This window comes from Octopus bimaculoides, chromosome 11 (genome assembly GCF_046866305.1).
Source record: "Octopus bimaculoides isolate indiv1 chromosome 11, ASM4686630v1, whole genome shotgun sequence".
Classification (NCBI taxonomy): Eukaryota; Metazoa; Mollusca; class Cephalopoda; order Octopoda; family Octopodidae; genus Octopus; species Octopus bimaculoides.
Genome location: NC_142938.1, coordinates 69,230,142 through 69,302,230, shown reverse-complemented (window position 1 = coordinate 69,302,230; position 72,089 = coordinate 69,230,142).

Here is a 72,089-nt window from a genome sequence, read left to right as displayed (position 1 = left end):
CTGTGTGGCTCTCAAAAACCTCTTTCATCCTGTCAAAACAATATTTGATAAACACACAAGACAACTAGTACACACTTCAAAACTCCTTTCAAATATAACATTTTTCATAATGGCATATGTATCACGTGCCACTTTTACTGGGTTCTCCTTTAGGGAGTTTTTCTAGAATTTTTTTCCACTATTGGAAATGCAGTATTGCTTCTTATTGATTGCCTTGTTAGTTTGGCACTAATGGATTTTGCCATTTTTCTTTGGCATGCCAACCAGAGGTAAAGATTCAAAAGGTAACTTGTTAGTTTTTTTCCATTAATATCTAACTGGAATAGCCTTTCAAATTCCACCTTAAACAAACAGCCTTCACTGGTTTTCTTAAAGATTGGAAAATTGGTTGCACCTTTTTATTCATAATTTACTTTGATTTAGTGTTTCATAACTTTCCGACCCATTGGATATTATCTTGTGTTTATTGTAAACGTCTTGAGTCCATGTCTCAAGGGTGAACTAGTGCAATTGTTGTATTAATGTGATGTATTTGTTAAAAACAGCATTGATGGCTCTGTTTGTTTGGGAAAATCCAGATTTTTCAGTTTGCCACAAACTATTTTCTATCACTCATTAAAGGAAACGTGATGCTTAAATTCCTTTCGAGATACACATTGGTGCATTTTTGAGCAGAATATTCATTGACTAGGAACATCTATAAACCTTGAGATGAGTAAGGGTTTTGTTTGGTTTAATTTTTTTTCTTTGTAATTTTGAAGTTGCATTTGCATCGGTCATGTGTTCCATCAAGAAATAATGAAATTAAGAATTTCTGTTTTGTCCTGAATTCAATTATTTCTTTTCCCTATTTGCCATTATATATATATATATATATATATATATATGATGCAAAGCCAGTCAAATTCATAAAACTGCTTTTGTTTGTATCCTGTCGTCAAAATTTTTTACAATGTCCTTTTATGTGAAATGTTTCTCTATGCTACTTATTGTTGTTTTTTTTTCTTTTTGCTGTAATATTCCCTTCTCCCCTCTCCCTCCCTCTGTCAAGTGTGAATCTTGTTTCAATCAAACCAATTCCTTGCTATATCAATTCTCTCTGTTCCCATACTGTTCCATATTTGGAGAAATTAACATCATTGCAATATAATAGAGCAGCAACAGTTTCTTGCATCAATCTTTCTGAAACAAAGATGAAAAGAGAAAGAAAGAAGGAAGAAAAGAATTTTTTTTTTTCTTTTGGTGGAATAATTTTTCTAATGTTCAGTTCTCGACACTGATACCGGACACAATTTGTGTAATGATATAAACTAGAAGTGTCACCAAGATTATTTTTTGAAAATAAAATTTTGTTTTCCTTTACTAAAGGCCTCTCCAGTATTTTTGTGTTTTTGTTGCTGTGTGCACATGTGTGTGTGTGTGTTTGTTTTATTCTGAAATGCATTGAATTTTGCTTCACACCAAAAGTTTCTAGTTTCAGTTTCTATTAGTTTCAAATTTTGGCACAAGGCCAGTAATTTCAGGGAAGAGGGTAAGTTCCTGGTATTATTTTATCAACCCAAAAAGATGAAAAGCGAAGTCAACCTTGGCAGAATTTGAACTTAAAACGTAAAAATGGATGAAATACTGCAGTAACAATTCTGCTAGCTCTCCAGTTTAGCTTTAATTAATTTCAAATTTTGGCACATCAGAGAACAGTTATTTTTGCCTTTGATTTAAAAAGTAATAATAACATACTTCAGGCATTTCAGTGAAGTTTCCTCTACTTCAACAAATTTTCTTCTGAGAGGCATTCTAAAAATATTTTTAAATACTTTAGTTTCACTTTTCAAAAGTCTAAGTTCAAATATTTTTTATACGTTTTGGGTTGATGAATTAAGTACTAGCAATATGGTCTTAGCGTGTTGCACTCATGATTACAAGATCATGGTTTCAGTTCCTGGACTGGGCAGTGTATTGTGTTCTTGAGAAAAACACTTCATTTTATGTTGCCCCAATCCAATCATCTGCAAATGAGTAACCCAGCCACAGACTGGCATTCCATTCAGTGATCTTGGTCAGTTATAAGCCATGAAAATCAGGCAACTGGCCTTGTGACTCCTAGGAATCAAGGCAGTAAGGTCCTGGGGTTTATGATGATGAGAGATATATCAGAGTTAATTAAATGCTACACCTGCTGCTCATTGAAAGAATTTGTTTTGTAGCTGGTGTAAAGATATTTTCAAATATAATTTCAAAGTTTGTGGAGAGGGAACAACTGGCTGCCCATTGTGACCTGAATAACTGACCAGGACTTATTTTTATCACCCTAGAAGGATGATAGGGACATCAACTATGGTGAGATTTGAAATATCAGAATACAAAGGGAACATTTAGTCCTGTACTCTATCATTAATTTACCATCTAAATAATGATTTCCAACAAAAGCATGAAACCACAGGATTTTGATGTAAGGACAAGTTGTAATCCAACCTAATTCTTGTCTTGTTGATCTGAGATGAATTTAAATTCAGGAAATAGGCAAATACTGCAAGATATTTTCTTCAATGCTATACCAATTCTGTCTTTCAATGACTTACCTTTATTAAGAATCATCATCTTTTAACATTTGTTTTCCTTACTGGCATGGGTTGGATAATTTAACAGAATCCAGTAAGCCACTGGACCATGTTGAACTTTGATCTGGTTTCTATGGCTTGATACCCTTCCTAGCACCAACCACTTTACTCGGTGCTTTTTTTTTTTTTTTTGTGCCACCAGCATTGGTGAGGTTGCCAAGTACCTTGCAAGACAAGAAGAAAGAGGTAAAAAGTGGAAACCGGGAAACCTGGCCCATGAGCCTGGCTAGGCTTTAAAAAGGGCACATAAATAAATAATAATATATATATATATATATATATATATATATATAAATATAGTCAACTCAAATAAATGAACATTAACAATATCAAACAACAAGACCTAGGTGGTCTTCTTCTAGCAAAAGGGATGTCCACTTAGTGGTCATCTCTCTTAGGTTAACTAAGAAGTTAGTTTTTGAATGTGACAAATGCTCAGGTGCAATAAACACTGTAAACAAACAGGAAACAACTTCTGTCACATTCCAGGGAGAAAAACTAGAGGTAGTTGATAGCTTCCGCTATCTGGGTGACCAAGTTAGTAGTTGGGGAGGGTGCGCTGAAAGTGTAGCTGCTAGAATAAGAATAGCCTGGGCAAAGTTCAGAGAGTTCTTACCTCTGCTGGCGACAAAGGGACTCTCATTCAGAGTAAAAGGCAGACTGTATGACGCATGTGTACGAACACCCATGCTACATGGCAGTGAATCATGGGCTGTGACTGCTGAGGACATGCGTAAGCTCGCAAGGAATGAAGCCAGTATGCTCCAATGGATGAGTAATGTCAGTGTGCATACCCGACAGAGTGTAAGTATCTTGAGAGAAAAGTTGAACATAAAAAGCATCAGCTGTGGTGTGCAAGAGAGACGATTGCGCTGGTATGGACATGTGGCGAGAATGGATGAGGATAGCTGCGTGAAAAAGTGCCACACCCTAACAATTGCGGGAACCCGTGGAAGAGGTAGGCCCAGGAAGACCTGGGCTGAGGTGATGAGGCAAGACCTTTGAACATTGGGCCTCAACGAGGCGATGACTTCTGACCGAGACCTTTGGAAATATTCTGCGCGTGAGTAGACCCAGCAAGCCAAGTGAGACCTAAATCCAAGGCCTCTGCCAGGGGTGTAGCCGGCCCACTTATGCGTACTTTTCCTTCTTTGGACACCAAACTCCGCTTGCGAAGACCTGTTGAGGCAAGTGAAATCGAAACCGAACTAAATTCGACGACTGGCACCCATGCCAACGTCGTCTCCTTCATTGGACACGAAACTCAGCTTGCGAAGACTTATTGGGGCAAGCGAAAGCGAAATCAGGATAGCACCTGTGCCCAGCATCGCCTTTCTGGCACTTGTGCCCGTGGCATGTGTAATGGACTTTCGAGCGAGATCATTGCCAGTGCCCCTGGACTGGCTCTTGTGCGGGTGGCACATAAAATACACCATTTGAGTGTGGCCGTTGCCAGTACCGCCTGACTGGCCTCCTGCGGGTGGCACGTAAATGTACCCACTACACTCTCAGAGTGGTTGGCTTTAGGAAGAGCATCCAGCTATAGAAACTCTGCCAAATCAGATTGGAGCCTGGTGTAGCCACCCGGTTTCACCAGTCCTCAGTCAAATCGTCCAACCCATGCTAGCATGGAAAGCGGACGTTAGACGATGATGATGATGATGATACATACATGATTCTGGGTTCAGTCCCACTGTGTAGCACCTTGGGCAAGTGTCTTCTACTGTAACCTCGAGCCAACCAAAGCCTTGTGAGTGGATTTAATAGATGGAAACCGAAAGAAACCTGTCTATATATCATCATCGTCATTAACGTCTGCTTTCCATGCTGGCATGGGTTGGACGGTTTGACTGGCGACTGGTGAGCCAGATGGCTGCACAAGGCTCGAATCAGATCTGGCAGAATTTCTACAGCTGGATGCCCTTCCTAATGCCAACCACTCCGAGTGTGTAGTGGGTACTTTTACGTGCCACCGTTACAAGGGCAAGTCAGGCGGCACTGGCAACGTCCTCGCTCAAATGTTGTTTTCCACGTACCACCGGCACAAGTGCTAGTAAGGCAACACTGGTAACGATCATGCTCAAATGGTGCTTTTTACGTGCTACCGGCACGAGGGCCAGTCACCCCTAACATCGCTTAACAACCAATGCTGGTGTGTTTATGTCCCTGTGACTTAGCAGTTTGGCAAAAGAGACCGATAAAATAAGAACTAGGCTTACAAAGAATAAGTCCTGGGGTTGATTTCTTTAACTAACACCTTTTAAGGCAGTGCTCCAGCATGGCCGCAGTCAAATGACTGAAACAAGTAAAAGAATAAAAGATCTAAACACTTGTATTTACAGCCAAACAGCCATATTTGTTTCAATGTCACTGTAGAATTGCATATGCAACATTCTAGAATATGTATTTCTCTTTGTTTTTCTACAGTTGATAACCTTTGTTATGTCATTCCAAGTTAAATACATTCATTGTGCAACGAGCATGTTCTCTGTGCAAACATTTAAAACAAAAATTATGTGAATGTGTGTATACGTATATACATATATACACGTACACATATAAGTGTATGGCGTATACTTGTGTATACATGTATACACACACACACACAAACGTATATATACATGCTCGCTTATGTATTTGTCTTTATATGTGTGTGTATGCACATACACATGTTTACATACATGAGTGTGTGTATGTGTGTATGCTCGCATGTGTGTGTATGTGTGTGTATGTATTTATATAGATAGATAAACAGACAGATGTTCACACACAGACACATACATATATTCACACACATGCATATATATATATATATATATATATATATATATATATATATATATATACACACACATACACACACATATACATATATGAAGGAATGTATGTATGTATGTGAAGGTGCATGGCTGAGTAGTTGGGATATTCGGCTCACGATCATTGGGTCATGAGTTCATTTCCTGGCGACACGTTGTGTCCTTGAGCAAGACACTTTATTTCACATTGCTCTGGTCCACTCAGCTAGCAAAAATGAGTAGTACCTGTATTTCAAAGGGCCAGCCTTGTCGGATTCCATGTCACGCTGAATCTCCCTGAGAACTCTGTTAAGGGTACACGTGTCCATGGAGTACTCAACCACTTGCACGTTAATTTCACAAGCAGGCTGCTCCGTTGATCATATCAGCTGGGACCCTCATCGTAACTGACAGAGTGCTAGCATGGAAAGCGGACGTTAAACGATGATGATGATGATGATATACACAAAGAGGCGCTGCAAAGTTCTTGGCTTTGGGTAAAAGAAAATACAGGAGGATCAGTTGATTATGATTTTATTCAACCTTTTTTCCTTTCAAATTCACAGACGGTTGGGCCTCCAGCCAGGCCTTTTGCAAAACCCTTAAAGCCAAGAAATTTTCAGCACCCGCCTCATGTATATGTAAGCATTCTGCATTACATAAAACTAATTTTGAAAAAAAGAAAAGAATAAAAACAATGATTAAAACCCTATATAAGTATCTGTCAAATTGTTTTCTTTCCAAATACATCATCATCTGCATCAACATCATTTTAACATTTAAAAAAATTTTCTTTTTATGTTTGGCATAATCTGGATGAGTCTGCTGTACAATATATCGCCAGTCATATTGATCACAACATACTCAAATCTACCTGCATCATCTTCTTCCTCACTTCTTCAGCTACATCTACCCCTCTACCTCAACACCACATGCCGTCCACCCCACCTCCACTTACTGTAGATCAACGTCCATTTCATTCGTGTCACCATACCAACGCAGTTGTCTCCCCTATGTATATATATATCCGTTGATGATTTTATTTCCCTGTCACTTTCCACCTTTCATACAGCTTAAACATCATACACTCTACATGTCATTTCTGGAGTAATTTCTCTTCATAAATTATGCTGTTAAAATATGTTAATTTTCCATGCCTACTCATGTGCAATATTGTACATACCAATACAGAAAATATTCTAGGGAGGTGAATCCATCATCATCATCATCATCATCGCCATCATCATCATCAACATTTTTACATCCGTTTTCCATGCCGGCATGGGTAAGATGGTCTGACAGGGGCTGGTGAGCCAGAGTGCTGCATCATGCTCCATATTGGCTTAGGCTTGGTTTCTATGTCTAGATGCCCTTCTTTTCACCAACCACTTTACAATGTGCGCTGGGTGCTTTTCTCATGTTGCCATCCCTTGTATGGTTGCCAAATAACTTGCAAGGCAGGAAAGGGCAAAGAAAAGGAAAACAGTGTGAAAGGGGAAAGCCCTTTCAATTAACCAGTGGTAGTTGGTGGATATTTGAGAGGAAGGGGAGGTTTTTTAATGCTAGTATCAAGAATGTGTCTGGCTATAGTAAAAATACATGGCTACCCTGCATTTATATAAGGGTGGAAGTATCTGGGAAAAGGTTAGATGGTAGTGATGGGGTGCCAGAGCAATATTCTAAAGAAGCAAGAAATCATATGGGTAGCAGATCAGGAAGCGGGCCAACAGTTTTAAGAGCATGAGGGGAAAATACCGAATGGTTAGAGAGGTGAATGTTGTAAATAATACACGACAAATAATTTTCAGAGATGTTGGTGTATCACAAATTAACGAAGAAAAGAGTAAGAGAAAAGATAGTAAAAATGGTCAAAAATGTGGTGAATGTGTTAATTTTTGTTAGGTATTTGACAGGATCCAGTGAGTTAGAGGCTGCATTATACTCCTTGTCAGTTCACTGGATCCTGTGGTACTTATGTATCACTTACCTGTGATACTTATGTAATGCATATATGTACTTATATAAGTACATATAAGCACTTACCTGTGATACTTATGACAAATAGAGATAGATGTATAAATAAATATAAGATATAGAGATATATAATATAAATGAATAAGTTTATATAAGGGCATGGATACATACAACATACAAAGTCTTGTGGGAAGAAGGGCATGATCAGACCTATGAATGGAAGCATACAAAATACAAGGCCTTTCTACAGAATTACAGGGAGAAGCAATACCACTTATGACTTTTCCTAGTCAAAGTTGACTGTAGAGAATTCCCTGCCTAGTCACAAACACACACACATTTACAAACGTACACACAGGTAATCACAAGTTTGAAATGGTGTATAGTAGACGTATGCATGCATGTATGTATGTATGTACATATATGTATGCGTGTGTGTGTGTGTGTCTGTGTGTGAGTGTTTCTTTTTGATGAACAGCAGAAAAGCCACCTAACCCCTCTCTGCTTAAAGCTACATATTCCTCACACCCACCTTTCTTTCCCTTCCTCAGCATTTTAAAAGTTACTTGTGTGTGTGCGTGTGTGTGTGTGTGTGTATGCATGTATATATGTATTTACGAAAGTATATATACAGTGTCACATGTATATCCCTGAATGACAGCTGTATTAACATTATCATCCCTCTGCCACTCCATATTTGTCGCTTACACAACGCTGCTCTCCCCTTCTCTGATATCAGCCACACTCACTATGCCACTGCATTTCCCTCACACTAACACTCTTGCACCCTTCTCATTTTATCAAATAATAGCCTAACCCCACTAGGGAGCCCATTATAGATTTTTATTGAAATCTAACTGGCCTATAATTGAACTGGATGTTAGTTTAACACGTATGCAAAGTTTTGTCAAGATTGGTTTGCTGGTGTAGGCAGCAAGTTGGTAACAGACAGATCAACAGACAGAAATCACCAGTCTGTGTTTGTCCCCCCCCCCCATCATTTGACAGCTGATGCTGGTGTGTTTATATCTCCATAACTTATCAGTTCGGCATTAGAGACCAATAGAATAAGAACTAGACTTACGAAGAGTAAGTCCTGGGGTCGATTTGCTCGACTAAAGGCAGTACTCCAGCATGGCCACAGTCAAATGACTTAAACAAGTAAAAGAATAACAAAGAATTTAGTAAAATAACTTAGTTATCATTAAACTAGTGTTAGGAACATAAACTGTGACTAAATGTTTGGTAAAAGATTTTGATTCAGAACCTTTGAAAACAAGACTTTTGTATTACAGAGCCAGAGGTGGTGTGGTTTCAGCCGGGTTGGTATCAAAAGTGTTAAGAAGGGCATCCATTAGCCATACAAAAAAAAACCATGCCAAACAGACATTGCAGCATGATGCAGTCCTTAGGTCTATTGGATCCTGTCAAACCATCCAACCTGTCCCAGCATGGAACATAGATGTTAAATTACACTGCTATATATATATATATATATATATAGGTTATGAGCGATAGTGGTGTCAATTAGACTCAAGGATTTCAGGTAATGCTGAGTAAGTGCTATGGATACACCACAGTTAAGCTCCAGGTTCGGTGGCTATGCGAATAAGGGGTCCAACGTAGGTCATATGTCAGCGTGTGAATATAAGGATTTACTTTTCGTAATGAGGTAAAAAAACCAAGGCTGTGTATAATATAGAACATTTATAAATAGAATGTCTTACAGCTGTTTCCAGGATATTTAATATATCCCTTCATCGGAGACGGTGTGAGAGGATGATTAAGCTGTAAGATATTCTATTTATAAATGTTCTATATTATACACAGCCTTGGTTTTTTTTATCTCATTACGAAAAGTAAATCCTTATATATATATATATATATATATATATATATATATATATATATATATATATACATATTGAGAAAGAGAGAGAGACAGGCAGACAGAGCACATGAGAGAGAAAGAAAGAGATTGAGAGATGAAACTTGGTGAGTCAGTCAGATCAATATTTCCAATCAATTTTACTCTACTGAATGTATAAAGTCCTATGATCAGTAAATGTTTTATTATTTTCCAGCAAGTTGATCAACAATACATGATATCCTGCCACCATGAATTGTTTCATAGGAAAATCTCGAGAAAATTCATGTAGCATCAAGAACCATTGTTTAAAAGCAATCAATACACAAGGAAGAACCAGCCTTGACGTTCATCTCAGACATAGCCTCGTCTGTCCTATTTTTTTTTGCTGTTTCTTTTTAACAGAATTAAAGATGTGAAAATCTGTGTAATCAGGAATGAAATTGATTAATTTAGTTGATTAATTCAGTTGATTAAGATCTTGAAAGTTGAGGGATGAAACTGTGAAGTATGACAAAGGACTGAGATGACTGGTGATTTACTGAGCTTGAGAAGACATATCCATCTAAGTAAAAGCAAAACCAGAAAGACATGTCATTTATATCTCTACTCCCTGCACACTATCTCCCCATAACGTCTCTCTCTCTCTCTGACACATCCTCTTCCCTCCACCCATGTCTACCATTTGTCCTCCCCCTCCTTCCCTCAATACCGCTATAACACTCTGTTTTGCATCCTTACTCTTTTACTCTTTTACTTGCATTGACAACATCAGTGGCAGCAGTGGTGGCAGTGGTGGTGGTGATGATGATGATGATGATAACGATGATGATTATGACGATGATGATGATTATCATCATTATTATTAACTGGTTTTAAAATTGTATAATTATAATAACGTTAAATCACATTAATCATTCCTGTTTTCTAATTTTATTGTAATTTAGACCTCACCATCTGCATTAGCTCACTCCCTCCATTAAACCAATGTCACCTGGACAGGTGCACAATGTACCACATGCCAGGTGTCAAAGTATTTGCAAAGCAATGTGAGATGAAGTATTTTGCTCAAGAACAGGAATTGAAACCATGATCTCACAATCATGAGTGCAACACTCTAACCACTCAACCATGCACCCTCACACTTGCATTTATATCACTGTTAGGTAAAGGTCATGTCAACCCATAAGGGCTGGTTTCCTGGTTTCCATGGCATATAAATTCTCCACCTGGATGGGATGCTAGTCCATCGCAGGATTACTAATTTTTGCCAGCTGAAGGGATTGGAGAAACTTGAAATGGAGTGTTTTGCTCAAGTAATGCATCGCCTGGTGCAGGAATCGAAACCACAATGTTATGATCATGAGTCCAACACCCTAACCACTGAGCCATGTGCCTCTACTGTGCACCACTGTTAAAAAGTAGCTGATGAAGATCATATCTCTATGTTATTTGACAACCCTTGCAAAGCTGTGACATCTCGTGCTACAAAAGAGGCCATACTGACCTTTAAAAAATAGCTATTAAGCTTCATTGTTTGACTAAACACTTCATGATGGTGCACCAGCATGGCCACAACCCAATGACTGAAACAAATAAAAGATTAAAGATATTCAATCTCCTTTATGTGTTTCACTCCTATCATTTTAGGCGCAGGAGTGGCTGTGTGGTAAGTAGCTTACTTGCCAACCACATCGTTCTGGGTTCAGTCCCACTGCGTAGCACCGTGGGCAAGTGTCTTCTATTATAGCCTCGGGCCAACCAAAGCCTTGTGAGTGAATTTGGTAGACGGAAACTGAAAGAAGCCCATCGTATATATGTATATATATATATGTGTGTGTGTGTGTTTGTCCCCCCCCCCCCCCCCCCCATCACTTGACAACCGCTGCTGGTGTGTTTATGTCCCCGTAACTTAGCGGTTCGGCAAAAAGAGACCGATAGAATAAGTACAAGGCTTACAAAGAATAAGTCCTGGGGTCGATTTTCTCAACTAAAAGCGGTGCTCTAGCATGGCCGCAGTCAAATGACTGAAACAAGTAAAAGAGTAAAGAGAGAAAGAGTATTTTATATTTACTAACCAATATCCAAATTTCCCTTCCTCTTTCCTTGTACAGAATGTTTTTGTATGTTTGAAAAAAACAGGTTTAAGAATTTTTCATACTTTTTTCCTGAAAGAATCCACTGTAACTATCTATTCATCATCTCTTCCTACAAACATTTTTACAGTTGAAATGTTAGATCCAGCCTCTGTTCTTCTTGTAACATAATCTAAAACAACACTCCTTGACCATATCTCACATTACATCCATGTCATACTGTGTTTCCATATTCAGAACAAGAAGTTCTTTATACTTTAGCCATTTCCATAAAATGTAAGAAACAGAAATACACACACAGACATTTGTGTGCATATATACACGTATATATGTACACACACACACACACACACACACACACACACACACACACACACACACACACACACACACACACACACACACACACCTATCTGTCTATTAATCTATATACATAGAAATATATGTATATAAATATATATGTATGTATGTGTATGTATATATATATATGTATGTATATATATATATATATATATATATATATATATATATATATATATATATACGCATACATATATGTATATGTGTGTGTATATATATGTATGTATATGTATATATGTGGAGAGAGAGAGAGAGAGAGAGAGAGAGAGAGAGAGAGAGAGATTGTAGAAGTTATTGCTAATAAAGCTAGTTTTGTTTCCAAAAGGATTAGTAGGAATTAATTTTTTTAATAAATAAATATACTCTATGATGGGATGAAACAAGGATAAGGGTGATGTTGATAGGGTGAGGTGTTTATAGAGAGAAAGAGGAATAGAAAAGTGAAACATTAGTAAGAAGAAAGGGTAAGAGAGAGAGGTGGGAAGGAATATTTGGAGAGCATGTATGTGTGTGTATAAATGCTATGTGTGGAGAAGATGAGCTCTTCATTGTGGTGAGAGGAGTACTAAGTGAAGAAGAGCCAATTCTTACAGGTTCAAGTAAGGCTCTATGTGAAGGAAATAATTCAATATAATTCTTTTCTCTGCTAGACAAAGATTACACTTCCTATTGCCATTGACAACACCTTTCATTAACCAAATAGGTCTCACTACTGTTGTGACATTACATCTCTCCTGAATTTTAAAAGACTTGTGATTATTGAACCTAATCTTGAAGGGACCTTCCGTTGTACCCGCGTATTTCTATACTTACATTTCCCCACTAAGATCTTTTGAGATTACCTCTACTTCATAAACGATGGTTTCCATGTTACATTGACCATTTAACAGGCTTGTGGCAATTCTGTATGAGCAGCTTGTACTGTACTCATTTTGAGCCTATTTACAAAACATTTTTCAAAATATATCTTCAAAGTATGACCATTGAAAATTTTCCTTTCGTGCCTGTGGAAAATGCTTATTCACTAATCCAATGGGAACCTTTCCAGTACAGATCTTAAAATTAACCCTTTAATTGCAAAATTCATTTCGTGGCTATTCCAGTAATAATGTTGATAAACTACCAAAAAATTTAATTAACATTTTCTGCAAGTCATGTTGCCTCATTTGACATATCTAAATTTGACATATTTCAAAAGAAAAAGTTTCAGATATGACATTCCTCAACAAAAAATGGATTGGTATATAAAACTGCTTTCCACATTTAAAAGTAATGAAATTTTGAATAGATAAATCTGATCACCACAGTGAAAGGGTTGAACCATAATGACCTTACAGTGGAGCTTTCTCTTTGTGGGGTTAAAATCAGGCATATTAGAAATGCTGTCTTTCAATTCATTAACAACTAGTGCCTAGTTATGCCACAGCTTCAAAGATCTTATTTGAAGATAGGTTATAGTTTGCTAACAAACTTAACTATATTTTTTGAAAGCTATGGCTAAATGACAGGAAGCTGTGTGAATATATCTTAGCCTCTTATTTGGTTTCCAGAAGAGTCTATATCTATATCAACTACTTTCTAATGTGACTTGGAACACAAGGGAATTAAGGGTATACTAGTTTCCCCACCACACACCATCAAGGTTATCCAAGGGAAAGGCAAAGGGGCTGATACAGCTTGGCACCAGTGACATTGCAACTCATTTCTACAGCTGAGTGAACTGGAGCAACGCGAAATAAAGTGTCTTACCCAAGAACACAACACACAGCCCAGTCTGGGAATCAAACTCACTACCTCAGGATTGTGAGCCCGACGCTGTAACCACTGAGCCATGAGCCTTCACAGTGAAGGCTGTGTGTTGTGTTTTTGAGCAAGACACTTATTTCACGTTGCCCCAGTTCAGTCAGCTGTATCAGCCTTTGCATTTCCCTTGGATAACATCGGTGGCATGGAGAGAGGAGGCTGGTATGCATGTGTGACTGCTGGTCTTCCACAAACAACTTGGCCCAAAGGGGATCTTTACCCTTTTTATCCTTATATGTAACATAAAGGTGTTGCTGTGTGATAAGAAGCTTGCTTCCCAACCACATGGTTCTGGGTTCAGTCCCACTATGTGTTACATTAGGCAAGTGTCTGCTACTATAGCCGCAGGCTCACCAAAGCCTTGTGAGTGGATTTGGTAGGCAGAAGCTGAAAGAAGCCCTTTGATTATATGAGTGTGTGCATGTGTGTGTGTGTGTGTGTGTGTGTGTGTGTGTGTGTCTGTCTGTCTGTCTGTCTGTCTGCCTGTCTGTCTGTTCTACCCACCACCACTTAACAACTGATGCTGGTGAGTTTATGTGCTCATAACATAGCGGTTCAGCAAAAGAGCTCAATAGAATAAGTACCAAGCTAAAAGATAAAAATTCTTAAAGGCAGTGCCCCAGCATGGCCACAGTCTATTGACTGAAAGAGGTAAAAGACAATATTCATTTCTATGTTCAACCACACTGAGCTTTTCTTTAATTTTAATAGCTCTCTGCTAGTCACGTAACAAGAACGTATATGTTGATTTGAGGCCATATTGATATGTCATCTTATTCATCCTAGACTTTCTCATTTCATCAACACTGAAAAAGGACACAACTCTTATTCTCTTCTTGTCATATTCAGAGACAACATACATATATCATTATAATTTGCAATTACTGACTTCTGAACTGGAATCAATGCAACTTTCTGTTTCGCATTGACTTGTGACAAAAGACACACATACACATTTGTTGACTGACTGACTTATAACTAGCTTAACAGAACTATGGAAGCCTGACAGGAACACATACATGTCTTGTTATCTCACTGACTAAAAGCTGAAATGGAAAATCATGGAAGCCCAACATAGGCAAAACAAAAAATACACAATCATCATCCTCATCATCATCATCATCGTTTAATGTCCGCTTTCCATGCTAGCATGGGTTGGACGATTTGACTGAGGACTGGTGCAACCGGATGGCTACACCAGGCTCCAATCTAATTTGGCAGAGTTTCTACAGCTGGATGCCCTTCCTAACGCCAACCACTCAGAGAGTGTAGTGGGTGCTTTTACGTGTCACCCGCACGAAAACGGCCACGCTCGAAATGGTGTCTTTTATGTGCTACCCGCACAAGAGCCAGTCCAGGGGCACTGGCAACAATCTCGCTCGAAAACCCTACAAGGCCAGTCAGGCGGTACTGGCAACGGTCACATATATGTATATATATATATATGTATATATATATATATATATATGTACATATATATATATATATATGTATATATATATATGTACACATATATATGTATATATATATGTATATATATATATATATATATATATACATTTCTATATTTAAAAGATAAGGAATTATGTACATTATTTACATTATTTACATTCAATGGATATTTGTCCTCATCTTGTTTGTTGTTAACACAACGTTTCGGCTGGTATACCCTCCAGCCTTCATCAGGTGTCTTGGGGGAAATTTCAGCATCTCAAAATCAGTTTTCCCAACTTCAGTCTATGTCTTCTTTGCTATTTCTCTTCCATAATTCACTTGCATTATGATCTCTTGACTCTTCTTCACCTGTCTGTTATCCACATGCATTACATCATGATGTAATAATATAGCTTATTAGCACTATCATCAAATAGAAGAATTTTTTTACAGAATTTTATATGTGTGTGCGTGTGCCTCTGTGTGTGTGTGTGTGTGTGTGTGTGTGTGTGTGTGTGTGTGTGTGTACACGCGTTCATGATCAATCAGTCATTAGAGACAAGCATTTATGCATACATTTCGCTCTGTAATGACACTGAGTAAAAGGCAGAAAACTTTCTGTTTTCATAACATATTAACTATATTAAATACAATCTGGAACTTCAATCATGGTCTATAGGTAGTAGTATTTTTTCATTCTTTTATTTGTCTCAAGTATTTGACTGCTGCTATGCTGGGACACCATCTTCAAGAATTTTAGTCAAATAAATCAACCTCAGTACTTATTTATTGGTACTCGTTCTGTTAGTCTCTTTTGCCAAACTACAAAGTTATGTGGACATAAACAAAACAACATCGGCTGTCAAGTGGTGGAGAGGGACAAATATATATATATAAACGATGGGCTTTTTTCAGTTTCCATCAACCAAATCCACTCACAAGGCTTTGACCAGCTCAAGGCTATGGTAGAAGGCACTTGCTGAAGTTGCCATGCAGAGGGACTGAACCTGGAACCAAACTTCTTACTACACAGCCACACCTGCATAGTATATTTATAGCATATTTATTGAGGTTGAAGATTACAGAGAAAGTGTGCTTATCTAGCATCAAAATATTAGTTGTTTGCAGAATTATGCAGTCAATCTCACACATTAAATTAATATTTTCATAATTGACTGGAAAATTAGGGCAGACTGCCTTACCTTACAAAGCTAAATGGATTGTCTCTTTTTAGTGTGTGTAGAGTATTTAATTACAAACTCTAAATGATCATTACTAATTTAATTAGTCACTCCTTTTACGCCAAAAACAAGTAACTGTGTCCAAAGCTGTTGTGAGTTACCTGAAGGGAAAATAATTTGTCTAATCTAGTGCAACAAATTACAATAGAATATCGAGATTAAAAAAAACGTGAAGGAGAGAAGCAGAAAAGTAGTTGATTTGAAAACTTGCAAGCATAAAAGGAAATCAAATGATTGTAAAGAATAAAATGAAGAAAGTTATGTTGGCAATAATATGTAACACTTTTTGAATAAGAATTTAACTATTGCAATGATGTATACGCTTGTTTTCTGTTTTATTAAGAAGATTAAACTGTGGGGAGTACATTTCATTATAGAAGGCAGTGAGTAATGCAGTCACAATATGTAGAGGTGTGTGTGTGTTGGCAAGTATGTGTGTGTGTGTGTGTGTGTGTGTGTGTGTGCCTGAAGTGTATGTGTTTGGCCATTGGAATGTGGAATATGTGTATATATATTCGTAAATGTATGTGAATGTGTAGGAATGAATGCATGCTTATGTATCAAGTGACTGGAATTATTTGGATTGTGGGTGTGTTTAATATATGTACATGTGTGTGTGTGTGTGTGTGTGTGTGTGTGTGTGTGTGTGTGTGTGTTAATACATGTTTGTATGTGAAGTATGTGAGTGCTTATGTGTTTATGTGTTTATGTGTTTGTATGTTTATGTGCTTCTATATATACGTGTTTGTACAAGAATATACATATACAAAATGTGCATTCATTTGTTCACATACAAATATGAAGGAGTCTCTACATGTGTGTGTATTGGCATTGGCATGTGTGTATAGACGCGTGTGTCTATAGACATGTGTGTGTGGATATATGTGTATATGTTTGTTCATTTATGTTCACGCACATGTGTAGAAGTGTGTGGAGAATGGTGTATATTCATGTTGCATACATTAAGAGTGGCTAGTCTGGTTTAGTAGCAAAAAAAGACAAACAAAAAAAGTCTCCTTTTCCTCATCCTCACATCGGATACAAAACGATGTTGTTGTTGTTGTTGTTGTGACTCAAGTGGAGACTTATTCTCTTTATTCTCTTTACTTTTTTCAGGCATTTGACTGTGGGTATGCTTGAATACCACCTTAAATTGAACAAATCGACTCCAAGACTTATTCTTTGTAAGCCTAATACTCATTCTATCATCTCTTTTGCCAAACCTCTAAGTTATGAGGACGTAAAAACACCAACATCAGTTGCCAAGTGATGGTAGGCAGACAAGCACATACACGACCTGTTGAGGCAAATGAAATCGATCCAAATTCGATGACTGGCACCCATGCCAACCTCTCCTTTATTGGACACTAAACTGAGCTTGCGAAGACCTGTTGGGGCAAGTGAAATCAAAATCGTGATTGAACCAAATTTGATGACTGGCACCTGTGCCAGTGAAGCGCTAACAGCACCGTCTGAGCGTGATCATTGCCAGAGCAGCTGTCTGGATTCCATGCCAGTGGCATGTAAATAGCACCATTTGAGTGTGATCATTACCAGCGATGCCTTACTGGTACTTGTGGCACGTGAAAAAACATTTGAGCGAGGTTGTTGCCAGTGCTGCTGGAGTCATCCTGTGCAGGTGACATGTAAAAAACACCATTTTGAGCGTGACCGTTACCAGTACCACCTGACTGGCCCTCGTGCCAGTGACTCGTAAAAGCACCCACTACACTCTTGGAGTTGTTGGCGTTAGAAAGGGCATCTAGCTATAGAAACTCTGCCAGATCAGATTGGAGCTTGGTGCAGCCTTCTGGTTCGCCAGTCCTCAGTCAAATCGTCCAACCCATGCTAACATGGAAGGCAGATGTTAGACGATGATGATGATATATATATATATATATATATATATATATATATATATATATATATATATATATATATATATATATATATATATATATATATATACATACATACATGATGATCTTCTTTCAGTTTCCATCTACCAAATCCACTCACAAGGCACTGATCAGCCCAAGGCTATAGTAGAAGACACTTGCCCAAGGTGCCACGCAGTGGGACTGAACCTGGAACCATGTTATTGGGAAACAAATATCCTACCACGCAGCCATGCCAGTGCATAACAGAACACTGTACCAATACACTGCAAAGTGTCAGTGAATAACAGTGCATGAATGCACTACAAATAACCATTCAGGAACCCATTTTGTAGAAAGTTATTGGGTCATGTCTTTCCTTAGAATACAAGCTAAATCTAATATATAAGATGCGATGGATAAATTGTTACCATTTTATATTTTTAATTTTGCACATGCGCATTGTTTGTTTTTGGTTTTGTTGACTATTCAGTATAGTAGGGTCAGAGAGGTACATATTAGAGTTGGAAATTCTGGAAATATCAACTGTGAGCTATTATATAGCAAAAGAGAACATTGGAAAATGTTTTCGTATTATTTATTCACCATTACATATGTTTTACTTGCTAACATGAATCAAAAAGTTGTTGAAGTTGAAAAAAACATGTAAGAAGTTTTCTATTCATATATATATTGCAAATAATATATTAGACGGGCGACACATGAAATCTTTCGAGCGAGATCGTTGCCAGTGCCCCTGGACTGGCTCTTGTGCGGGTGACACATGAAATATTTTGAGCGGGATCGTTGCCAGTGCCCCTGAACTGGCTCATGTGCGGGCGACACATGAAATCTTTCGAGCGAGATCGTTGCCGGTGCCCCTGGACTGGCTCTTGTGCGGGTGACACATGAAATGTTTTGAGCGGGACGGGATCGTTGCCAGTGCCCCTGGACTGGCTTTTGTGCGGGTGGCACATAAAAGACACCATTTCAAGCGTGGCCGTTGCCAGTACCGCCTGACTGGCCTTCGTGCGGGTGACACGTAAAAGCACCCACTACACTCTCTGAGTGGTTGGCGTTAGGAAGGGCATCCAGCTGTAGAAACTCTGCCAAATTAGATTGGAGCCTGGTGTTGCCATCCGGTTTCACCAGTCCTCAGTCAAATCGTCCAACCCATGCTAGCATGGAAAGCGGACGTTAAACGATGATAATGATGATGATGAAGTACAATTGATAATCTAACAATTTATTACATAGGTATTTTGAATCAGTATTATGCAATCTGACAGTTCTTTTTCATGGAATTTCATGTCATTTTGAACCAAGGCCCTGAAGAGACTTGTATACATAGATATGAATTGTTTATAAATCAAATAATGTATATAAGTCAAAACAAACTGTTGGCTTCATTTGTTTTGTTTTTTTAAAAATTGGTTATGTTTCCTTATATCATATTTTATAGTATATTATGTATTATAATGTAACAAATTCTTAGACTGTCAATTGTATTTCTCTATTTAATTCATTATTTGTAATTTGTATTTATACCCCTGTTTCTGTGGTATTCAACTGCCATACCAGTGAATTGGATATTTTACATCCATTTGAAGGAATTGTTTTTTCCCTTCGTTTGTTATATCATATATATATATATATTCGCCATGATAGATCGCTAACCACTACACACATTTTTTATAGTCTCCTTGTTTCTGTCCTTGTTTCTTTCTGTGTTCCTTTCAGTGGAAGAGCATAGGCTCGAAACGTTAAAGACTATAGTAGAAGACACTTGCCCAAGGTGCCACACAGTGGGACTGAACCTATATATATATATAGGTATATATACATATATATATATATATATATATATATATATATATATATATATATATATATATATATATATATATATATATATATATATATATACATATATATACTCACAAGTTTCTTTTAGTTTCCATCTACAAAATCCACTCACAAGGCTTTGGCTTTGGTTGGCCCAAGGTAATAGCAGAAGATGCTTGCCATAGGTACCAACAGTCATACCTGCTATAAAAATGGGTATAGAAGCAAAAAAAAAAAAAAAAATACAGACACCAAAATTAGAGGTCAGAAGTATTTACATGGAATACAGGTTTTGAATACAAATAAGCAAGAGATCTGGGTGTTATGATCTACAGCCATATTGTATTATTTGTTCCATTCTTATGGGAAGAACCGGCACAGCTGATATATAGTGAACTGGATTACTGGTATAACGGAACTTATTGTTTGTTTAGAAGTGAAGTGGGGAGGGTACAATTTGCATGGGTTTGCATGAAAGTGCTTTCCGTTCTTAAGAAGGATCACAAGCTATGTATTATTTCATCGTATAAAAGGGGGTTAATATGATTTTGCCCAGAAATCACATTTTCAAAATTTAAATTCCCACCACCACTGTCCCCATCGCAATTTCATAATTAAAAATTTTTTTTTTGTTTTATCCACAAAGAAAAATACAGAGATTACGAATCTGGGAAATATATATATTTTTTAAAGTTTAATTTTTCTTAAAGAAATGCTCACTGCCCCTTCCCCCACCTCAGCCACCCATCACTTACCTGCTCTCAAAAAGCTAAAACCCCCCAATGTTTCACACATGCGTAGAACTGTACTGAAATAGCAGATGTAAAAAGATACCAGACAACCACCAGAAAACCCAACATGCTAGAAACAACAGGTAAATTACATTGTTTCTGAAGAAACTTCCCTGCTTTCCAAAAAGCTAAAACTGAAACATTAGGAGTTTGTAGCTTTTTGAAAGTGGTGATGTGATGGGTGGATGTTTGGGAAGGAGATTTTAATGTTTCTTTAAGAAAAAAGGAAGAAGAAAATTCTTAAAGATTCATACTCTTTTTTCTCTCTATGGATTAGCAAGAGAAAAATTTGGAAAAAGTAAAAATGAAGAAATTGAGGTGGGGTGGGAGAAAATTAAAATATTGAGAATGTGTTTTTTGGATGAAATCCTAATCTTCCGTATTGAAAATATAGGAATCAGAAGAAATTTAGTAAAAAAATAGGTGGGTGGGGTACAAATGTCACCTTGGACATGCTAGAAACAACAGGTAAAGGACAGGATTTATGGAAAAACTTCCTTTTAAGTTTATATTGAAGATCAGGCTTTTAAATACGCTCATCACAAACACAAATTACAGAATAGAAAAAGGTCATTTCAATTGGATTTGAGCTAGCAAGAAATAACATAATCCATACAGAGATGTGGGTTAGGCTGAGGGTGGGGGTAGAAGTGGGGTATGTGGGTAGGCAAATGGATAAGTCAGAAATTCATACAGTTTTGAAATATGAGTTCTTTCTTGGAAATACAGCATCACAGACAGCTCGGAATATTAATGGAGCATTTCATTCTAATGTTATTACACAGCAGACGGTATCAAATTGGTTTGCAAAATTTCGTTCTGGTAACTTTGACCTCACAAATGAGCAGCGCGGTCGACCAGAAACAAAGGTGGATAATGACGAACTGAAAGCCACCGTCGAATCGGATCCATCTCAAAGTACCCTTGAATTATCGTTGTTGTTTGGTGTTAGCAAGCAAACAATATTGACTCACCTAGTTCAAATTGGTAAAGTGAAAAAGTTGGGTAAGTGGGTTCCACATGAACTCAATGAAAATCAGAAACAGCAACGTTTGGAAGCCTGCATTATGCTACTTTCTCGTCACAAAAATGAATCATTTTTTAATCGAATTGTAATATATGATGAGAAATGGATCCAATACAACAACTGTAAACGTTCAGCACAATGGTTGGACAAAGACGAGCCACCAAAACACAGTCCAAAAAGCACAATTCATCAAAAGAAGCTGATGGTGTGTGTTTGGTGGTTTGGCGCAGGTGTGATCCATTATGATTTCATTAAACCTGGCTCATCAATCACGACCGAAGTATACTGCAGCCAACTGGACCAAATGATGCAGAAACTTACAAAAAATCAGCCTAGATTAGTCGACAGATCTACTCCTACTTTATTGCAAGACAATGCCAGACCACACATCACAAAAATGACATTGATGAAACTACAGGAGTTGGAGTTGGAAGTTCTCCATCATCCACCATACTCACCTGATCTTGCCCCCACTGACCACCACTTCTTCCCGAATTTGGATAACTTTTTGATAGGAAAAAAATTTAATTCTGACAATGCTGTAAAACAGGCCTTCCAGGATTTTATTGACCCTAGATGACCAACCAGACTTTTACAGTTCCAGGCTGGACAAGCTACTGCTGAGATGGCAAAATTGTATTGACAATATGGGTGCATACTTTGATGAATAAAAGTATTCCTTGTATTTATAAACCATTAGCAAACTATTTTCTTTTCTACAAATTTCAAAACTTGATGACCTAATATATGTATGTATGTGTGTGTGTGTGTGTGTGTGTGTGATGCGTGTGCACATGCATATTTATATCAATATGTAAATGAGTCCACCTTAAGCAAAAAAGAACTGCCTAAATTCTCACTTCAACTTTGGATCACAGACAATTGGGGCATGTTACAAAGACAGTATATAAGCCTAATATTTGCTTAACCTTGTTATTCTAAGTTCAGAATTGTGTGGTATCTTATCACTTTTTTTTGTTCTTACTGCAGAAATTTAAAAGATAGGAGAACAAATATATATGCCAGCACACTCCAGCTGAAATTTAAAGTCAATAAGATAGTATCTACATAGCCCCTGCTTTATAAGAAATAGTAGCTAAATCTTTCTCAAATTTCACCTTATTGGCATGAAAAAAAGGAATGAAGGAAAAACAGGATATGCTGAATAATATAATCCTAGACGTACAAGGGCTGAAACAAAAAATAGAACACTCATTGTTACAAGTGGAATGCTTGTGACAATCAGAAAATGACACTCACTGACTAGGCGCAAGAATGACTGTGTGATTAAGAGTCTTGTTTTGCAACCAAATGGTTTTGGGTTCAGTCCCATTGTGCAGCAATTGGATAAGTATTTTATATTGAAACCCTGGCTGACCAATACCTTATGAGTAAATTTGGTAGACAGAGACTATGTAGAAGCCTGTGGCGTGTACACCTACAAACATACATATACAAGGAGGTACCCAAAGGTAACCAGAAACGTTCTCTGTAGGACAAACCCATGGTAGTTCAGGCTTCTGCCATTAGAAGCCACTTGATGTGACCCTCAAGCATGAGTCTGCCAACTGGCAGTGTCGACTGGGGTCGTACTGCCACGTGGTGCATCATTGAATAGCAGGGCTTCTCTCTGTTCACTAATTTTTGCAATGGCTGAAACAAGGTGTGATTCCGTGAAATTCTATTTTCTGCTGGGAAAAACAACAGCCAAAACAGTTATCATGCTTCAAACAGCTTACAAGGATGCTGTGATGAGCAAAACACAAGTTTATGAGTGGCTTCCATACTTTAGGAATGGTCACTTGTTGCTTGAAGACCAACCTCATTCAGGCTGACTGTTGACACCCTGAATGAATAGAAACATCAGGAAAATTTGGGAACTGATCTTCGAGGACCAAATGATTGATGAACTTGTTAATATGACTGGCGTTTCCTGGAGCTCCTGCTAACGAATTTTGAGAGGGGAATTGTGAATGAAAAGAGTTACATCAAAATTTGTGCCTCACTTATTCACTGAAGATCAAAAGCAGTCAGGACTGAATGTGTGTCATGAACTGAAAGAACAGTTGAAAGTTGATCCATTCCTTTTTTGGGAGGTCATCTCTGGTGATGAAAACTGGTGCTACGGCTATGACCTGGAAACGAAGCAGCAAGCAAGTTAACAGAAACATTCAATGTCACCACACCCCCAAAAAACATTCATCAAGTGATGTCCAATGTCAAGACAATATGGATTTGTTCCATCAACGTGAAAGGAATTGTGATGCCTGTGCATGTGTGTGTGTGTGTGTGTGTGTGTGTACATGTGTGTGTGCCTGCATGTGTGTGTGCCTGCATGTGCGTGTGTGTGTGTACATGTGTGTGTGGGCCTGCATGTGCGTGTGTGTGTGTACATGTGTGTGTGTGTACATGTGTGTGTGTGTACATGTGTGTGTGTGTGTGTGTGAGAGAGAGAGAGAGAGAGAGAGAATATAAATATGATGTTGATGTCAATGATCATGATGACAATGAGAAGGAAAAAAGGAGGAGGGGGAAGAGGAGAGGAGAGGAGGAGGGGGAAGAGGAGAGGAGAGGAGAGGAGAGGAGAGGAGAGGAGGGGAGAGGAGAGGAGAGGAGAGGAGAGGAGAGGAGGAGGGGGAAGAGGAGAGGAGAGGAGAGGAGAGGAGGAGGGGGAAGAGGAGAGGAGAGGAGGAGGGGGAAGAGGAGAGGAGAGGAGGAGGGGGAATAGGGGAGGGGGAGGGGAGGAGGAGCGGGAGGGGAGGAGGAGCGGGAGGGGAGGAGGAGCTGGAGGAAAGGAGGAGAGGGAGGAAAGGAGGAGAGGGAGGAAAGGAGGAGAGGGAGAGGGAGAGGAGCAAAGACAAGATGTTGCTGTTGCTGGTAGTGGTCTTGGAGGTGGTGGTGGTGGTGGTGGGGGGTGTCATGGTTGTGTTGGAAGAAGAGAAGGAAGAAGCTAATTGATTGGGTCAGGAATGATGAATGATGGTCATTAAGGTTCAGCTTAGAAATAACAGGGCACAGTACAGAACCACACTGCAATATTCAGAATCTAATATCTTGAAGAGGTGATGACATTTACCCCATGGATGGTGGAGTGGTGGTGGTGGTGGTGGTGGTGGTGGTGGTGGTGGTCTTAGGTGGAGTGGCAGGAGACCAACACAAAACACTAGCACTATTGTGACTTCACAAAGCTAATGATACAGAAATTACAAAACACTAACAGATTCTATGATTAGAGAAATATATAAGTCAGCTTATAGTACCACTCGTAAGTAATTAGGCTTCTTTCTTGACAAAAACTCCAATTGTCCTGATACCAAATAAAACACACACAAAAGTAAAAAAAAAAGAAGCATGCCAGAACATTAAATAACTCCATTCATAATAATGATTTCTAGCAGGGCTACAAGTCTTGTGACAGGGGTTAGTTGATTCACTCATCCTCAGTACTTGGTTAGTATTTTATGATTTTATCAACAGCAGAGGGTTGAAAGACAGAACATAAAGAACTGGGATGAATATGGCATTATATATATTAGATATCATAGATATAATTATACATACATACATGCATGGAAGGTTTAGTATTAGTATTCTTAGATTGAGTGTTATGTGTGTGGGTGCTAAGTGGGTGAGATTGTCTAACCGTAATAGGAAGGTTTGGATTTCCAATATCTATGCGTGTTTGTCTATGTATATATATACGCACACACCCATACATGCATCAACAAAGGATCAAAGTCCCTTCCTGAGCCATAGGCTCACAGAGCTGGTTTTCCCAGATTCTGTGACATATATATTCTCCCACTGGATAGAGCACCAGTCCAGGAATCAAGACCACAGGCTTACAATTATGAGTGTATCAAACTAGCCACTAAGCCACATGCCTCCATATAACATATACGTGTATATATGATATGTAAGTGCGCGCGTGTGTGTGTGTGTGTGTGTGTGTGTGTGTGTGCGTGTACTATATTATATCATTCTTTGTTCAGTGCATCAGAATCATTATTACAGGAGGAACTTTGCATTTAGCTATTATAGTATGATATAAATATATGACGTGTCTAGCTGAATGTATCTGCCACTCACACACACACACACACACACACACACACACACACACACACTTACACACACACACACACACACACATGACAAAATATGCTTACTTCATTTGTGAATATCACACAAAGTGAAATTATTCATTCTTTTTGGTATTCAAAAGGAGCAAGCATTAATATCCATAAATTAAATTTTACTCTCATAAATATCTTCATACCAACTAATTTAAATCTACATTAACACTCTTTCACACTGAATGTATGGACTGGTGTTTATAAATTAAATAAAGTGAAATTAGCTGTTAATATAGTTAGGTATTACCTGACACTGATTTATATTACATAGAATAATTTGCCTGCCAGTATTTGAATGAACAGATCCATAACTTACAGGTGCAAAACTGTAGAAGTACACATTATTTTATTGGACTTTTTTGTCACTTTGACAAATGAGGGTTTGACTGGACACAGCTGCACAGTGTTCTTAGTTCAATGTTATGTCATGTTGTCTCGTGTGTGAATTCAGGTTTCTCCAAGATTAGCAGCTCCATTTACAGATGTTGCAGTAGTGGTCCCTGTTATTTGGACACTGTCTACACTGAACTCCTTTTTCCTTCGGGATATTGACCCTAGTTGCCTCAAAGTCAGAGAGGGCTTCGTAACAAGAGCTTCATAAATAGGCTCTATTCAGTGCTTCTGACTCCCATCTTTTCAGGCTTACCTTGCAGGTTTTCAGGTGCAAAAAGGTAGAAATAGACTTATACATGTTATAAATGTAACGACTATGTATTTTTGTTTCCACAGCTACTTAATCAACATATATTCTCTATAGTGGAATCAGTACTAAATGGTAAATTCATCAGAGGTAGAAAGTAGTTTCAATGGTAGATTAGTGGCTGATGGTAGAATCGGTAGTAGGTAATATAATCTATGGCAGATGATAGAATAAGTTGTTTTGTTTTATGGTATTTATTTTGGCACTTAACATTCTAAGTTCAAATCCCACCAAGGTTAACTTTGCTTATCCCTCCAAGGCCAATGAAATAAGTACCTGTCTAGTTCTGAGGTTGATGTAATTTACTAACTTCTCTCCCACAAATTGGTTGTTTTGTGCCTAAATATTTAGAAAAGCAGTTATAGGCTCAGATGTGACTGTGCTAGGTGCAAGTGTGGGTGTGTGGTGAAGAAATTTGCTTGCCAACCACATGGTTTTTGGGTTCAGTCCCACTGCAGGGCACTTTGGGCAAACGTCTTCTACATTAGCCCCAGGCTTGTGGGTCGATTTTGTAGAGGGTGTAATGGTTAAGACTTTGGCAATAGCATGATGTCATAGCCGTGTCAGCTGTCTTTTGTTTATAAATGTCATACGCTTTTCCATTGGTCAATTTTGCTGTCCATACGTCGATTCTAATCTTCATGGAAAGTTTCTTTTCCATGAAGAAAGGTTCTTAGAATCGGGTTTAAGGCAGTTACAAAAACCCTAATTTTGGGGAAATTATTCAGTGACCCTTGGTTTGTCGCATCGGACCTTGTCACTCATTCTAACAATGTTATTTTGCATTGTTCATCCTTCATAACTTTATGTCATGCTTTTCTGCACCTTTTTTTAGAGTAATTTTGAGAAATTAGATAAGAACATTTTTCCTGTCATCTTTCTCACGACAAATTCTTTCAAAGCATGTTTTTCGTTCTTTATGATAAATACTGCAATTTTTCCTACCACAACAAAATAGTGATTGGAACTAGTGATAGTGATAGGACAAAATCGCAGTACTTATCATAAGGAAGAAAAAACATGAATGAAATGAGGCTGAAAACTGGATTTAGCTGTTCGGCCATAGCTTGCATGGTCACCGATCTACTTCATGAGCTCAAATTCCAGTTTGAGCTTCCTTTATCATTTATTCCTCTGGGTGGGGGTTGATTAGTACCAGTAATATCATCATCATCATCATTATCCTAATCGTCATCATCATCTTAATCATCATCATCATCAATGAATGTCCATTTTCCATGCTGGCCCGAGTTGGACAGTTTGACAAGATACCGTGAGTCACATGGTCCAGTCTCAGCTTATTGAGGTAAATTTAGTCAGCATGTCTTTCTTCCTCGTGTCTCCTTCAAAAATTGGCTCTGTGACTTACTAATCAAAAGAAAATCAATTTTATGCTGAGTCAATTGAAAATCAATAACTTATAAAAGAGAAAAGAGTAGTGAATTATCACAAGTGTACTGTGTATTTGATTTCAAGTGATGAAAATTACACCACCACCACTACCACCACCGCCACCACCACCACCACCGCTACCACTGCCACCACCCCACCCGCCGCCGCCGCCGCCACCGCCACCGTCACCACCACTGCCCCGCCACCGTCACCACCACTGCCCCCCCACCATTATCATCGTTATCACCACCACTACTTTCATCATCATCATCATCATCACCACCACTACCACCACCACCACCACCACCACCACCACCACCACCATCATCATCATCATCATCATCAGCTGCAGCAGCAGCAGCAGCAGCATTTGACTGTGGTAGCAGATGACCACAATCCCTCTACACCCACTACAGCTTTTCCAAGAGCATGGAAGGCGGACGTTAAATGATGATGATGATGATGAATTGTGGTCCTGTGGATAAGTAATTATTATCTCTGCTCATTAACAGGATCCGGGAAGAATTTGAACTCAAGAATGTAAAGAGTTAGAAGAGATACCAGAAAGTCTTTCATTGAACACACAAGCAATTCCGTCAATTCCTGTCAATCCCATTCCTTTTAAATAAACTATCATTTTATTTATCTATCTTTCTCAGAAGGCTAAAACAAAGTCAGACTTCTGCAGGATTTGAACTCACAGTGCAGTGAACAGGAATAAATAACTACAAGATGATAATAACTATTCAGCATAGAAATAGATGTTTTATCATTGATGTTAAACGAGGGAACATGGTGGTGTCATCTTCATCGTCATCATCATCTTCATCTTCATCGATATCATTGTTGTCATCATCATCATCATCATCATCTTCATCTTCATCGATATCATTGTTGTCGTCATCATCATCATCATCATCATCATCATCAATTAGATGGCAATTAGGCGGGGTCATAAGCACGTAGAAATGAATGCCTCGCAGTATCTGTCCCAGCTCTCTGTGCCCTGGGTTCAAATCCTGCCATGGTCAACTTTATTTGCCATTCCTTTAAAATTGATAACATTGGGGTTGACTTCCCCTCTCTCTTTCTCTCTCTCTCTCTCTCTCTCTCTCTCTCTCTTTCCCTCTCTCTCTCTCTCTCTCTCTCTCTCTCTCTCTCTCTCTCTCTCTCTCTCTCTCTCTCTCTCTCTCTCTCTCTCTCTCTCTCCCCTCCCCCTCTTTCTGGACCAGTTAAGCAAGAGACAATTCACACTGTCTTCAATGTTAGAATTGATAGAAAACCCCATTCTGATGCCAATCTGATTGAGATGGCTCCTGGGCCTCTGATAAAAAAAATATTCATGTTTCAGAATTATCTAAATTAAGAAAAACCTTCCAGCAAAATGTTAATTCTTCATTATTTTAAACATTAATTAAAATAAAAGTATCAACAAAAATATCTTAGCAAAAATGTTAAAAAATCTATCCCGGATTTTTTTCTTGTGGGTTACTTGAAAGAGAGGGTTTATGTCAACAGAGCAGAGGCCCTAGTGCAACTGAAGGAGAACATCAATAGAGAAATCAGAGAAGTGGGGTCTGAAACTCTTGAGGATGTTATGGTGCAAGTTCTGGAAAGAGCACGGGTGGGTGAAGACAAAAATGGCTGCCATTTAAGCGATGTCATTTTTCATATATAATGTAGCAGTGTGGCAAAATTTGTCTTATGCATATTAATTTCCATTATGTCCTTTATATTGTATCAAAATTTCATGCATTTATTTGTAAAGTTAAGGAAGTTATTAAAAATTGAAACCCATCAGTGACTTTTGGGACACCTTGTATTGTTATAGCAAATATTCTGCTCAAAACCACAGGTTTGCTTGTCTGTTGCTTAACCTTAACCGCTTGAGCATGTTCCTTAGTGGCTGACGATATGTACATCTCTGATGATGAGCAGGAGTGGTGGTGGGGAGTGTCATAGCCATGTGTTGAGAGGGGTTCTTTAGGGTTTGAATAAATATAACAAAAGAAACACATAAATATAACACATAAGTGCGTGCACACATACGAGCGTGCACACATACGAGCTTGCACACACTCACATGCTCATACCGAACAGTTTCAAAACAATGCCAAATCATACATTCAAAATAAATGGAAGTGGAGAGATAAGTTACTGAAGAGATTGCAAGAGTGCAATGAAATTATTTAACAAAAAACTATATACTGTTTCGTTGTCGTTCGTCGTTTAACGTCCGCTTTCCATGCTAGCATGGGTTGGACGATTTGACTGAGGACTGGTGAAACCAGATGGCTACACCAGGCTCCAATCTGATTTGGCAGAGTTTCTACAGCTGGATGCCCTTCCTAACGCCAACCACTCAGAGAGTGTAGTGGGTGCTTTTACGTGTCACCCGCACGAAGGCCAGTCAGGCGGTACTGGCAACAGCCACGCTCATCTCGCTCGAGAAACCTCATGTGTCACGCGCACAAGAGCTAGTCCAGGGGCACCGGCAATGATCTCGCTTGAAAATCCTACAACAACCCCACACAAGAGCCAGTTCAGGGGCACCGGCAACGATCTCGCTCGAAGAAATTTCATGTGTCACCCGCACATGAGCCAGCCCAGGGGCACCGGCAACGATCCCGCTCGGAAGATTTCATGTGTCGCCGGCACATGAGCCAATCCCGGGGCACCGGCAACGATCCCACTCGAAAGATTTCATGTGTCGCCCGCACATGAGCCAGTCCAGGGGCACTGGCAACGTTCTCGCTCGAAAATCCTATGAAAATCCTATGACGGTCCCACACAAGAGCCAGTTCAGGGGCACTGGCAACGAACTCACTCGAATAATTTCATGTGTCACCCGCACAAGAGCCAGTCCAGGGGCACCGGCAACGATCTCGCTTGAAATATTTCATGTGTCACCCGCACATGAGCCAGTCCAGGTGCCCTAGCAACGATCCCGCTCGAAAGATTTCATGTGTTGCCCGCACATGAGCCAGTCGAGGGGCACTGGCAACAATCCCGCTCGAAAAACCACATGTGTCACCCGCACAAGAGCCAGCCCAGGGGCACCGGCAATGATCTCGCTCGAAAGATTTCATGTATCGCCCGCACATGAGCCAGTCCAGGGGCACTGGCAACGATCCCGCTCGAAAGATTTCATGTGTCGCCCGCACATGAGCCAGTCCAGGGGCACTGGCAACGATCCCGCTCGAAAGATTTCATGTGTCGCCCGCACATGAGCCAGTCCAGGGGCACTGGCAACGATCCCGCTCGAAAGATTTCATGTGTTGCCCGCACATGAGCCAGTCCAGGGGCACTGGCAACGATCCCACACGAAAGATTTCATGTGTCACCCGCATATGAGCCAGTCCAGGGGCACTGGCAACGATCCCGCTCGTAAGATTTCATGTGTCACCCGCACATGAGCCAGTCCAGGGGCACCGGCAACGATCTCGCTCGAAAAACCTCATGTGTCACCCGCACAAGAGCCGGCCCAGGGGCACCGGCAACGATCTCGCTCGAAAGATTTCATGTGTCGCCCGCACATGAGCCAGTCCAGGGGCACTGGCCACGATCCCGCTCGAAAGATTTCATGTGTCGCCCGCACATGAGCCAGTCCAGGGGCACTGGCAACGATCCCGCTCAAAAGATTTCATGTGTTGCCCGCACATGAGCCAGTCCAGGGGCACTGGCAACGATCCCGCACGAAAGATTTCATGTGTCGCCCGCACATGAGCCAGTCCAGGGGCACTGGCAACAATCTCGCTCGAAAGATATCATGTGTCACCCGCACATGAGCCAGTCCAGGGGCACCGGTAACGATCTTGCTCGAAAAACCTCATGTGTCACCCGCACATGAGCCAGCCCAGGGGCACCGGCAACGATCCCGCTCGGAAGATTTCATGTGTCGCCGGCACATGAGCCAATCCCGGGGCACCGGCAACGATCCCACTCGAAAGATTTCATGTGTCGCCCGCACATGAGCCAGTCCAGGGGCACTGGCAACGTTCTCGCTCGAAAATCCTATGAAAATCCTATGACGGTCCCACACAAGAGCCAGTTCAGGGGCACTGGCAACGAACTCACTCGAATAATTTCATGTGTCACCCGCACAAGAGCCAGTCCAGGGGCACCGGCAACGATCTCGCTTGAAATATTTCATGTGTCACCCGCACATGAGCCAGTCCAGGTGCCCTAGCAACGATCCCGCTCGAAAGATTTCATGTGTTGCCCGCACATGAGCCAGTCGAGGGGCACTGGCAACAATCCCGCTCGAAAAACCACATGTGTCACCCGCACAAGAGCCAGCCCAGGGGCACCGGCAATGATCTCGCTCGAAAGATTTCATGTATCGCCCGCACATGAGCCAGTCCAGGGGCACTGGCAACGATCCCGCTCGAAAGATTTCATGTGTCGCCCGCACATGAGCCAGTCCAGGGGCACTGGCAACGATCCCGCTCGAAAGATTTCATGTGTCGCCCGCACATGAGCCAGTCCAGGGGCACTGGCAACGATCCCGCTCGAAAGATTTCATGTGTTGCCCGCACATGAGCCAGTCCAGGGGCACTGGCAACGATCCCACACGAAAGATTTCATGTGTCACCCGCATATGAGCCAGTCCAGGGGCACTGGCAACGATCCCGCTCGTAAGATTTCATGTGTCACCCGCACATGAGCCAGTCCAGGGGCACCGGCAACGATCTCGCTCGAAAAACCTCATGTGTCACCCGCACAAGAGCCGGCCCAGGGGCACCGGCAACGATCTCGCTCGAAAGATTTCATGTGTCGCCCGCACATGAGCCAGTCCAGGGGCACTGGCCACGATCCCGCTCGAAAGATTTCATGTGTCGCCCGCACATGAGCCAGTCCAGGGGCACTGGCAACGATCCCGCTCAAAAGATTTCATGTGTTGCCCGCACATGAGCCAGTCCAGGGGCACTGGCAACGATCCCGCACGAAAGATTTCATGTGTCGCCCGCACATGAGCCAGTCCAGGGGCACTGGCAACAATCTCGCTCGAAAGATATCATGTGTCACCCGCACATGAGCCAGTCCAGGGGCACCGGTAACGATCTTGCTCGAAAAACCTCATGTGTCACCCGCAAAAGAGCCAGCCCAGGGGCACTGGCAACCATCCCGCTCGAAAATCCTACGACGGCCCCGCACAATAGCCAGTTCAGGGGCACGGCAACGATCTATTTCTATTTCACTTGCCTCAACAGGTCTTCGCAAGTGGGGTTTAGTGTCCAATTTTAATTTAACTCGATTTCGATTTCACTTGCCTCAACAGGTCTTCACAAGTGGAATTTAGTGTCCAACGAAGGAAGGAAGGTACGCATAAGTGGACTGGCTGGGCCTTAGATTTAGGTCTCACTTGGCTTGCCGGGTCTTCTCGCGCACAGTATATTTCCAAAGGTCTCGGTCAGAAGTTATCGCCTCGGTGAGGCCCAATGTTCGAAGGTCGTGCCTTACCACCTCATCCCAGGTCTTCCTGGGCCTACCTCTTCCACAGGTTCCCTCAACTGCTAAGGTGTGGCACTTTTTCACACAGTTATCCTCATCCATTCTCGCTACATTACCATACCAGCGCAGTCGTCTCTCTTGCACACTACAGCTGATGCTTCGTAAGTTCAACTTTTCTCTCAAGGTACTGATACTCTGTCTAGTATGCACACTGACATTACACATCCATCGGAGCATACTGGCTTCATTCCTTGCGAGCCTACACATGTCCTCAGCAGTCACGGCCCATGTTTCACTGCCATGAAGCATGGCTGTTCGTACACATGCGTCATACAATCTGCCTTTTACTCTGAGAGAGAGACCCTTTGTCGCCAGCAGAGGTAAGAGCTCTCTGAACTTTGCCCAGGCTATTCTAATTCTAGCAACTACGCTTTCAGCGCACCCACCTCCACTGCTAATTTGGTCACCAAGATAGCGGAAGCCATCAACCACTTCTAGTTTTTCTCCCTGGAATGTGGCAGAAGTTGTTTTCTGCACATTCCCAGTATTTATAGCTCCAGAACATCTGCTGCAGACAAAAACTAACTTCCTAGTTAACCTTCCTTTGATATTGCTACACCTCTTATGTGTCCATAGCTTGCACTGGGTGCATCTTATAGAGTTACTTCCCACTCCTTTTCTACAGATCGAGCAGGGCCATCTACCTGCAGGGGTTTGTGTTTTGTCTGCCTTCCTACTTATGAGGACTTTGGTTTTAGCTAGGTTGACTCTAAGGCCCTTCGATTCTAGTCCTTGCTTCCATACCTGAAACTTCTCCTCTAATGGTGATAGTGACTCAGCAATTAGTGCAAGGTCATCAGCATAGAGGAGCTCCCAGGGGCATCCTGTCTTGAATTCCTCTGTTATAGCCTGGAGAACTATGATAAATAGGAGGGGGCTTTCCCTGTCTTCATACTCTTAATTGCTTTATCTACCATGGTACTGTCAACTCAGATAGCTGGTCCCTCTGTTGGGTTGACATACGGCAGACTCTCTTTCTCCCATTCATTCTCTTTATTAAGCAATCTATCGTAGTGGCTTCTCCAGACCTCTTTCTTTGCAGCCTCATTTAGAGCAAGCGTACCATCATCCATGCGAACACATTTCTCTCCTACTACATCACTATTCTCTCTCCTACACTGTCTTGCGATATGAAATACCTCAAGTCTTTGGTCCTCACGGTGCAGAACATTGGCAAATCTTTTCTTATCTGCCTCCCCTCTAGCTAAATAAACCTGTCGCCTAGCTTCCCTTCTGGCAGATTGGTACAATTCCCTGCTACCACCGTTCTTCCAGTCCTTCCAAGCCTGTTTCTTTTGTCTAATAGCCCTGTCTACCTCCTTGTTCCACCGCCACGTTATTTTGGGTCGAGAAGGGACCTTGCACCAACGACAGATCTCGTCGGTGGCCCTCAGCAGGTTGTCCCGTAGAAACGTCCAGTTGTCCTCTACATTGTGTGAAGCTACATCCCCCTCTATTTCGTTGAAGGCTTCGAGTAATAGGTCTCTAAATCTCTGTCCATTCACAGGATCTTTGAGCTTCCATACCCTTCTCCTCCAGGCTGGTCGTCTTCTGGGCAGCCACTTAGCTCTGATCCTAAAGTCACTAACTACTAGTCTATGTTGTGGGGTACATTCTTCGCCTGGGAATGTTTTGGCATTTCTGAGCAGCCGTCTTTCCCTTTTCCTGGCGAGGATGTAGTCAATTTGGCTTGTGTGCCTGCCAGAACGGTAGGTGACTAGGTGACTGGCAGGTTTCCTGAAGTTAGTATTGCAGATCATAAGGTCATTTGCATCACAGAACTCCAGCAGCCTGGTTCCCTCCTCATTGCGGGAACCAAAACCATAGCCTCCATGTGCGCCATAGAAGCCCCCTGAATGTTGTCCAACATGTCCATTGAAGTCACCAGCCACAAAGAGAAGGTCCCTGTCATTCGTCGATGAGAAATTAATAAAGGACTGAACCAGTGCGTGTGTTTATTACCGGCATAATGCCTCTCCCAAGGTTTAATTGTAACAAAAGAAAAGTTTGAAGTAAATATTAGCCATATTTCATACCTTCCAGATGTAGTTAAATAGGAAATAACAGCTGTTACCTGAGGACAAATATCGTGTTACACAGAGTAATGATACCAAAATGAATTAGTTTGAAAAATTCATGTTCTGAATCTATTACTCCCCTACAGTTGATGTCATCATCAATCTCTTTCAGTTGGATAAAATCAAGACCATTTGTACACCAAGGTGGCTCATGAATTCAACAATACTTGCACATTACTTGTGTCTTTGTATTTAATTAAAAGGAATTGCTATTTCTGGTACTTTGTGAAAAGTGATCAAGTTACCATATTTATTAGTGTATAAATATGCATTTGTTCATAATGTGCATTGCTTTTAAAAATATTTAAAATATTACTTATACGACCAAGAAATTTTTTGAAGTAAGTTATAAGACGATTTGGGTGTGAGACACGTGCCTGCCACGTTTATGCCAAAACTGCTTTCAGCTGACCAAAAAGAAACTCTGGTTTCAGTTGCACAAGATCTCCTTGATTGTGTCGAGAATAATGAGAACTTTTTGAAAACTTTGCATAGGCCTTTGAGCAGGTATTGCTAAGCTTTTGGCAAAATTTGATGCACATTCTCTGCTCAACTTTTTCTGTTATCGTTAATGCAATGATCACACACTACACACCTTCTTTCCAAGCACTGCTGTAAACTGCAGAAGTGAGCTAGAACGTTAAAACTTAGTGTGCATGCACCACAGAGTCTTGGTCAATCTGAGCCAAGCAGCTGGTTTCAATCTGCATGCTTTAGCTTTGTTACTATGGAAACTGTCCGGATACTTATTGATCAGACGACATATATATTGGGTCATCCCATAAATAATGTGTTTTTTTTAATACTCCTTTTAGTTTTCAAAATTAAGATAAACAAAGTTCTTTTTTAATCTAAAATATACTCTTCTTCATTTTTTACAAGCTCTTCCATCTATCTGGTAAACTTGCAAGGCCCTTCCTCCAAAATTCACCTGTCTGCGACAAAAAATACTCATCCACTACTGTTCTGACCTTGTCTACAGAATTCAATGACAGTCAGATGGAACAACGTCCAGTGAATATGGTGGGTGGGGCATCGTTTCCCATTCAAGCTGCTCCAGCCTTTGCAATGTCATCCTCGCTGTATGTGGCTGAGCATTATCTTGATGGAAGAACACCTTTCATCTTGAAAGCAAAGATGGTCGTTAGGTGATGTCAGCAACTGGAGTTTGTATAGTGTTATTGTATTCTGATTAAGAGAATCAACCAACTGGAATAGCTGATGACCCTTCCCCGCAGAGAAGTCAACCTGGCTGAATGACAAACTTGACCACCAGAAAAATAAAATGTCATCAGTACTTTAACGAATCAAAAATTAGATCCATTCACAGAAAAAATTTGTAAATACACTGGAATCCCCAAAATGCTGTTACAAACGAAAATCCCTGTACACGACAGAAAAAGAATCACAGAAACTGAGAAACTGTAACAAAACCCCTTGTTTTTACTGTCTTCATTTCTCCCTTGTTTTTCTCCCTCAATATGACCAAACATTTGATGATACACATTTCTTATCAATCACTTCTAACACTATTGAATTTTGTGCATTTAAACAAGATGATTCACATTTGTCATATTATTGAATATTGTGAACATTTAAACCATATTTGATATTATTGAATTTTATAAACATTGAATCTTTCAAATATGTTTTTCTACTTTGCAATATAGAATTTTTACCATTGATAGTTAAAAAATTGTTGAAACTAGTTTGGTATGGATGTAAATAAATTTGTTTGAAAGCAATTAAATGTTATTTTAATTGAAGTGCATTTTCAACGACAAATTCTCCATATATATATATATATATATATATATATATATATATATATATATATATATATATATATATATATATAGATAATATAATATATCAAGTATATTATAATGTAGGCAGCCCATTAGCAGTTCAAATCTAAAAACAAAATTAATAAACATGGGTGCAAAACAGAACCATCATTACTAGAAATAAGAGTCAAAAAACGATTCAAAAAGCCACAAATGCATGAGTTAACAAAAGAGAAGGGGCAAGGAATCACCTTACTTTGGTGAGATAGACTTACAAATAGCTTTGTGAGTCATTCTTTGACTCTTATTTCTAGCTAGCAATGCTGGGACTATTGATGTTTGTTCTCTAATCAATGTTTATATATATATATATATATATATATATATATATATATATATATATATATATACGGCCCTCGTGCCAGTGGCACGTAAAAGCACCCACTACACTCTCGGAGTGGTTGGTGTTAGGAAGGGCATCCAGCTGTAGAAACTCTGCCAAATCAGATTGGAGCCTGGTGCAGTCTTCTGGCTTGCCAGTCCTCAGTCAAATTGTCCAACCCATGCCATCATGGAAAGCGGACATTAAACAATGATGATGATGATGATGATTATTATTATTATTACTGAAAGGCTCCAGTATTCAGAGTTAGTTATTTCAAATCATCAGCTGGTAAGCCAAACCCATCAGTTATAATGTATTAAAGAATACTCTGTATTTGTGTTGAGTCTTGTAATTCATCACTTCTGATGAATCAACAATGATGTGTGTATGAATATATATATATATATATATATATATATATATATATAACTCAGAGACAAGTAGAGCCAGAGCGTCTGATGTGGATCAAAACTGAACCAATCAATAATGAGTTTGTAAGTACTTTCAGGGCTATATACTTTCAGTTGTTATGGTAGCAACACATTTGGGCAACATGTTGAGTTTATGTAGTCACTCAGTGTGCAAGAAATATCAGCCAAGCCTCACAGAAATCACATAATACCATCTTGAAAATGGAGAGGTTCGTTGAACAAAGTAATCCTATATATACATGTACTCTTTTACTCTTTAACTCTTTTATTTGTTTCAGTCATTTGATTGCGGCCATGCTGGAGCACCGCCTTTAGTCGAGCAAATCGACCCCAGGACTTATTCTTTGCAAGCTTAGTACTTATTCTATCGGTCTCTTTTGCCGAACCGCTAAGTTAAGGGGACGTAAACACACCAGCATCGGTTGTCAAGCGATGTTGGGGGGACAAACACAGACACATAAACATACACGCACACACACATACATATATATATATATATATATATATATATATATATATATATATATATATATATATATATATATATATATATATATATATATATATATATATATACATACATATATATGATGGGCTTCTTTCAGTTTCCGTCTACCAAATCCAATCACAAGGCTTTGGTCGGCCCGAGGCAACAGTAGAAGACACTTGCTCAAGGTGCCACGCAGTGGGACTGAACCCAGAACCATGTGGTTGGTAAGCAAGCTACTTACCACACAGCCACTCCTATGCCATGTATATACAAATGACATATGATGTAAACAAGAACTACAACAGCAACAACTACAACTACACCAACTAATCTCAAAAATACTAGATGTTTAATCACAATTTTGTTCTTATTCAAAATAAATCAATAAAAATATTACGTGGAGGGAGTGTCTTAGAGCAAATCAATATCAGAGAAATATTAGAAGATGTCTTCAAAAAATCAATATTGGAAGAATACTTTTGAGAAATCAATACTGGGATTATCTGGAATGAGAGTTTTAAAATAATGTGTAATCTCCTAGCAAATCAAATCTACAATTTGCCATCAATTGTCAATATCCAGACTCATCATTGTTTTCATTTCCCCAAAAGCAAGCCTTCTGATTGGCCGTTTGGTGACCCTCTTACTCCCAATATGTTACAACTACAGGCCCACATATGTGCTGTTTCTTTTTCCCTGTCAGTTTTTTTTTTCTGCCACCTCTATAACAACTCATTTTACCTTTCAGTGATCCTTGTACTTGACTGAGTGCCATACTTGTCTCAGCCCACTCGATGCATCAGCTTTTTTGCTTCTCTTCTCATATACATAGGCATGGGCATGCAGTTAAGAAGCTCGCTTTGCAACCACGTGGTTTCTGGGTTCAGTCTCACTGTACACTACCTTGGGTAAGTATCTTCTATTATAACTGCCAGCAAACTAATTTTCTTGCGAGAGAATTTGGTGGACAGAAACTGTCGTGTGCGTGTGTGTGGCGAGCTGTGTGAAGGCGGCAGGCTGGCAGAAACGTTAGCACGCCGGGCGAAATGTTTAGTGGTATTTCGTCTGCTGCTATGTTCTGAGTTCAAATTCTGCCGAGGTCGACTTTGCCTTTCATCCTTTCGGGGTCGATTAATTAAGTACCAGTTATGCACTGGGGTTGATGTAATTGACTTAATCCCTTGTTTGTCTCCTCTATATTTAGCCCCTTGTGGGCAGTAAAGAAATAAGAAACTGTTGTGTGTGTGTGTGTGTGTGTGTGTGTTTGCGTGCACGTGCATGTGTATGTGTGTGTACGTGCATGTGTGTATGTGCATGCGTGTATATGTATGTGTGTATGTATGTATATATGTGTGTGTATGTATGTATTTATGTATGTATGCATGTTTGTATGTATGTTTGTATATATATATATATATATATATATATATATATATATATATATATATATATATAGGGATTAGATTATATTTATGATTATAAATGGTTTTACCGATAAGGTCTTTTCATACTGAGCTACCCGGCAAAATTGTTAATTATTAATTTTATTGCTAATTGACGATTCCCTGCCCTGTATATCTATCTATATATATATATATGCATTTGTGTGAGTCTTTGTGTCTGTGTTTATCCCCCACCACTGCCTGACAACCAGTGTTGGTTTGTTTATGTCACCATAACTTATCAGTTCAGCAAAACAGGCTGAAAGAACAAGTACTAGACTTAAAAGGAAAATAAATCCTGAGGGCAATTTGTTCTATTAAACTCTTCAAGATGGTGTCTCAACATGACCACAGTCCACTGACTGGAACAAACAAAAAACTAAATACTTCTCCACCCGCAAACTTTCATACAGGTATTAACCTATAAACAATCAAATTGAACACCAACTACATGAATCAAAACAGTTTGGAAGGTCCTCGAAGATCAAAATTACATCTCTTCCTACTTCTTTGACAAACAAAAATGTATTGTTGTGAAAAACAACAGTTTGAAATGAAGGTCTCTATGTTAAGACATTAGAAAATTCATTCTCATTAATAAAAATTAATCAATATACATCAGAAGATTAGATGGGCGATAAATTGGGAAGTTCAGTTACAATAACATACATTTATCAAAGAGGAAAACATTTGCCATTCATGTGCATACACAGTGTATGAGTACTTCTATTTCTGATAATGTGATGTAATTTATATATTTATATATGTGTGTGTTGAGTGTGTGTGTGTGTGTATGTATATATATATATATATATATATATATATATATATATATATATATGCAGGGTGGCCCAAAAGTCATCACGTAGGCACTTTAAATTTCTTTTAAAACATTTTATGACATTTAAATTTCTATCTTACAAACTGAAAATGGAGCTTGACAAAATTAACTAAATTAGCATAGAATAATGGTTTCATATTTTTCATGATTAAGATCTAAACTGTTGATATATGAATGCAAAAGAGATAGTTGAATAACTGTAAACCTATTTTTGGGCCACCCTGTGTATGTACATACACACACACACACAGGTATATATATATATATATATATATATAAATGCTTATTATGCATAAATGAAATCTTTTTCCTAATTAGGACCAAAATCCCGATTATTAATAGTTTGAAGGAAAGAAACGTTTCATACCTTCACAGAATTGGATGTACTTTCTCTAAATTCAAGTAGAACTCAGGTCTAGATACCGTGCATGCTTTAAATAATACATATTTAAGTTAACTACTATTCTTATGCTAGGTTATGGCATATGTAATGCTGTTATCTACATACATGGATCTAATATAAGAAAATACCTAGTACTAGGACACCGCTTTTCGCTTTTCGCTAGCGATAACTATTTATACCCTGCTGACATTGGGCTGGCTAACACTTGATACTTAAGTGGGTACATAGATGTGCATGTGTATGTATGTATATATATATATATATATATATATATGTATGTGTATATATATATGTATATTTGTGTATGTGTGTGTGTGTGTATATGTGTGTGTATATGTGTGTGTATATGTGTGTGTGGGTGTGTATATATAGCTACAGAAATTAGGAGGTAAACCTAGCTTGATATTAACATATAGGCAGGAAGACATACACTAGAAAATGGGTAGCACTGCAGACACGGCCCCTTTATCAAAACTAATAGAAGTGGCTATGCGTATAGCCATGTGTGTATGTGTGTGCACATGTAGATGTACCTACATGTTGTCGTTGGTATTGTTCTTGTTGCCGTTGGTCTTTTATTACTAGAGATACTCCTCCTGTGTGTATGCACATGCATATCTATTTGCTTGTGAGTGCATGCGTGGATGTGTGTACGTGCATGTGCGTATGTGGATGTGGATATCTATATGGATGTATGTATATGTATAGGTGTATGTATATATATATGTATATATATATATATGTGTGTATATATGTGTATGTATATGGGTGGGTATATGTATATGTGTGTGTGTATACATGTATAAGTATGTGTGTGTGTGTGTACATCTATTTGTGTGTGTATTTATGTATGTGTATATGTATAGGTGAGTATGTAGGTAGGTATGTAGTTGTGTACATACGGATGTAATGATAGTTGGCCACACAGTTGTGTATGTATGAATAAATATGTGAGGGGACATAATGTGTATAAGGATGTATATCTGGATATGTATAGATGAGAATGTATTTATCCTCATTGTTACTGTTGTGGATATCGGCTTGTAGTCTTCTTAAAAGTCTACCAATTTAACTCTATTGCCATTACATTGGGAACTTTACCCCCTCACTGTGAGTATATAGTAGAATTAAGAGATGTGTGGCTGCGCGCATGCTTGCGTATATACATACATGCACGCATGAGCGTGAGTACGGGGGGATATACATAGCACGCGTGTGGGGGGGGGCGCAGGCAGGCTAGCATCTTGACCGGCCAGTGGCTATCCAACCGTAGCTAAGCGTAGGCAGTTTAAAACAATAGTTAACAAAACTTCCTTTCTAAAAAACACTTACAGCTTTCTAGATACGGCTAATAGAGCTGATGCCACAGACAACGTATGTGGTGGAATGTTTGCTTATAAAAACTTGTATATGCACACATGAAAGTAAGGGGACATCCGAGTAAGGCTGTGCACATGAACCCACACATATAGATATGCATTGGAGTGCCTATAGCTACCTATCTATAATGTTTGTAGACTTTTTGGGTGCCTTGTATTTTTAAGGGTTTTTTGACATATATCTTTTTTTTTATATTTTTGCATGTCCCACATGCTATACCTTCATTTATATATTCTTTGTTATTATTATTTTTTTTTTTTCCCGCTGTACCCTTATTTTTATTTTTATTTTTATTTTTATTTATATTTTGATTTTAATTGAATTTTTTATTTTTATTTCTATCTTATTTTTGCTGTTGTTTTTCTTCTGGTCTCTACCACACCTCTGTTTTTACCTCTTGCTCTACACTTGTATGAAACCCTTTGTGAATCTCTGAAGAGGCCTAGAGTTTCGGGCATGTAACCCCAATTCAAAATGTCATCCGATAATCACTCCGGAAAGGAATATTTGGATAGAATGGGGCTTGCTAAAACTAGGCCGAAACAGCTGTAAGATTAAACTTCTGTTCATCCTCTAATTCCTTATGTACTTTGTACTTCTATATGTAAACCATGTTGGCAAAATAACATAGTCTGCCATAGACACCTGTGCTTTGGCTCTTTCTTTCTTTTTCTTTTCTCCCCTTTTTTTGTCACTTTTGCTATGAATTAAATTAATGAATTCAACGGGATACACCGCCTGCAAGTAGTTGGGTTCAGCATATTATCCTCCATTTTCTAATTGTTACACAAATTTTGGGTAAAACCTCCACTTTTACCCGCTCCCATTGATTGCACCTAGTATAGCACTAGCGTAGCAATAATTGGGTACCCTCCCAGCAGTATACTGGATAGATACTATCCCTTAGTGGGTTGAACCCCCAACCCCTAACTCTTTCACGTTATATATATATATATATATATATATAGAGAGAGAGAGAGAGAGAGAGAGAGAGAAAGAGAGAAAGAGAGAGAGAAAGAGAGAAAGAGAGAGAGGGAGGGTGAGACTGTATGTCTACATAACATATGGTTTCTGCTGCCTCCAAGATTATGTATGTGAGAGTGAGAAAATTGTCTTTTTTTTTCATGCCTTTACATAGTGTAATGCGAAGCTGCATCCTGGACACTCTCTGAAGAGGCTATTTATAAGTACCTACTGGAATGTCCTACATACTTTTTGATGCATAAATCAAATGGATAGTGGAAGTCTTTGATGCCCAACAACAATTCATTCCAGCCATGGTATGATGTCATCGGCTGAAATAAATGTTTAAATGTCTGCAAATGTGCAGAGGTGGTTTAGTACTTGCAGCTATTTTATTCTCAAAGGATATTTGTTTCTTGTAGCAATAAAGAGCATCTAGTCATCCTGGGACTGGGGTTGGGATTGGGCTTGGTGAGTACATTGGTGATAGATAAAACCAAGCCACCCTTACAGTGTGAGTGTGTGTGTGTGTGTGTGTGTGTGTGTGTGTGTGTGTGTGTGTGTCTTTATGTTTGCATTTACCAGCACCTCCACCCGCAAATGACAACCAGTGTTTGTTTATGTCCCTGTAACTTAGCTTTGGCAAATGAGATTGAAAGAGTAAGTATCAGATTTAAAAATAAGTACTAGGATTGATTTGTTTAACTAAACCCTTCAAGGTGGGGCCTTAGCTTGGCCACAATCCAATGACTGAAACAAACAGAAGAAAGAAGATACTGAATATTTTCATTATTTCATAATGTCATTTTCTAGAAAGCAAAGGCTTCTTCCTGAATAATTTCCTTCCCTAAGAAAACAGAGAAATACTTTTACTTTCATTGGGCCCTGGAAATAATGAAGTGTGAAAATGTAATACAATAAAACAATGTGACAAAGATATATAAATTGCTACGAACGCTGCTGCAATCACTGCTTCCATGGCTTCTGAAGATGCAGGTGGCCACTCCATTACCATTGCAAATGTCGCTTCTGCTACTGCTACTGCACCTTCCCACGACCAACGTCCTACATTGCAGCAGAACAGTCGACGACGACATCCTGCCTACAGTGTGACGACTCCCAACAGCCATTACTGGCACCTACGCGCTTTCAACTATGAGCTAAACTTTCATTACTCCAGCCGCGCTGACATAAATATTGGTGAAATGTGCTTCAATTGCCAATTCTGCAATGCTAAAAAGTGGGCTGCTCAGCCACCTGGAATGTGCTGCTTAAACAGTAAGGTCAGATTGCCCCCTCTTCCCCAACCGCCACAGCCTTTGAAGGAACTACTTACTGGTAAAATTGCACTACTGGACACTGCACACATCCTACGCAAAACACTTAAACACTTTCAATACAGTAACCATAAGAGCATCACAGCAAACCACAGCACATACCCAAGGTACACAGAGCTGCGCTCGGTAGTGAAGTGAAAGCACGCTATAAAAATAAAACTACTGAATGATAATAATAATAATAATAATAATAATAATAATAATAATAATAATAATAATAATAATCCTTTCTTAATAGGCACAAGGCCTGAAATTTTGGGTAAGAGGACTAGTATAAGATAAAACTTACTTGGAGAAAGATGCGTGACATTCAATCATATAATGATATAAATTATATATATATATATATATATATATATATATATAATTTATATCATTATATGATTGAATGTCACGCATTCAATCATATATATATATATGCATATATACATATGTATATGGACATACTTACATGTATATGTATATACATATGCATATGTGGGCACAGGATGTCACAAAACGTAAACTACAAAAAATATAAAGTATGAGGACATGGAATATGAATTATTTTTGTGAACAATGAAAGAAACAAAGGGAGAAAAAAAACAACACAAAGAACGACCCTTCATCATTTGTTGGCTGTTTTTCTAATTCATATTTTGAGCAATTCACAACAAGATATACCTTCGATAAAACAGTTGCTCCTGCAAAGCAAATTAAATCAAATTTGGAAATTTGCAGAGGGTCTGCTCCAGCTTGGAACTTAGAACATGTTGTAGAACTGCAGATAGAGGGAGTGAGTTCAAAAGTTCATCAGTATAGCAATCATCTTCCTAAATGATCATTACTTACTAATTTAGCCAATACTGAAATCATCATCATCATCATCATCATCATCATCAACCGAATTAAAGCTTTGATAATAATGTCTGACAAGTTTTTATATGTGGAATCAGTAAAGCAACAGATGACCATTTAAAATGGAAAAGATCCAACTTCCATTGAAAATGGAAATTTAGCATTTAAAATGGCAAGGATCCACTTTCTCCAACATTTATTATATTATGAGATTATAAATAATTCAAAAGATCAAACTTTTAATAAAGTAGGAATATATTTATTGCAGCCACTTATCATCCATGAACAAGTATGTGTCTTTTACTAGAGCCCAGAAGTTATTGGATACTGGGAGCTAAGCAAATTAAACAAGCAAATTAAACAAGCAAAGGAAAGAATGTCAAATAAAATTTGCAGATCTTTTACTTCCTTTTAAAAAAATGTATATTTTGTAAATGAAACAAACTAGATTCTGAATAAGAAATGAATGCTGAATATGACAAATTTTCAGATTTTTTTGTCATTTTGAAAGGGGGCCGATTTTGTGACTCAAACTAACTAGGTCCAAGTAATTCACCCTCTAGAAAACGTATTTCTGCAAAATGTTATCTTAAAATATGGGTAAAGAAAGGGGGTTAATGCAGTTTCGCCCTGCACTTTCAAAAATGCATTTCTTTTTAAAAAGTTTCTTCGGATTCCTAGTTATTGTAAAGGTGCACTTGTAAAAATTTAACGAAATTTTAAAGAAAGAAACAGCCCCCGTTTTCCAGACAAAAACATGGGTTTTATGACATATTAGGTCACCATAATTCATTCATCGAAAAAAAGAAAAATAACATTTTCCAATAATTCTAGTCCCACCCCTTTTTTTCTGAACGAAAATAAGGGGTTTACAGCACATTAGGCATCCATAGTGCATGTCATTTGAAAGGTGTTTATATACAATTTTATTAAAAGATAATTATTTTCCTCAAAGTTATGGGCAAAAACTCGGATCTTGTGAATTTTCCGAAGTCCTCTCCTCACCCCCTCAGAAAAGATTTCCCCCACAAATTTCTTTATAATTGTAAGCTAAATGGTAAGTCTTCTTTCTCTTTGGATTGTGAGGTTGAATCATTAGCGTGCTACTATTAGTCAAGAAATCATTCAAGAGAAAGCATTGTCTTTGTTTGAGGACCTGAAGAAAAAATATCCAGATGAGAAAGATGTGGAGTTCAAGGCAAGTCAAGGATGGTTCATGAGATTTAAGGAGCGAAGAAGTTATCCCTCCATTAAGAAGCAAGGTGAAAGTGTATGTATACACACACACACATGACATATTGTTATATTCTTTTCTACTCTAGGAACAAGGCCCGAAATTTTGGGGGAGGGTGCCAGGCAATTAGATCAACCCCAGTACACAACAGGTACTTAATTTATCAACCCTGAAAGAATGAAAGGCAAAGTTGAACTCAGAACGTAAAGACAGACATTTGCTTCGATTTGTTCACTGTCAATGAGAATGGATTTTGTGCTAATGTATTTTATTTCATGAAGAACATAGATTTGATGCTTTCAAAAAAATTGTTTAGATAAAGTAATATTACTTTTATGTCCAGGTACTAACTTTTTATTTTCAATCAAAAGCAAAGGCACAAAAATTTACACTCATTAATTCTAGTTGGAATAGCGAAAAAAAGAAAGTGTCTCAAACTACAAAATGAACCCGACAAAAGTTGCAAATCAATTGATTGACTTCTTTGGTCTGAAATTACTGCCAATGTGATTCAGATAATGACTACACTGGTCTTGTTGACACAAGTGTCAGACAAGACCTCTTCACAAGTACAGAAGGTAATACTCTCAGAGAAACTGATTATAAACCTGTTAGAGCCAACAGAAGAACTAAAATTGCCATCTGTATCTGATGTTAATGTCAATAAAAGAAATGTTCACAATTGGAAAAGCGTCCACCTTAAAATCAGCACTGGATTTATTGAAAAGAAGGAAACTCAGGATCAAGTACCAATTGATGTCTGCTAGAATATGAATAATCAATTATTTATATTTCATTCTCCCTTTTTGCTTTCATTTATTTTCTTTGTTTTTTTTTCTTTTCCTTTTTTTTTTTATAGTAAAACTGAAAATAAAGACAAGTGTAAATGGGGTTGGCTGTTTTGGAATCAAATGAAGCAATCAGTTTTCTGCATCTTAGACTTTTTTTTTTCTTCTGTTCAGCAAGAGTGATGCCTTGACTAATTATGAGTGCATTAATCAGATGTTCAGGATAGTGTTTTGAAAAAAAGGTAGAGAAAATTAAAGGATCACCTACCAAAGGCTCGCATAATGAAAATTTGCATTTACACAAGCAAAACTATTTTACATGAAACAAAACAAGTAAAACAGCAATGAGCCATGCTTCAACATCAGATGCCAATTAAATCGATTACCAGATCAAAGTTGAAAGTAAGCTGTAGAGGTTTTTTCATCACATTCTTGACATTATCCTGTTTCTGTCAGAGAAATAGTTCCCTTTCTATGATTCTCCTGAACACTACACCATATGCACACGGGCATATGGCATAGTGGTTAAGAGCATGGACTACTAACCCCAAGATTCCGAGTTCGATTCCAGGCAGTGACCTGAATAATAATAATAATAATAATAATAATAATAACACAGAGCTGCGCTCAGTAGTGAAGTGAAAGCACGTTATAAAAACAAAACTACTGAACAATAATAATAATAAATTGACATGAGTATCCCTTGCGATCATAATATAGCGGCGAAAGAAATTGACAAGATCAGTAAATATAAAGACTTGCTCATAGAAATTGAAAAAATGTGGCACCTCAAGGCGACTACCATACCAGTGATTGTAGGATCTCTAGGAATGATAAAAAAAGGTACTGAAACCTATTTGAAAATGATACCAGGCTTACCATCCCTACAGGAAGTGCAAAAAATTGTGTTAACTGGAACGACTCATGTACTGAGAAGAGCATTATCGCTGTGAAAACAACATCCATTCATGAATTTATTATTTTTTTTTACATACATATTTTACCTGTGAATTTGCGTGTGTAAACTGGGAACGCATACAACGAGTTTCTCTGCCCTAGGTGTACGGAAAACACTCGGCGAGAAATGGAAGAAAATTTGAAGAAAGAAGAAAAAAAGTATATCTAGAACCAACTTGTCCAGTGGAATTATCTTTTCTTTTTGTAAGACAGTAAAGTGTAATTTAAGGGAGGCTTACTTGGTATTTCTGTGGAGGCGCAATGGCCCATTGGTTAGGGCAGCGGACTCGCGGTCATAGGATCGCGGTTTCGATTCCCAGACCAGGCGTTGTGAGTGTTTATTGAGCGAAAACACCTAAAACTCCACGAGGCTCCGGCAGGGGATGGTGGTGAACCCTGCTGTACTCTTTCCCCACAACTATCTCTTACTTCCTGTTTCTGTTGTGCCTGTAATTCAAAGGGCCAGCCTTGTCACACTGTGTCACGCTGAATATCCCCGAGAACTACTGAGTCAACATAATGAAGGGAAGTGCAAGGGGAAAGAGGAGGAAGAAGAGGAGGAGGAAGAAGAGGAGGAGGAAGAAGAGGAGGAGGAAGAAGAGGAGGAGGAAGAAGAGGAGGAGGAAGAAGAGGAGGAGGAAGAAGAGGAGGAGGAAGAAGAGGAGGAGGAAGAAGAGGAGGAGGAAGAAGAGGAGGAGGAGTAGAGTGTAAGGAGGAGCATCTGGTGGTGTAATTATTCAAATGTGTTGGTCAGTAATCATGTTGTGACAGTAATAAGTCAATTAGTCCATCACCTGTATTTATTTGCAATTTTATAACTGAAGATACATTGCAATAACGAACTACATGTCTGTGGAGTGCTCAGCCACTTGCACGTTAATTTCACGAGCAGGCTGTTCCGTTGATCGGATCAACTGGAACCCTCGACGTCGTAAGCGACGGAGTGCCAACAACAACAACTTGGTATTTCGGTATTTCTAGCAATCATGGCAGGCAACAATGTGGAGATTTGCTTGTTGAGCTGATGATGATGGTGGTTGGAATTGTATTGATGTTGGTTATGATGATGATGAAGATTATGATGTTGAGGAGGAGGATGATGATGACAATGATAATTTAGGCATTGACAATGACAATAATAATGATGGCAATGATGATAATGATAATTATGTCATTGAAGGTCAACCCCCAAACGAAGAACTAAACCACAATTGCTATCTCATATTCCACAGAATGATGACAAAATGGATGGAAAGTAAAAGTGCCTGATAAAAACTAGATCACCATGAATAACTAAAGTTGATTGTTCTAGATATTCCTTGGTTGTATGCAGTAATAAGGTAGCGCAGTGTAGTGGCATCAGAGTCTTGGATTATATTGGAGACTATCAGACTGGGAAATCTTGGCACTATGATAATGATAGCTGACAGACAATGCACAACATACATTCACACACACACACACACACACACACACACACACACTAAGAGGTAGTGAGATATTTTAATGATAAACACTGAGTCAACATAATGAAGGGAAGTGCAAGGGGAAAGAGGAGGAAGAAGAGGAGGAGGAAGAAGAGGAGGAGGAAGAAGAGGAGGAGGAAGAAGAGGAGGAGGAAGAAGAGGAGGAGGAAGAAGAGGAGGAGGAAGAAGAGGAGGAGGAAGAAGAGGAGGAGGAAGAAGAGGAGGAGGAGTAGAGTGTAAGGAGGAGCATCTGGTGGTGTAATTATTCAAATGTGTTGGTCAGTAATCATGTTGTGACAGTAATAAGTCAATTAGTCCATCACCTGTATTTATTTGCAATTTTATAACTGAAGATACATTGCAATAACGGACGCTGTATTTCATTACACACACACACACACACACACGTGCACACACACATACATACATACATACATACATACATATATAACTGATTCATCTTGTCAGATAATAGTCAACTCATTATTCAGAGAACTTCTATTCTTTGTTATATATATACATATATATATATATGTCTATCTATCTATCTATCTATCTATCTATCTATCTATCTATCTATATATATATATATATATATATATATATATATATATATATATATGTATTTATATATATTTTTATACCAAAAATTAGGCAAAAATATTGTATCTGTTAACAAACATACCAAAATTCTCACAATTGAGTTTTTGTATATATATATCGGCTTAAATGAGAGCTCAAAACTGATCCATTGAAAATACTTTATTATAATAATGATCATTTCGATGCAATATCCAAATCGATTCATGCATATTATAAAATATTATATCAGACTGCTGGAGTTCTGTGATGCAACCAATCTTATGGTCTGCAATACCAACTTCAGGAAACCTGCCAGTCACCTAGTCACCTACCGCTCCGGCAGACACTCTAGCCAAATCGACTACATCCTCGCCAGAAATAGGGAAAGAGGGCGGCTTATAAATGCCAAAACCTACCCTGGCGAAGAATGTACCCCACAACATAGATTAGTAGTTAGCGACTTTGTGATCAAGGCAAAATGGGTGCCCAGAATTAGACAGGCTTGGAGAAGAAGGGTGTGGAAGCTTAAAGACCCTGCAAACGGACAGAGACTTAGAGACAAGTTACTTGAAGCATTTAACGAAATAGAAGGGGATATAGCATCATACAACGTGGAAGACAATTGGAGATTTCTGCGGGACAACCTGTTGAAAGCCACCGACCAGATTTGTGGGTGGTGTAAGGTCCCCTCCCAACCCAGAGTAACGTGGTGGTGGAACAAGGAGGTAGACAGGGCTATTAGACAAAAGAAACAAGCTTGGAAGGACTGGAAGAACGGTGGTAGCAGGGAATTGTACCAATGTGCCAGAAGGGAGGCTAGGCGACAGGTTTATTTAGCCAGAGGGGAAGCAGATAAGGAAAGATTTGCCAATGTTCTGCGCCGTGAGGACCAAAGACTCGAGGTATTTCGGGTTGCAAGACAGTGTAGGAGAGAGAATAGTGATGTTGTAGGAGAGAAATGTGTTCGCATGGATGATGGTACGCTTGCATTAAATGAGGATGCAAAGAAAGAGGTCTGGAGATGCCACTACGATAGATTGCTTAATAAAGAGAATGAATGGGAGAAAGAGAGCCTGCCTTATGTCGACCCAATAGAGGGACCAGCTATCCGAGTTGATAGTACCAGGGTAGATAAAGCAATTAAGAGTATGAAGACCGGGAAAGCCCCCGGCCCATCAGGAATCACTGCAGAGATGCTCAAAATATCTGGCAGTGTTGGCTATAGCCTAGTCACCCGTATTACGAACCAGGTGATACACGAAGGAGTCATACCCTATGACTGGTGTAGCAGCATCATAGTCAACTGCTACAAAGGTAAAGGGGACGCTTTAGATACAAATAATTACAGAGGCATCAAGCTGTTAGATCAGGTTATGAAAGTTACAGAGAGGGTCATAGCCCAACTAATTAGGGAGCGAATCAATTTAGATGAGATGCAGTTTGGGTTCGTGCCAGGTAAAAGCACTACTGATGCCTTATTTCTAGTGAGACAGTTGCAAGAGAAATACCTAGCCAAGGATAAACCTCTGTACCTGGCTTTCGTTGACATGGAGAAAGCCTTTGACAGGGTCCCCCGATCCCTTATCTGGTGGTCAATGAGGAAACTTGGGATAGAAGAATGGCTAGTGAGAGCTGTGCGAGCCATGTACAGAGATGCGGCCAGTAAGGTGAGGGTTGGAAATGAGTACAGCAATGAATTCCGGGTAGAGGTAGGGGTCCACCAAGGTTCCGTCCTCAGCCCCCTATTATTTACCATAGTCCTCCAGGCAATCACAGAGGAGTTCAAGACAGGTTGCCCCTGGGAGCTCCTCTATGCTGATGACCTTGCCCTAATTGCGGAGTCACTATCAGAACTAGAGGAGAAGTTTCAGGTGTGGAAGCAAGGTCTAGAATTGAAGGGCCTTAGAGTCAACCTAGCTAAAACCAAAATCCTAATAAGTAGGAAGGTAGATAAAACACAAACCCCTTCAGGTAGATGGCCCTGCTCAGTATGTAGAAAAGGAGTAGGTAGTAACTCTATAAGATGTACCCGGTGCAAGCTATGGACACTTAAGAGGTGCAGCAACATCAAAGGCAGGTTAACTAGCAAGTTAGTTTTTGTTTGTGGCAGATGTTCAGGTGCAATAAAGACTGCAAACAAACAGGAAACAACTTCTATCTCATTCCAGGGTGAAAAACTAGAGGTAGTCGATAGCTTCCGCTATCTGGGCGACCAAGTTAGTAGTGGGGGTGGGTGCGCTGAAAGTGTAGCTGCTAGAATAAGAATAGCCTGGGCAAAGTTTAGAGAGCTCTTACCCCTGCTGGCGACAAAGGGACTCTCACTCAGAGTAAAAGGCAGACTGTATGACGCATGCGTACGAACAACCATGCTACATGGCAGTGAAACATGGGCTGTAACTGCTGAGGACATACGTAAGCTCGCAAGGAATGAAGCCAGTATGCTCCGTTGGATGTGTAATGTCAATGTGAATACCCGTCAGAGTGTAAGTATCTTGAGAGAAAAGCTGAACATTAGAAGCATCAGTTGTGGCGTGCAAGAGAGACGATTGCGCTGGTATGGACATGTGGTGAGAATGGAGGAGGATAGCTGCGTGAAAAAGTGCCACACCCTAACAGTTGAGGGAACCCGTGGAAGAGGTAGGCCCAGGAAGACCTGGGCTGAGGTGGTGAGGCAAGACCTTCGTACATTGGGCCTCACCGAGGCGATGACTACGGACCGAGACCTTTGGAAATGGGCTGTGCGTGAGAAGACCCGGCAAGCCAAGTAAGATCGTTGCCAGTGCCCCTGGACTGGTTCTTGTGCGGGTGGCACATGAGATGCACCATTTTGAGCGTGGCCGTTGCCAGTACCGCCTGACTGGCTCCTGTAGGATTTTCGAGCGAGATCGTTGCCAGTGCCCCTGGACTGGCTTGTGCGGGTGGCACATAAAAGACACCATTCCGAGCGTGGCCGTTTTCGTGCGGGTGACACGTAAAAGCACCCACTACACTCTCTGAGTGGTTGGCGTTAGGAAGGGCATCCAGCTGTAGAAACTCTGCCAAATCAGACTGGAGCCTGGTGTTGCCATCCGGTTTCACCAGTCCTCAGTCAAATCGTCCAACCCATGCTAGCATGGAAAGCGGACGTTAAACGATGATGATATATATATATATATATATATATATATATATATATATATACCTGTGTGTTCTGAGATGATTCTCATGAGGAACTGATAATCTATAAGTTCCAGACCAAGCACAGACAACCTTTTATGAGAAGTAGGCCACATGAGACATTGCTCCTCTTCAGGCAAACCGCACTGTCCCCAAAAATCCAAGGTAAGTTTTTCGTTAAGCATGCAATTCAGAAAGTCCTGCAGGACACAGTTTGTTCATGACTGGTCTACACCAAGCATAACAGACAAAACCTAGAGTCTCTACAGGATTAATTGTGTTTTCAGGTAGCACTGATGGGTAGGGTGCAGATGTCTTTCATTTACCAATTCAACGGCAGTCTGGATAAAACATTGCTGGCAGACTTCAAGAGAGGGATACTTTAAGAATTGTTACATATAGTTTTCGATCCTTTGCTTTTATGCATTCAAAAATCCCATCAATTCAGTCTGGTGGTTTACAAGGTCTTAGATGTTTGTTATCTGATTGATCTTCCTGAGACAACTGGACTGATTGATTGACCCGAGTGATACAAGCTGAAAAGACTTTGAGGCTGATCTATCAGCCTGTAGTAACACCGTGCGCATGCGTAGTCTCACGCATGTGTAGAATTAAACAACCAAGCGTTCCCGCTCAATTCACCCTCTTTCTTGCTGGCCAGCATAGAGCAATGGATGTGTCAAGAGTGTCTCTAACATTCGAACTCTGGAGACAGCCTCTTTACGTGTTAAGCTGTCTCTCTACATCTTTCGGACTTACGCTCGACAGCTCGCTCACACCTACATAACAACGTCCCAACAACAGAAGCTGTAACAACAAGAACTAAAGATGTATATATTTACCACCTAAATAAAGTGTTGTTTAAGTTGATAGTCTGGAGTTCAGCGTTCCGTTATATTCTTTAATTTTATAGTAGGAAAGTCAGGTATACATCTAAAGATGTATAACCCACTTTCTACTAAAAGCCCAATGAGACAAATGTTTTGAAGTGTAAAAGCCAATCAGAGATCGTCTTTCATCATCATCATCGTCGTCATCATCATCGTCGTCGTCGTCGTCGTCATCATCATCATCATCATCATCATCATCATCATCATAATCATTGTTTAACGTCCACTTTCCATGATGGCATGAGCTGGACGGTTTGACTGAGGACTGGCAAGCCAGGAAGCTGCACCAGGCTCCAGTCTGATCTGGTCAGGTTTCTACAGCTGGATTCCTTTCCTAATGCCAACCACTCCGAGAGTGTAGTGGGTGCTTTTTCCGTGCCGTCGACATTGGGGCCAGTCAGTACACACACACACACACACACATATGTATGTATTCATTAGACTACAACTGTTTCTCTCACATACACTCACTACCTCTCTCATTGATTCTTTCGCACTCCCTCCCTCCCTCACTCTCTCTCTCACACACCCTCAATTAACCACTTCCTCACTCACACTCTCAAACACTAAATAATGATGGTATTTGTTCACTGACTTAATAATGCCATTTAGTAGCTGAAGTCATTTAAACAATTAGAAGCAGAAAACAAAGCAACATTTATAGTCTTTCAGTAGATATAATATAAAACTATATCATATATATAGTTTTACATACCAATACTTTATCCTTTGTTTTCTACATACCAATACTTTATCCTTTGTTTTCTACATGCACCCATCATTTTCAATCTCAACAGAAAAAACATTTTGGTCCTTTTGGCTACACATACCAAAACAGTGTGTGTCTCAAAATAGTTAAGTATGGTAGATGAAATCTTTTTCCTTCTATTTTGCAGTTTTACTGGAATGCCATCTATTCTTGGCACCTAATTTTATGTTGATCTACTAAATCAGCTAAACCAAATTTGTAAGATTATAATCCATATAATGTTGTTGGGGTAGCCTTCAGCAACCACTTCATCTACCATTGAAAGATTGTAAAATAGCAAAATGTTCCTTCCAGCAATGCATAGTACCTCAATGGTCATTATTATGTGTTATGCCATCTCTGGATTCTAGAATAGCTATAAAAGATAACTATGATCCAAAGCGATAGGTCTAAATCTCCATTTGTTGAAGAACAACTGGAGTTTTAGACACTTTCTTATCAAAAGCACTTGGAATTTCTGTCAAAAATTTAACCCCCTCTTGTTTTCTATATTCCTCGACTTGTATTGCACCTTATGTACTTTAAAAAACACCTTTCAACAACTAATCAAATCTGCAAGTTTGACTGTAATAGAGAATGGTAAAGGGAATGTCTACTTACAGTAGTTGGTTGATAGTAGTATTATTAGCATTATTAGTCAATTATTGGTTGATAGTAGTATTGTTAGCCAGAAAAGATACAAAAGCAACTGAAGTAACAGAAACTTGCAGAAACTATTGCTTATAAAGTGCCATCGATCAGACTCCAAACGTTTGTCTTGTACTTAGAACCAGGAGTTAATGACCAGGAACCTGAGCAATGCCGTCCCCCAAAACTGTAGAACCACAATTTTATCATCCTGTGACAAGGGAGGCTAAAGAAGAATGGCAAAGTGATGGAAATGGTGCTGCCAAAAATTTTAAAACAGATTTTTAAAAAATGAGAGTTCAAAGAAAAAACAAGATGCACAAGAAGGAGCCTATCTCTCCCTGGAACTGAATGTAATTTAAATGTCCTTTAAATGTGCTGAATGTCCTTTAAATGGACTGATGGTGATGTTGATGAACTCAAAGAAGGAGAAAAGTCTAGAGTACTGATTGAGAAGGTGATGGGCTTCAATCTGGGAGCACATTTGAATGATATATTTATTGTCGACTTTGCCTTTCATCCTTTCGGAGTCGATTAAATAAGTACCTGTTATACACTGGGGTCGATGTAATTGACTTAATTTCATTGTCTGTCCTTGTTTGTCTCCTCTATGTTTAGCTCCTGTGGGCAGTAAAGAAATAGAAATGATGGAATGAGCAGATGTGTTTCAAGAGAAAACAGCTGGGATTTATCCGAACTACTTACACAATATGTATGTGTGTGTGTGTGCATATATATATATATATATATATATATATATATATACACACACACACACACACACACACACATATATATATATATATATATATATATATATATACACAAATATATATACACACATATTTTTTTCATCTTTTATCTTTTACTCGTTTCAGTCACTTGACTGCGGCCATGCTGGAGCACCACCTTGAAGGATTTTGGTCAGACAAATTGATCCCAGGACAGTTTTTTTAAAGCCTAATACTTATTCTATTGGTGTTTTTTTTTTTTTTACCAAACTACTAAGTTACAGGGATGTAAACACACCAATACCAGTTGTCAAGCATGAGTGTGAGAACAAACACAGACACATAGATATATACATATATGTATATATGCTATGGGCACATAGATATCTACATATGTATACAACAGGCTTCTTTCAGTTTCCATCTACCAAATCCACTCAGAAGACTTTTGTTGGCCCAAGGTGCCATGCAGTGGGACTGAACCTGGAACCATGTGGTTGGGAAGCAAGCTTCTTACAACACAGCCACACCTGCTCCTATATATATTTATACCGATATCTGTATACACACACACACACACAATATGCATATATATATATATACATATATACATACATACATACATATATGCATGCATACATACGTACATAATGTGTGTGTGTGTGTGTGTGTGTGCGTGTGTACAGTGCTATACATGTGGAAAATAATGGAGTGTCTGGTTCCAAATTTTGAAATTGAAATCTACAACAATCCCTGAACTGGACAGCACTGCACAGTACCAAAGGTCCCATCTTCTCTATATGGACACGAACCCAATATTGTAATAGCTTGGGATTCAAGGGATCAAAACTTTTTAGTGCACTACCACAGAACATCAGGGACCTGCAAGGTGTAGACATGGAAGTCTTCAAAAACCGTCTAGACAGTTTTTTATCTGCAATTCCAGATGAACCCACATTGTGGTGGGAGGCACAAAGAAGAGCAGCAATGTCCAACTCGCTACTTCAGCAGAAGCAATACTGGAAAAATCCCCAGACACAGTAAAGGCGGTGCACCATCATGGCCTCAGCCTCTGGCTGAAACTTATAAAAGATAAAAGAAATATATATATATATATATATATATATATATATATATATATATATATATAAACATAATTAAGGGATCAGCAAATATTTGTTTCACCATATACCGAAGTTCAGAAATAGCAGCTAAAAAAGCTGAGAATCCCACAGATAGCATCACTTGTAACTAACAAAGGCAAAAACAAGAAGAAAAAAACAATGAAAAACTAACCAATTCCGAAGGTTAACAGTAGACGCATTTCTGGATTATGATTGATACTCAATTTCCTTCATCAATACTGTATTCCAGCAGTAAATTTGACTATGCTAGCAAACTGTGCAAGCATGAACGAGTAACATTCCACACCGACACAGATCTGAAAGCATAACTGAATCTACCTCGGTCAGCCAGTCTAACTGTCCTTCCTTCAAGAAATTACCATGTGCGCGACAAGTGATACCGCAGAGAATCTGCGTATACTAACAGGGAGTGAATAATTATTACAAATTAAAAGGGTAAAGGATTATCAATTTATTAATTAATAAATCAATTAACAATTAATAATTTTTACCAAGCCCATCGGTATGAAAGCACCATTATTGGTGGAGAACTTATTTAAAAGCTCATATATATTTATAAACATAATTAAGGGATCAGCAAATTTTTGCCTTTGTGAGTTACAAGTGATGCTATCAGTGGGATTCTCAGCTTTTTTAGCTGCTATTTCTGAACTTCGGTGTATGGTGAAGCAAATATTTGCTGATCCCTTAATCTTAATATATAAATCTGAAATTGTGTGTTTGTGTGAAGCCTTTTTGAATGTTTATAGAAATCCACATTTTCCATTTTTTCGTAAAATTTTTTACATCAATGGAATTTTCTCGATCTGAACTTTCCAGTGCAGTAATTAGATTTTTAAAATTCCGTTTACTTTGTGTGATTTAAGGGAGATTTGGCTGTTGTTTCTAGCAACTTTTATATTTCATCCCTGTTACTTGAAACACCATTCTTACACACGCGCTCAACATAAAAATATAGAGAGTAAAAGTAAAAGAGGGAGAGAGAGAGAAAGTGATACATACAACGTCATAGATTAAACTTTCATCTCAGTATTCTTTACCTATTTTTCATAACATAGATACGTAAAAACACACACAACCACACATACATGACCTGTGACAACAACATACACATTGCTCTCAATCTCTATTCATTTCTCCCCCTCTTCCTCTCTCGCTCTCTCAAACGTATACACGTGGAAGTAAACAATCATTCACATCGTGGTATATTTACAAAACATTGATGGCATAACTACAGAGTTGTATCCCCCAAATTTGGAAGGTCATAACTTTCATAAAAATGAATATTTTTTCATGAAATTTTCTATGCATATATTATTTATTATGTAGATTCCAAATATACAAAAATTTTCGGTGAAAGTGTTTTGGAAGGGGGTGGGGTACAATATTCGGAAATTCCACTTAAATTCCTCTTAACTTCCAGGAAAATGTATATTTTTTCATGAAATTTTGTACAAATGTACCTTGATGTATGTACATTTCAAGCATGTAGGAATTTTGAAGGAAACAACTGCAAGTTATTTTTGAGAAGTGTTCCCCACTCGGTGGTGTTTCGGAGCAAGTCGTTAATATTTGTTTCATTTTTCTCTATTATGTGCTTATGTGCATCCTTAGATTTCTAATGAAGTAATAGGCAGTAAAGAGAAGCAGTCATAAGAAAACTTTTAACTACCCCTATTCCTTTCTCTCCCCCTCTCTATCTCTTCCTCTCTTGCTCTCTCAAAAGCATACACGTGCAAGTACACAATCATTCAGTAAAATATAACTCATGTTCGTCAATGTTTTGTAAATTTACCAAGATTTTCACTAGGGTGTTAGGGTTAGGGTTTTAGGGTCAGGGTTAGGGTTTAGGATTAATGTTACGGTTACGGTTTTTAGGGTCAGGGTTAGGGTTAGGGTTTAGGGTTAGTGTTAGAGTTAGTGTTAGGATTAGGGTTGGGTAATTGTGCGGGTGTTAATCTGAAAAATTACAGATATGTGAAAAGTACCGACACTGCCATCTATTATAACTTTTGTTGTTCTGCTTAATATATACATAGATTATGCCTCCAAAGAAGAGAGTTTGCTGGGGAAAGACAGCAACCAGTTTAAAATGACAGCAACAGACTGCAGTAATGCACCACATTCCAGAAGCTATTTTGAACATAATGCAAAATGGTGCATCAACATCTTCTGCCCAATCTGATAGAATTCTGGCAAAACTGTGTAGCAACAGATCGCCAGCAATTGCTTCATCAGAAATTGCCGTCCTAGCTCCTGCTAAAAGTGATTACCTTGCTATGTATAATCAGGGTAGCGCAAAAAGTTGTTTTGCACAAGCATTTCTATAGCCAATTACACGGATGAAATTTACGTATGCTTAATAATTTTACGCAAAACAGCCTTCAGACTTCCCCTATTAATTTCATCGTCTTTTGAATTATGAACATATTTACATCATAAGGGTTTTTTCGTTGTAAGGCTTTCTTTTTTAGTTGATTTTCAGCTAGCAAGACTTATCGTAGATGGCATAATAAGTCACAACCGGACAAGGTCAGGTTATACTGCTAGTTATGTTTATAAATATATATGAGCTTTTAAATAAGTTCTCCACCAATAATGGTGCTTTCATACCGATGGGCTTGGTAAAAATTATTAATCGTTAATTGATTTATTAATTAATAAATTGATAATCCTTTACCCTTTTAATTTGTAATATATATATATATATACATGCAGGAGTGGCTGTGTGGTAAGTAGCTTGCTTACCAACCACATGATTCCGGGTTCATTCCCACTGCGTGGCACCTTGGGCAAGTGACTTCTACTATAGCCTCGGGCCGACCAAAGCCTTGTGAGTGGATTTGGTCGACGGAAACTGAAAGAAGCCTGTCGTATATATGTATATATATGTGTATGTGTGTGTGTATGTTTGTGTGTCTGTATTTGTCCCCCCAACATCGCTTGACAACCGATGCTGGTGTGTTTACGTCCCCGTAACTTAGCGGTTCGGCAAAAGAAACCGATAGAATAAGTACTAGGCTTACAAAGAATAAGTCCTGGGGTCGATTTGCTCGACTAAAGGCGGTGCTCCAGCATGGCCACAGTCAAATGACTGAAACAAGTAAAAGAGTAAAAGAGTAAATATATATATATAAAAATATATATTGTCTGACTAAACTTTTCAATGTTATTCCCTCGCATGGTCACAGTCCACCGATTGAAACAAACAAGATATGATGGGCTTCTTTCAGTTTCTGCCTGTCAAATCCATTCATATGTCGTTGGTCATCCTGGAGGCTATAGAAGAAGACATTTCCCCAAGGTTATTGTATTTGGGTAATTTCAACCAATCAACAACATGAACCAAACTGAACAGATCCCAAACACTAATCACACAATTCTCCCCATCATCTCAAAAGCACCTCCAATTCTATTCTTTCCCAGTCACCACATACCTAAAGAGGGACCACTTACCTTGGTTTTGGAGAAGGACAACGGGACTGAAGCTGAAACCATGTGGTTGAGCTGTAGACTTCTGAACGACATATTTACATAACACTCAAATGAAAATACATTACTGTAGCAGAAACAAAAAAAGCAATAATGATATTTTAGAGAAATTTGTCCTTCTCCAAAACCAAGGTAAGTGGTCCCTCTTTAGGTATGTGGTGACTGGGAAAGAATAGAATTGGAGGTGCTTTTGAGATGATGGGGAGAATTGTGTGATTAGTGTTTGGGATCTGTTCAGTTTGGTTCATGTTGGTGATTGGTTGAAATTACCCAAATACAATAACTTTAACATGAAATAACTTCTAAAATACCAAATTTTGTCAAAAATGTTCAAAGTAAACCATGTTCTGTGTGAGACATTCCACCAGTATACAAAATTTCAAACTGTTTAGTTAAAAAAAATTGATTAAAATGTCTGTGAGCCAAACTGAACAGATCCAAGAGTTGTTTAAGTGGGATGTATGGTGTTCAGTTCGTGTGGGTGGCAGATATTGATGAATGTGGGGTATTAGCGGTGGTGAGAGTTGGATGTGAGTGCGGTGATAGGGAGAGGAGAGATTTTTGCCAGTAAAAAGAAATTAAAAATGCAACAAACAAGCAGTGAGGTTCTGTGAGAATAGTATGAGAAGGTTCACATATAGAAGAGGAAATTTGGAAAGTGGAAGTGATGAAGAATATAAATGAAATAATCATTTGTGAGGTGTGTGTGAGGGAGTCTATGCATGCGTGTGTGTGTGATCGTCCTCATAATCATTTTACATCCGTTACCCTATGTTAATGTGTGTGTGTGAAGTGTATGTATTGTATTTGCGAGTACATATATACATACATACATGCATATGTATATATGTGTTTATATATTTGTATGTATATGTATATATATATATATATATATATGCACACACACATACATACATATATACGTATGAATATGTAAATATGTATATATGTGCATGTGTGTATGTATGTATGTATGTGTGTACGTCTGTATATATGTATGTATGTGTCTATCTATCTATCAGAGCAATATACTAATACAGTACTTGTGCTACGTCCCCACATTTGTTTTTTTTTTCTTTTTCTCTGTGTTGTTTGAATTGACTATACACACACACACTATATATATATATATATATATGGTGGTTGTCTACTCCTTAAACAGAGTTTGACCACCTCCTGCACCTACACCTTAGCCCTTTCATGGCGTCTGATGTGGCTTTTTAAACCAGACAGTGTTTTGAAAAAACACCCACACAGATTGCACCTCTGATTTGCACTACCAATACCTGCAAGTAAGTTCTGCTCATTGTGGATCCTAACATGTCTTTTAAGACCCCCATTGGATTTGCAAACCCTCTGGCACACACCACATTCAAACGTGTGCACAGACATATAATCAGAATAGCTGGGTGAGGTTTGTTTTCCATGGGTTCGCAGGTGAGATTTGAGGCCAGCCAAGGACAGACATGGTCTGTCACAGACTGTGCACACAAAAAGGTCCTTGTCATTCACCTTCTCAGTCTTCACCTTTTTCCTTAAATGTCTCTTGAGCCCTGCTTGCATCATCCTGGCCTCTTCAAATGCTTTCACTCCACTCCACACCCTTGTTCGCCATCCAACATATATATATATGTGTGTGTGTGGGGGGGGGGGGGGTGTATATATACACACATACATACATACATGCACACAGATACATACGAGAAGACAAGAATGAAAATACGTCCACATCTAATTCTAATTTTCTTTTTGTCAGTAGGAGGAAACAAATTTGAATTCTGACCTCAAAACAATAACTACAACACTACCAACAATATCCAAAGATAGCTTTAATCTTATTCTACATCTATGTTAAATATTTCTTCTCTCACTGACCTTTATTACCTCTGATCTGGATCCACTTCCTGTCAACCTCAAATCATTTATTTCAACACAAGAATAAGACAGCAGTCTCATGTATTGTTTTACTCTTTTACTCTTTTACTTGTTTCAGTCATTTGACTGTGGCCATGCTGGAGCACCGCCTTTAGTCGAGCAAATCGACCCCAGGACTTATTCTTTGGATGCCTAGTACTTATTCTATCGGTCTCTCTTGCCGAACTGCTAGATTACGGGCACGTAAACACACCAGCATCGGTTGTCAAGCGATGTTGGGGGGGACAAACACAGACACATATACACAGGCATACATATATATATATACATATATATGACAGGCTTCTTTCAGTTTCCGTCTACCAAATCCACTCACAAGGCTTTGGTCGGCCCGAGGCTATAGTAGAAGACACTTGCCCAAGGTGCCATGCAGTGGGACTGAACCCGGAACCATGTGGTTGGTAAGCAAGCTACTTAACACACAGCCACTCATGTATTGTTTTTTCATTTTTTTTTAGTATTTTAATTGTTTCACCCTATGCTCAGAACACTGAGTAGAAGAAAGATATCAACAGGAATAGCAGCTGTAGAAATAACGATGATGACAACGACGATGATGACGATGACGATAACTATAATAATCCTTTCTACTATAGGCACAAGGCCTGAAATTTGGGGGATTGGGGAGAGTCAATTACATTGGCCCAGGGCTCAACAAGTACTCATTTCATCAACCCTGAAAGGACAAAAGGCAAAGCCGACCTCGGCAGAGTTTGAACTCAGAACATTGAGATGAACAAAATGCCACTAAGAATTTTGCCTGGCATGCTAATAATTCTGCCAGCTTACCAATAATAATAATAAAAATAATAATAATAATAATAACAATAACAACAACAACAACAACAACAACAACAACAACAACAACAACAACAACAACAACAACAATAACAATAACAATGATAATAATAATAATAATAATAATAATAATAATCAATACAGTAAACATAAGAGCACCACAGCACATACCCAAGGCGCACAGAGATGCGCTCGGTAGTGAAGTGAAAGCACGTTATAAAAATAAAACTACTGAACAACAACAACAATAATAATAATAATAATAATAATGATAATAATAATAATAATAATAAGAAAGATAGACGCAAATAGGCCAGACATCATACTGAAAGACTTCAGACAAAAATCATGCCTCCTCATTGATATGACTGTCCCAATCGATATAAACGTATCTGTCAAGACCTACCAAAAACTGAGCAAATATAAAGATCTTGAAATAGAAATTAGCAAAATGTGGAATCTGAAGACGAAAACAATACCTATTGTCATAGGTGCCCTGGGAATGACAGCGAAACGGGCTGATTACTACCTAGCTCAGATACCAGGAAACCCCAAAATGGCTGAAGTTCAAAAGATAGTGCTCATGGGAACTGCCCATATCCTACGTAAAATACTGTCTATGTGATCTCAAATTTTAAAGCAAACACATAATTTTCTTATGGTTTCTTAAACATTCACTTGAACAAAACTGTACAAATCCAAATATATGGTACCCTAGGCATAACACCTACATAAACTTCTAACTTGTTGTCTCTTGAGGTCTCTGGGTGAGACTTGGATCCAACTTGTACAAATGCAAAACAAAAGTCAAACATAAAATAATAATAATAATAATAATAATTATTATTGTTATTGTTATTAAAAAAATATATATATATATAAATGCCCTGATGCAGCACCAGGCAGTGGCTCTCATGGCTTTTGATCTTAATTGATTGGAAGTGGTATCATGTACATTGCTTTGTCTTGGTATAAAAGATGGACTACAGCAAATATTTTGCTCAGTATCACAAATTTGCTTGTCAGTTGTTTAACCTTAACCAGTTGAGCATGTCCCTTGGTGGCTGACAATATGTGCATCTCTGATCATGAGCAGAAGTAGTGGGGGAGTATCATAGCCATGTGTTGAGAGGAATTCTTTGGGATTTGAATATTTCACCTTTGGAAACATGGGTGTTTTGCTCAACATCCTTAAAAAAACCTTAGTCAGAGACATTTTGAGTGGGATGGGGAACCCGACCTGAAGAAAATTCTAACTGGGCCCCCACCTGTGAGTATAGGGTTCCTTGGTTGACCCTATTTGGAGTTTCTCCTATATCAGGAGGACTACCTCGTTCATGTTATCACATATTTTGTATACTATGTGTACTTTTATCTCATTTCACTGTCTTTTCCATTTCTTTCCCCCATCCTTTATGTAAGTCCTCACACAAACTGTTGTCTGTCTTTGTGATGTCCCCCTCATCTATGCCCCTGTGACTAATAAAAGATATTGTTATTATTTCATATAGCCACAACAGATTAAACTGTTGGAAAAAATATAAAACAATATTCAACATGTGTGTGTGTATGTACTGTATCTATATCATCATCATCATCATCATCATCGTTTAACGTCCGCTTTTCATGCTAGCATGGGTTGGACGACTTGACTGAGGACTGGTGAAACCGGATGGCAACACCAGGCTCCAATCTAAATTTGGCAGAGTTTCTACAGCTGGATGCCCTTCCTAACACCAACACTATATATATATATATTCAACATACTCACACACACGATGGGTTTCTTTCAGTTTCTTATTTCTTTATTGCCCCCAAGGGGCTAAACATAGAGGGGACAAAGAAGGACAGACAAACGGATTAAGTTGATTACATTGACCCCAGTGTGTAACTGGTACTTAATTTATTGACCCTGAAAAGATGAAAGGCAAAGTCGACCTCAGCGGAATTTGAACTCAGAATGTAACGCCAGACATAATACCACTAAGTATTTCGCCCGGCATGCTAACGTTTCTGCCAGCTCGTCACCTTTTCTGTCTACCAAATCCACTCACAAGGCTATGGTTGGCCCAGGGCTACAGAAGACACTAGCCCAAGGTGCCATGCAGTAGGACTGAAGCTGAAACCATGTGGTTGGGAAACATTTTGTCTGTCTTTATGTTCTGAGTTCAAATCCTGTCATCTTTTCAGGAATGATGAAATAAGTACCGGTTATGCACTGAGGTTGATGTAGTCCATAAGCTCTTCCTGCCAAATTTTAGGCCTTGTGCCTATCAGATATAAAAATATTGGCCCGTAAATACATTAAATTTTTAAAATTTTCTAAAAATGGAGGAGTGTGAATATGTGCCAGTTGGGGGCAGCCCTTGTGTTTTCTTATACAGTCTTATATAGCAAACTCCGAAAGTGCCACCCCCATAAAAGTATTGTCCAAGGCAGACGGCCCCAACCACAGACCTCTAGCTATGTTACTGGTAACAAGTCCAAGGTCTCCAGAGAAAACCTCAGTGGCCTATTTGGGGGGTTATGGCCAACATGTTGCTGATCTTTGCCTTTCAGTCTTATAAAAGAAGGATAGACTGGATAACATCATCATCATCATCATCATCATCGTCGTTTAACGTCCGCTTTCCATGCTAGCATGGGTTGGACGATTTGACTGAGGACTGGTGGACCAGGAGACGACACCAGGCTCCAATCTGATTTGGCAGAGTTTCTACAGCTGGATGCCCTTCCTAACATAGTTATTAAATATGCTGTATGCAAAGAAAGAAAGAAAAAACGATGGAATGGTCATAAAAGGAATATCTTTTATCAAAAGGTCTGCTGGATCAAAGGTGATTTGGAGTTAAACAACAATAACAACAGCATCAAACACTGCCACCACCTCAACCACTAACAACAACAACAAAAAGAAAACAGCAACAGCAACACATCACTCACTACCAGTGAGGCGCAGGAGTGGCTGTGTGGAAAGTAACTTGCTTACCAACCACATGGTTCCGGGTTCAGTCCCACTGCATGGCACCTTGGGCAAGTGTCTTCTACTATAGCCTCGGGCCGACCAAAGCCTTGTAGTGGATTTGGTAGACGGAAACTGAAAGAAGCCTGTCGTATATATGTATATATATATATATATATGTGTGTGTGTGTGTGTGTGTGTGTGTGTGTGTGTGTGTGTGTGTGTGTGTGTATGTGCGTGTTTGTGTGTCTGTGTTTGTCCCCCCCAACATCGCTTGACAACCGATGCTGGTGTGTTTACGTCCCCGTAACTTAGCGGTTCGGCAAAAAAACCGATAGAATAAGTACTAGGCTTCCAAAGAATAAGTCCTGGGGGTCGATTTGCTCGACTAAAGGCGGTGCTCCAGCATGGCCGCAGTCAAATGACTGAAACAAGTGAAAGAGTAAAACAGTACCACCATAACTCACCACCACCACCACAAACAACAGCAACACATATCAACCACTGTCACCACTACCACCATCACTAACATCGGACACATCAGTCATCATCGTCACTACCGCCCCAACTACGGGCATCAGCATCAACATCAACATTCACCTGTACCATTACCGCTAACATCAACATCATGTACATCAATCACCATCGTCAGCAACGCAAATACGTCAATCATAACCACCGAAAGTACATCAGTCATCGTTTACCAACAAAAACATAACATATAAATCATTACTACCACCATCACCACCAATACCACCACCATCAACAAGATATGCATTCATCCCATCGCCACCGCTGACTACAATATATCAATACACCCTACCACCATCATTATCACCATCAAAACAATACACACGTCAATCACCACCACCAACAACACCAAACAACGTAGTCATCAATCAACATCACCATTAACAGGAGAACAACCATAAATCAAATATCATCGCAGACAACAACGTCAACAACACGCATTAAATATCTCAACCAGTGTCATCTCTAACGACATACGCGTAATTCATCACCAGAAGCACCAACTCGCATTAATCCTTATATATACAACACCAAATTTGAGATTAATCGTTACTATTTCCAGCACAAACAGCACAGCGTAGCGAGAGGGTGTACTGCACGCTACAGCCATTGTGTTTACCGCCTTACCTCTCATCGGTAGTGGTGGAGGGGCTATACAGGTTTGTACAGTGATGCTCCTGTAGAAAGTCGCCCAGGGCGAGCCGCCCCAACCTGTTAACCTCGCTACTTACTGGTCACAACCAACAACAAAGTACACACGACAATTACTACTGTCGCCACCACCAGCAACAATGACAGCCTCTGTGCGTTACTACCAAGGACCCTTTTATTTAAATAATGAATTTTTGCACTGGATACCCCCTAAATAAATACGAAGTGAGTTATGGTGGTTTCGAATTTTGGCACAAGGCCAGCAATTTCAGGGGAGGAGGTAAGTCGATTACACCAATCCCAGTTCCCAACGAATTCTTATTTTATCATCCCAGAAAAGATGAGAGGTAAAGTCGACCTCGGTGGAATTTGAACTCAGAACGTAGACGGACGAAATGTCGCTAAGTATTTTATCCAGCGTGCTAACGATTTTGTCAGCTCGCAACTTTTATAAACTGATTATATTCCTCTCTACTATAGACACAAGGCTTGAAATTTTGGGGGATTGGGGATAGTCGATTACATCGACCCCCAGTGCTCAACTGGTTCTTATTCTATCGATCTCAGAGGAATTTAACTCAGAACGTAAGACGGACGAAATGCCGCTAAGCATTATGCCTGTCGTGCTAACAATTCTACCAGCTCACTGCCTTATAAGCTGATTATGTTGACAACATATTCGTTTCCTCAGTTCCAATGCTTTTAGTTGAAAGACATGCGTAACTGAATAATTATAGCTTGGTATAATTAACTACGTAGTCTTGGGTCTTTTAAATGGATTTGGTAGATGGAAACTGTGTAGAAGCCCATTTCGTTTGTGTGTGTGCCCCCTTGTCCAGACATCATGTGATATAAATAAGCATCATCGTCTTTCGGGAAAACCATATCTAGCCAAGAGGAAATATAACTGTTTCGAAACAGGCGGGGGTTAGCGACAGGAAGGACATCTCGCCGAAGAAAATCCGCTTCACTACATTCCATCTGATCCACGAAAGCATGGAAAAGTGGATATAAATTGATAATAATGAATGATGATCGTAATACTGCAGCCTTTTAAAATTTTGAACCCAACCAAAAGGTCAACAATAATAAATAGCTTTGTGGATTCCAGATTCGAAACTGATGCTCTATCGTTTGAGCTTCTGAAATAGGATCCAAATCACCCTCAAATCATACTCTATCTTTTTTTTTAAAGGGGAGAAGACATACATTAACTAATGTCCAAGATGCCTCTAAAAAAGACCGGTTGGTTAGAGTAGGAATGCATCAATCATCGGCATCACTGGTTAATGTTAACATCAGCTACAGCAACAATAACATTATAAGAATCAGCGGCATCACCAACAAAACCGCATAAGAGTGTCTACCTGCCTACTGGAAATATAAAGATGGGGCAGTCACAGCTGGAATGCCGTGAACCGTAAGGTCTGTTCAGCAAAGTCGTGACCTGCGTCTAACTACAACACTCACATCAATCACTATCCCCAGCACCATCAACTACTACGAGGTAACGTCTTTGATTACAAGTCTACTGGATCAGTGCAAACATTGGACTAAACACCGCCACCACCACCACCACCACCACAACAAGAAATCCCAAATATCAACATTAACCCAATTCAGCTGCAACATTTATACGAACAACACATCAATCACTGTCAAATAGTTTTAGCCACTCATCAGAACGATGAAACAACAGTTGTGTGACTAGAGACATCAATATCGTTGAATGACTAGATGTGTTTATATATGTGATTATCACGAAATGTATTTTGTCGCTGGCTATGTGTGTGTGTGTGTATGTGTGTAAACTAGCGTAGCTAGAGTGTGTGCTGCCCCGGACCCCACAAAAAACACATATTGCCTACAACAGATCCAAAGGTGGTGCCCCTTTAAAAGTACTGCCCGGGATGGACCGCCCCTACCGCACCCCGCTACGCTAGTGTGTGTGTGTGTATATAAATATAAATATATATATATATATATATACATACATATATATGTGTCAGTGTGTGTGTATATATATATATATATATATATATATATATATATATATATATATATATATATATATATATGACTATCAACATGTGTACATGTTTGTCCATAAAGCTATATTTGTGTGTCAATAAAGTTCTTTTTATGTCTCCTCCTCCTCTCTGGTTGTCTTTTAAACGCTCTAATCTTTTTCGCAAACTTTTTCCTTTTCCTCTTAATCTCTTTTTCTTCTACTCTTATTTCGCCAAAGTTTTTCACCCCCCTCCACCTTCTCATAATAACTTAATTCGGGGAGATGCTTCTTTAGATTTCTTCCTCCTATCTTCTCTTGACACCAATAAATTTACCGTTCCCCCCCCCTGAACTCTCTCTCTTTCTGTATAGCATACACTCACTCTTTCTTTATATATATATATATATATTTTTTTTAAAGCCGCCAGACGAGACTACGCTAGACATAGTTTACCGCATTATTAACACTATCAGAACTCACTGGCAGCAGCTTCTCTTCGTTCGACTATCTCTCTTACTCTCACTTTCTCTTTCATTCGTAAAATACCATTCTTTCACTTTCTCCCTATAATTTTTTAAACTCTTACTTTGGACCCTTTTCTTCCTATCTTTATTCTCTCGTACCACTCTCTTCATATCGTTAATTTGTATCCCTATCTCTCACTCTGTTTTACTCGTCTTATCCCCCATCATTCTTTCTACCAATAATCTCTCCTACTATTCCTCCTTCAAACGTTACTTTCTAACACTACCCCTCTCAATGTTTTTTCTTCATTCCTATTCCGCTTTCTATCAATAATTTTTCCCTCTTCCACTACCCCTCTCTCAAACATTAGTATCTGTCCATATCCCTCTCAGTGCTTTTTCTCATTCCCACTCCTCTTCCCGCCAACTATTTCTCCTCCTGCCCTCTTTCAAACGTTACCCTATCTTTCTCAATCTTTTTTCTCATTCTCGTCTCCTTTTTCTACCAATAATTTCTCCCACTACCCCTCTTTCATATCACTACTTTCTCTCTCCCTCTCTCTTTCTCTCTTCCTCTGTCTACATTTTTCTTAAAATCGCATTTTTTATCCCCAGTTCTTCCTTCTTCGTCTTTTTAAACTTTTCTCGTTATCTTACACTTACAACTCTTATTTTCTTTAAACTTGTTTTGCTTCTTCTACTTATCGGTAAAAGTTGAACTTCTCTCTCTCTTTCTCTCTCCCTCTTTCTCTCTTTCTTTATCTCTCTTTCCGTGCTTGCCTCTTCTTTCATTCTCAGAAAAACCCGCCTGATTCGGCAGCAGCAACACCAGAAATAACAGCACTCCTTGTTACACTACATCACCACCATCACCACCGCCACCACTATTATCTCTTCTTATCATCATTATCATTGTCATCTTCCATATTTCACAAGCTGCAGCAACAGACACAGCCCTTCTCCGTCTGCCCCTTTATCCTTCTCCTTCTCCTTCTCCCCTACCCATTATTTTAGTTAGATTTAGCAGCAAGCTTCAATCTACACAGAATTCTTGCC